The sequence below is a fragment of the Hibiscus syriacus genome, unplaced genomic scaffold, assembly GCF_006381635.1.
Source record: "Hibiscus syriacus cultivar Baekdansim isolate YM2019G1 unplaced genomic scaffold, ASM638163v2 tig00111298_pilon, whole genome shotgun sequence".
Taxonomy (NCBI): domain Eukaryota; kingdom Viridiplantae; phylum Streptophyta; class Magnoliopsida; order Malvales; family Malvaceae; genus Hibiscus; species Hibiscus syriacus.
Genome location: NW_024063047.1, coordinates 25,370 through 97,458, shown reverse-complemented (window position 1 = coordinate 97,458; position 72,089 = coordinate 25,370). Strand labels below are relative to the sequence as shown.

General features: G+C 35.1%; 5 protein-coding genes and 1 pseudogene across 5 annotated transcripts; 4 read left to right on the top strand and 2 right to left on the bottom strand.

The window, feature by feature from the left end:
- LOC120157995 overlaps positions 1-6,798 on the top strand; it is a 7,444-nt pseudogene extending 646 nt beyond the window's left edge.
- Positions 6,799-23,977: 17,179 nt separating this feature from the next.
- LOC120157999 (acyl-CoA-binding protein) lies at positions 23,978-25,353 on the top strand. The gene is made up of 4 exons (XM_039168945.1): positions 23,978-24,081; positions 24,800-24,917; positions 25,095-25,157; positions 25,259-25,353. The coding sequence occupies exons 1-4, from the start codon at positions 24,070-24,072 to the stop codon at positions 25,336-25,338; spliced, it is 273 nt and encodes a 90-aa protein (XP_039024876.1). The 5' UTR covers positions 23,978-24,069; the 3' UTR covers positions 25,339-25,353.
- Positions 25,354-28,093: 2,740 nt separating this feature from the next.
- On the bottom strand, positions 28,094-29,426 carry LOC120157998 (acyl-CoA-binding protein-like). Its single transcript, XM_039168944.1, has 4 exons — positions 29,327-29,426; positions 28,457-28,574; positions 28,300-28,362; positions 28,094-28,184 (listed from the first exon to the last, which is right to left on the bottom strand). Exons 1-4 carry the CDS (start codon positions 29,336-29,338, stop codon positions 28,105-28,107), a joined length of 273 nt encoding a protein of 90 aa, XP_039024875.1. The 5' UTR covers positions 29,339-29,426; the 3' UTR covers positions 28,094-28,104.
- A 1,787-nt stretch (positions 29,427-31,213) lies between these two features.
- LOC120158000 (CBS domain-containing protein CBSX6-like) lies at positions 31,214-33,254 on the bottom strand. The gene is made up of 3 exons (XM_039168946.1): positions 33,203-33,254; positions 32,767-33,143; positions 31,214-32,138 (listed from the first exon to the last, which is right to left on the bottom strand). The coding sequence occupies exons 2-3, from the start codon at positions 33,108-33,110 to the stop codon at positions 31,232-31,234; spliced, it is 1,251 nt and encodes a 416-aa protein (XP_039024877.1). The 5' UTR covers positions 33,111-33,143; positions 33,203-33,254; the 3' UTR covers positions 31,214-31,231.
- A 2,017-nt stretch (positions 33,255-35,271) lies between these two features.
- On the top strand, positions 35,272-38,825 carry LOC120157996 (probable serine/threonine-protein kinase PBL25). The gene is made up of 5 exons (XM_039168943.1): positions 35,272-35,545; positions 35,770-35,942; positions 36,052-36,241; positions 37,136-37,518; positions 37,955-38,825. Exons 1-5 carry the CDS (start codon positions 35,431-35,433, stop codon positions 38,789-38,791), a joined length of 1,698 nt encoding a protein of 565 aa, XP_039024874.1. The 5' UTR covers positions 35,272-35,430; the 3' UTR covers positions 38,792-38,825.
- Positions 38,826-55,678: 16,853 nt separating this feature from the next.
- On the top strand, positions 55,679-63,826 carry LOC120158006 (formin-like protein 20). Its single transcript, XM_039168949.1, has 5 exons — positions 55,679-55,876; positions 61,008-61,085; positions 63,212-63,274; positions 63,425-63,517; positions 63,638-63,826. Exons 1-5 carry the CDS (start codon positions 55,679-55,681, stop codon positions 63,824-63,826), a joined length of 621 nt encoding a protein of 206 aa, XP_039024880.1.
- Positions 63,827-72,089: the final 8,263 nt, after the last annotated feature.

Genomic DNA, 72,089 nt, shown 5'->3' with positions numbered 1-72,089 from the left:
GAAGTTTTGATGGATGTGAGGGATAAGCTACTTTTCGAAACGGAATACGCCGGAAATGTGAAAGAGAAGATTCCGCCGAAATCATCTCTTCGAATTCCATGGCGTTGGTTGCCTGCTGCTGTTTGCCTTCTTCAAGAGGTGCAATTCTGCACTGTTTATCCCTCAATTTGTAGGTTTTTATTTTTTATTTTTTTATTTATTATGATAGGATATATTGTTAAACATTTAGAGAAATAATATTTGTGTCGCATTTGAATCAAGAAGCTTTCTTTTTAATGTTTGAATTTAAAAGCAAGTGCTAGCAGTTCTTCAAATTAATAAAATAGTGTTCATGGTTATTCATTATGTTTGAATTGGTGTTATATTTCAGCCATTTGCTCTTGTAAAACAAGTACTACAATTTCAAATTTTATTATGTGCTTTTGCTTTAAAATTTTGAGGAAGCATTTCAAAAGGTAAATGAAACCCGGGACTTCTTCGGAACTTGTTAATGTATAAGTAAATTTTAGAAGGCGATTTGTATATGATAGAACATGGGCAAATGTCTAAAAGAGTATAACTGATATTCAAACATTGTTGTTGCATATCAAATTAAATTTTTCGTAAAACCTCATCTGCTTTGGCATCCAAATTTTCATTTTTATGCATTTATGTATCTGCATTTGGAAGCAAACAGTAAGTAGAGATAGCATCCACGAAAGAAAGCCTTAAAAAATGAAGTACTTTTTTAGCTCGGAAAGAACTGATATGGTATGGATTCCTTGTGAATCAGGTTGGAGAAGAAGAGCTTGTCCTTCAAATTGGGAGGGCAGCTAGTCAGCGTCCAGATGCTAAGCCATATATTCATGATTTACTTTTATCAATGGCACTTGCTGAGGTGAGGCAAATAGGTGAAGAGCTTAGCATCTTTTACCAGCTTTAACATCAACTTTGCTATGCCCACTTTTCTTATAATAGGTGTTTTCTTGAAGTGTTCAATCGCAAAGATAGGTTTCTTAAAGAACAAGGTCTCTGAAGGATTTGAAGCTCTTGCTCGTGCTCAGTCTCTTCTCAGAAGTACAAAGTCTCTTAAACAGATGGCATTGTTATCTCAGGTAATTTTTGTTGTTATTTTATGCTTTTGCCTCCATATTATTCAAGGATTTCCAGAACATATTTTGCTTCAGTCAGTAATAGGCACCTTCACCGTATCTTGATTAATAGCATGCTGTTCGTAACCAAAAAAAGGTAAAGAGATTCAAAACAATGCAAAACTTCTAATGAATTGATCTGATGGTTAAGAACTTAATATATTCTGCATGCTGATGACTGCAACCCTTGTTTCTCAAAAAATTATGAGCTACCCTTGTTTCTCAAGGTTTAGTCACAGCCTTTCTATTTACCTTAATTATTTGTCATGGTTCTTAGATAGAAGAATCTTTGGAGGAACTTGCACCTGCATGTGCATTGGAGTTATTAGGCTTGCCTCGATCACCTGAAAATGCCGACAGGCGACGCGGAGCGATTGCAGCCCTGCGTGAACTGCTCAGACAGGGGCTTGATGTGGAAGCATCTTGCCAGGTCCAAGATTGGTCAAGCTTCTTGAGCCAAGCTCTTAATCGGCTGTTGGCCTCAGAAGTAGTTGATATTCTTCCCTGGGATAATTTAGCGATGGCAAGGAAGAATAAGAAATCAATTGAATCACAGAATCAAAGGGTTGTAATTGATTTTACCTGTTTCTATGTGGCATTGGCAGCTCATATTGCTCTTGGATTTTCAAGCAAGCAAACTGACTTGGTAAGCTCTCTATTCCGCTTGGTCTGTGAATAATATGTTGGGTGGGGAGACTGTTTTCCATCATTTCTTTTGTTATTATTGTCACTTTTTTAATATATTTCTGTAGATTATCAAAGCAAAAACTATATGCGAGTGTTTGATAACATCTGAGGGTGCTGATCTAAAGCTTGAGGAGGCTTTCTGTTTGTTCATTCTTGGACAGGTATAGATTTTATATCCTTGTACCTAGTGTTGCATTTAAATATCATAGAAGGTTTTGTTCCTTTGGAAGCTGGAGCTTTTTTTTTTCTCATCGAAATGCTTTTATAACTTGTATGTTGGTTATTAGGGAAGTGAGGTTGAGGTTATTGAAAAACTTCAACAACTTGATTCAACTTCAAATCGTGCACCTCAAAATTCTATTACAGGAAAAGAGATACTAGGCAGTTCTAAGACAAAATCATCATTGGTAAGTCTTAACCCGTCTTCTGCTTTGAAATATGCATCTAAGGTTGCAATGAACGGAATGTTTAACAGTTAGGAGATCAAATATGTTTAATTTACTTTTTTGACTGTGGATTGTCTATTGTGATTTTATGTTTGCCGAGGAACTTTAGGAGAATAAGGGGCCTGCGCGTCATTTCAGGTAATGAATGTTACATAGAATGGAGTACTGACTTGTTTAAAGACTACTAGAGGGGTGATGGAGCATTGCTCAATGGCAATAGTTTAAACCTTGGATCAGATTCGAGCCCTTATCTATTGGCCTTGGTGATTGTTGAATTTATTAGGTACATTCAAGATGCTATACTTTGGTGTATGCTTTTGCAGATAATATCAATCTGGTGGATCAGATGAGATGCTTGAGTTATGGTGGGAAAACATAGAATCAAAAGTCTTCGGTACCCCTAAAACAAAGTGTATGATATGAAAACTCTGTAGAGTTCTGGCAATGAAGCAAAGCGTAAAGTTGAAGAAAAAGATGTACTGCAAAGTGATTTGTTTTAGTATCTTGGCTCAATCATGCAAAAATAGGATCTGTAGAGTTCTGGCATTGAAGCAAAGCATAAAATTGAAGAAAAAGATATACTGCAAAGTGATTTGTTTTAGTATCTTGGCTCAATCATGCAAAAATAGGATCCTAGCATGATTGGTGAAATTGAGAAAATTTACTTGGGTCTTGACATGTGTGATAACAATTCAGCAAATACCTCTTAAGCTTATGGCATACTTCTGCATGATAGCAATAACACCATGATTGCTTAATGCTATTGAATTTTTGGTGGTCAAGCACAGATGAAAGTTGTTAAAATGAGGATGCTGCAAAGATATTTGAGCTAATAAGAAAAATATAAGGTTAGGATTTAAGAATACACACAAGCATTCAGGAAAATATGGAAATTGTAGTAAGCATCACACGAGACATATATATGGTGGTTTGGCTGTGTTTGACAGTGGTACATAAATGCTTCTATTGGAGTTTTTGTTGCTCGGACGCATTGTTTTTCTTGAAGTTCTGATGCCCTTAACATTCCTCCAATTACATGGAAGAACTCAGAAAAGACTAACCATACCCTTGTCAGATACATACTCATATCCAAAATTCACACCCGGGTCTAAGTAACATTGGTTGGAGTATGATTTAATAGAACTCTCGATTTAGTTCATATGATATTACTCTAGCTAGGTTTCTTAATAGAAAACAATGTTCCTTGTAGCTGACACCATCAGGTAGAACAATGTTGTCAAAGCACATGCCTAGGTTCTAAGTTGCAGTGCGAATCAATTAAACCTCCTACATCCTTCAGGCAAGGCACGTTTAGTAAGATGGATTCTTTTTGTGCTTGGGGACATTTGTCGTCTATTTATAGGAATAAAAAGATCAATGTTTCAGTCCTTGGTGAAAGACATTGCTGCCCTAGTCTTATAAAAAAAAAACATTGCTGCCCTAGTGGAGAGTAAAGATGTAATTGTTAGGCATATATTGAGAGCTGCTAATTGGGAATTGGATAAATTAGCTAAAGAAGGAATAGGATGATTATTAGGGTATTGTTTAGGTTGTTCTGCTTCTGAGTTGGTTTTATTTCTGTTGTTTGTCTGGTTTTTAAGTGTTATGTTGTAACAGAAGCTTGTTAGGATCTGGCTTTGTATTATTCTTATATTAATAAATTATTAGGCACTCTTTTCCTCCTTCCAATGACCTTCATGTTACTGTTGTAACGTGGAGGTTATGAAGGAGGTTTTTAATGAGGCCTACTCTATTTCTATCAAAAAAAAAAAAGATCAATGTTTTAACTGCTGTACAACTTGTTGAAAGATTGAATGGATATGCATGAAAATTGGCATTTTGTTTAATGACATTAGTTATGATAATTTGTCTTTGAAACACGTTAGGTATTGCCATAGTGCAAACTCTAATAGCTTTTTAACAAAATTATATATCTTAAACTTATTAGAGATAATAATAGAGAGAATTTTTTTCATGTAATTAATTTTCATTTAGAAATTAGTGCCTCCACTCAAGTAAACACCCCTATTGCACCTGCGGTGATGCAAGTGCTTAGAGCACGCAATGCTTTGACACACTAAGGCTTAAAGGAGCGTGATTCTTGCGTTTGTAGAGAGCATGAACTTAAGCCTGTTAAATGCATACAAATTCAAGCTATGGATCATGTTAATTCATGCTCTCTTTTTATTGCTTTTTTTTCCTTATTTTATGTTTTCAAGACTGGTAATTTGGCAAGGTAGTGCACTTGATAATAGTCATGATTAGGTTGCTAGTTGAACTGTGTCCACTTCCACGTATCCCCTTCAAATTCTTTGAAGTTCTTGTTTATCTTCAAGATTGATGCCTTCTCTGATATCAAACTGCCTGCCGACTTAAGCAGGAAATTTGGCTGAAGGGTGCTGTGCTCTCTCTCTTTCCTGATACAAGGGATTGTTCTCCTTCTTTGGTAAGAGCAAAATGACTGAGCTATTGGATTAACAGGGAAATACTAACATTTGTACTTGTCTGCAGGCCAACTATTTTGGTGGTGAAAGAAAAGTTCTTAGGAGCAAGAAAAGTAATGGTGCCCCTCAAACCATCCCTAGTCTAGGCCATAGATCACTTGCTTCTGGTCTTGCATCTGAGAGGAAAGATTTTGAGGATTCCCTTCCCCGTATGAAATCTTCTCTACATATTGTATCAACTGTTAAGCAATCACCGCCAACTGATTTGCAAAGCCCTTTTGTAACGGTTGACAATAGCAATGGAAACAATGTCAATTCGTCAGTTCAGTTGGAAAGAAAATTTGGAGGAAACCAGAATAAAGCTTGGGAAAGTTGGTTTTCCCAGAGTAATTTCACCGAAAGAGTAACTTTTGTTGCTGTATTAGGGTGCATTATTTTAACTGGCTTTAAGCTCTCAGGAATGAAATTGAGTGGGGTCAGGCGTATGTCAATATGGACCTCTGGTAAACCACGTATGAGTACAAGTTCCCTTACCCATAAAGGAGATTCTTTCTTGGATTACAACTCTGCTCATATCAAGGCAAGTGGTATTGGTGGTAGGATAAAGAAACTCTTGGAATTGGCTAAGGTTCAATTCATAAACCCTTCAGAAGCTATGAATTCAAAAGCTTCCCGCCTTCCTGCTAGCCTATCAACTTTGATCACGGCAGTGGAGAGGAAGCAAATGTCTGTGCAAGAAGCTGAAGCTCTTGTCAGGCATTGGCAAACAATTAAGGCTGAAGCTCTGGGACCTAACCATGAGGTTGATACCCTTTCCGAAGCCCTTGATGAGTCGATGTTAATTCAGGTAAAATCTATTGAAGGTTTCATTTGATTTCATGCTTTTGTTAACAGTAAGATAATGCATGAACCTTCCGTTGTCTCCTTGCCTAATCACCATAACCCCAAAAGGGAGGAGCTTGATCAGTGGAAGAAATTTAATGGATGCAGTATAAACATATACTTTTAGTTCTTATTGAAAAAAGACTAGCTTAAATTGAAATCAAGATTCAACCATTTATGAGATTTTTTTTTTAAATTTCAAAACTAAAACCTTTGCTAGGTACTAACTTTGAATTCATGACTGGAAAAGTTTTGCATGTTTATTTCAAGATTTCTATTCCTGGAGGTAGAAGTACCACTTCATGGCTATAACCTTCAGTTTGGATTTTCATTTTTTGTTGACATAATTGTGGTCTGCAGTGGCAAGCATTGGCTGATATGGCTAAAGCTAGATGTTGTTATTGGAGATTTGTTTTGCTGCAATTGACCATTCTTCGAGCGGACATTCTAATGGATGTAAACATGGGGGAGATGGCTGAAATAGAGGCTCTCCTTGAGGAAGCAGCAGAGCTTGTTGATGAGTCTCAGCTAAAGAATCCTAATTATTACAGGTGAGCAAATATAATATAGGCTTAGTGTTATTTTGGAGCCTAGATCTAGAACTTGAAACTGTTTAATCAGAATGCATGGACTAAGTTGTACTTATCGACTGATTGCTGCAGCACGTATAAAATTCGATATATTCTTCGGAGGCAAGACGACGGATCATGGAAATTCTGTGGAGGCGACATTGAAATGCCATCATAAGACGAAACAGCATTCATAACAAGCCACAGTCAGTTGACTGCTAATCTTTTCATAACGTAGTTTCTAGTTTCGAGCTGTGCTGTGATTGAAGCCGTAAAGTTGCAATAAGCCAGTAAGTTTATCGTTGAATTGCCTGATTCCTAAAGATAACAATTTTTAAGTGTCCACTTCAGAAACCTGTTAGAACCTAATTTATTTAATTTTTTCACTGTACACGTGTGCTTTACTTTCAAGTTTACACACTCTTGAGTTTTATATAATGGCTGTATGTTTCTGTAGTAGCACACATGAACTTAAGCTCGGTTTCAAGGTAGTTCATTCTTAGGAGGATTAGGATTTCATCTAAACCTAACAATTCGTGTATTCGTTTCGTGTTTCTGTTAGTTTTCGTGCCGTTATCATGTTTATCGAATTGTACACGTATTTTTCGACATGTTAATAAATTTTCAGTTTATATGCCAATCTCGAGACCAATCTAAACAGCTCCACTGCTTTTGCATGATTTTTCCATTGATCATAAACCAATCTAAATTGCTTTCTTTGACGCATGATAATGCATTTTGACAATTTATATAGTGATGCTTTCTTACTTTTTCATGAAATTTTCTGTTTTAAAAAAATAGCGCTGTTTTGGTGTAAATTCTCATTTCATCACACCGTTTCATCTTATTCTGAGTAATTCGAAAATTGAGTGATCACTTTGAGAAATTTTAAAGTTGAAAGACCAAAACTGGAATAAATATAAAGTGATGAAAAGGGCTTAGTTCAACCTTTAAATAATCCCAACAGCACAGTTGTCAGCATTATATCCTTCATTGTTTTCCCCGGCTTTAAATAAAGCTTTTTATCTATACATTGGGACTATATAGGAATACTTTTATTGAATTCGATATTAATTGAATTAGAAAAAATAAAATATACTTTTAAATGATAATTAATATTATTTTGGGAAATAAAATATCTGTGCTTAGTAAAAAAGGATGAAATAAATATTATTTTGATAAAATTACCGTAATGATGACCTATAATTCATATTTGATAGACTGATTTCCTTTTGTAAAATAATTAAATGGTAATAGGCAAGTTCATACAAGTTGGGTAAATCATATTAAAACAAAGAGTGGGTATAAGACGGGCTTTCTTGCCGTTTTGAGAAAAATGATTTTTTTCATATAAGACATTTACCATATTATTTTCTGAACTAAATTTTTTTATTGATTTGAGAAAAATAATTTTTTATATAAAACATTTACCATATTATTTTTTGAATTAAGACTTCTTATTGGTTTGAATATGTCGTGCACTCTTGGTGTCTTCTCCATTTGATTGAAGACACCAAGCAATCGTGAGATCTTCTTCATTTACCTGAAGACGCCATGCAATAATTGAGTCTTCATATTTAGCTTGAAGACGCGTGGAGTACCTGTCGTATTTAGATTGATACTGTGCAATTCACCCTAGATGAGTAAATAATCCCTAGGGTGGCTGGAATGTTTTTGAGGGAATTGGAATCTGTGAAGGAATTGGAATCTGAATGAATTAGAATCTGAATCTGAAACATGTTTGGTTGGCAGGAAATTGAATTGGAATCCAATTCCATATTCTGTATAGTTCGCAGACATGTCATATGAATTTGATTTCAGTAATGTAAAATGACAGAATTGCCCTTCTTGTTTTTTTGCTTAATTTTAGTTTGTTTTATAACTTACATGTAACAATATATTATAAAAATTTAAAAAATTTTAAATTTTCATTTTATTGATTGATTATTCATTTCAATAAATTATAAAAATATACTAATAAATATCATAAGTTAAAATCATCCAAATTAGGGATGGCCATGGGTCGGGTTGGGTCGAGTTTTTGGTCCACCTGACCCGATAACAAGGGAACCTCCACCCGAGATCCGACCCGACCCGACCAAAATAAAGTTTCACCCGACCCGAATATATGAATTAGAAACCCGACCCGAAATAATAAAAAAATTATTTTTATTCAATAAAAACAGTGATTTAATTGAAAAAAAAATTATATATAGAGGGGTATTATTGTAATTATTCCTAAATATATAAGGTAAAATTATATATTTTTTCGGGTCGGGACGGGTATTTTTCACCATGAACCCGACCCGAATATCACACTTAAAAAAATCCGACCCGACCCGAATATCAAACTTAAAAAAACACGACCCGACCCGAACCCGATTTTTTTTTAAAAAAATCTGACCCGATCCCAAATTTTTTTTATAAAAAATCCGATCCGAATACCAAAAGATTGATGAGGGTAATATGGTCAAATTTCACATTCCCTCCTCCAAAGGATTGTAATTCCATCATGTTATAGATGAAATTTACTTTCCCTCCCTTTATAGAATTTGATTCCAATTCCCCCTTTGAAAACTTGAACTAAACATGGAAAGTGGTGGAATTAAATTTCAATTCCCTTTAATTCCAAGGGATTCCAGCGAACTAAACGCCACCTAGGTGAATTACCCCCCCCCACCACATCATTTACTCAACCATTTTGTTTGTATAAGATGGATCAAGTTATATTTTTAGTCCATTCAAATTTGAATCGAACAATTTATTCTTTATTCATTATTTGGTCGGGTCTGATTCTAAAAAAAATTATATGGTTTAAAATTACTCTTCCGTCCTAATTTTAAGAAAGTTTTGTGTAATCTAAAATTTGACCCCGTTTTAAGGTAACGATTCACACCTATTCGACTTCACATATAGATAGTTAGTGTCGGAACCGTCTTTCGGTTGGGCCCGAAATTGGGCTTCGACGTGGATTGATTGGGTTAGAGTCGCCACCGATCATTTATTTAAAAATAAATGGGTTGATCAGATACCCTATTTCTTACTGATCTGCGTCTTACCGGAAATATGTCGGGCTCAGGAGTCGGTTATGGTCAAGGAAGGATTAGCACCCTTGAACCGCCCTTTCGGTACTACGTAATTTCCGGTTGTCTTAATTAATAAAAATAACAAGTTAAATTAAAAGGTAAATTTCGATCCTAATTACTTACCCTTGATTGATTTGAAAATATCCTTTTATTTATTTCTCTTTCGAAATTTACAAGAGATTTGCTAGTTTTTCCTGTGTTTTCTTGTGTACCCTCTCGTAATATTTGTGTATCTCGTGTGTGTGAAATTGTGTGAAAATTCTGTGTAAAAACAGTGTGTAAAAAAATCCCCCCATTTCTGTGTTGATTACATACGTTATTTATAGCCTAGGATTTGCTAAGCATTTGAGTCCTATTCTAACTTGGTTGTCTTCGTGGGTTGTTGGTGTTGTCGGACGTTTCGGGATCGTTGCGTGTGACCGTGAAACTCGGACATTGGTGAGGGTTATTGACCGAGGGATTCGGTCGTGGGACTCTTGGACGTGGACCGTTGACCATGCGATGCTGGGGTGAGACGGAAAGCTACTGAGACATCAGGAACCCTAATCTGCCTTAGGGTTTGTTACTGGGTCGAACACAAGTGGGCTGTTGTATACTTATTTGGTTCTGTAAAATAAAAAGAAAAGTATAAATATATATTTATAATATATCATTATATGATATGGTCAAAATCAAACGTCTACAGCTGCCCCTCTTTGTTCATTGTTGTGTAACGAAAATAGAGCAAAGATTAAGAGACGCAAATTTCGGCCATATCGAATACTCTCTGTCGTAGAGTTAAAATTCAATATTGAAACTGGTTTAAATCACAAAATGACTCCCTCGTCGTGAGGTTGAGTTGAACTGGAAACTTCTGAGCACGATATCCTTCGTCGTGAAGTTGAAATCGAACATAAAGCTTTTGGCAAGTGGCTCCTAGATCGTCTTCTGGCTCAAGATACTTTGTCATGATGGTGAAACTCGACTTGAAGACTTCGGTGTTGCTGTGTCACAGATGACTCATTCGTCTTGAAGCTAGGTCAACCCGTTAGGGTACGATACCCTTCGTTGTGAAGTTGTATATGTATATGTCCCCTCCGTTGTGAAGCTGAGCCTGAGAATTGGATATCCTTCGTCGTGAAGTTGGAATCCAAGTATTGTTCCGAGTCCAATATCCTTCGTTGTGAAGTTGAAATTGGCCCTGAAATTGAGAAATGTTTGTTGACAACCAGTGGTCCCTTCGTCGTGAAGTTGAACTTGCGTTGTCTGGAGTCCAATATCCTTCGTTGTGAAGTTGAAATTAGCTCTGAATTTGAGAAATGTTTGTTGACAACCAGCGGTCCCTTCGTCGTGAAGTTGAACTTGCGTTGTCTGGAGTCCAATATCATTCGTTGTGAAGTTGAAATTGGCTCTGAATTTGAGAAATGTTTGTTGACAACCAGCGGTCCCTTCGTCGTGAAGTTGAACTTGTGTTGTCTGGAGTCCAATATCCTTCGTTGTGAAGTTGAAATTGGCTCTGAATTTGAGAAATGTTTGTTGACAACCAGCGGTCCCTTCGTCGTGAAGTTGAACTTGTGTTGTCTGGAGTCCAATATCCTTCGTTGTGAAGTTGAAATTGGCTTGAGTTTGAGAAATGTTTGTTGACAACCAGCGGTCCCTTCATCGTGAAGTTGAACTTGCGTTGTCTGGAGTCCAATATCCTTCGTTGTGAAGTTGAAATTGGCTCTGAATTTGAGAAATGTTTGTTGACAACCAACGGTCCCTTCGTCGTGAAGTTGAACTTGCGTTGTCTGTAGTCCAATATCCTTCGTTGTGAAGTTGAAATTGGCTCTGAATTTGAGAAATGTTTGTTGACAACCAGCGGTCCCTTCGTCGTGAAGTTGAACTTGTGTTGTCTGGAGTCCAATATCCTTCGTTGTGAAGTTAAAATTGACTCTGGGTAAAACCTGCAAAAATATGCATATATGCGATGTTAAGGATGTCATGCTCTTAGGTATGCCTAAAATGTATAGGCAACATATGTTATTCTGGGCTCTGGAGAGAAATCTTGATCTCCGGTGGCCTGTCGTTATTGACTCTTGATTTTGAAAGCTTGAGGTTCCGATCTCTGATCTTGAATTCTTCAAATGTTTAAATCTGATGTGCACATTCTATTTTTTTCTTGATTTGGGAGATACTCCTCAACTAACTCAACTATGTGCATGAGCCTTGATCGGCTTTTAGGTACCTGTACTTTTCAATGAATCTTTGTACAGTAATATGCGATTATCTTTCATAATAAATAAATAAATCATTAGGTTTAAATCTAATTCAAGATGCTCAAAAGGAATTGGAGGAAAGATGGTCTTTATTCATAAGGGAGGAGAAGAACAAATAATACATGGCAAACATTCTAGAAAACGAATACACGATGATGTGTAAATGAACGTCTTAGATCTCGATAATGTGGGCACTTCTGAGCTGAAAAGTCGTTTAGTGACCTTGAATGCAGCCTTTGCCAAAGGATTTTTGAAAATGCGACAACGTTTGGGAGAGTGCGACATTTCTCCGATTTGTTGAGTTTGTAGAAGATCCTTGTGCCGGGATGTTTCCACTGTTAATATCCAAATCGCCTTCTCCGGGTTTTCAACTTGGACTCATCCTTGGTTGCAAGACGCCCTTTACGGGTTTTTATCTTGAACCCACCTTATTTTCTCTTATTTTATTCTTTTTTTCTCTTTTTCTTTTTTCTTTTCTCAATTTAGGGCGCCCTTTCGGGTTTTCACCCTAAACGTTCTTCTCTTTTTTTTTCAACTTAGGACGCCCTCTCGGGTTTTCATCCTAAGCGAAGTATTTCTTGACTGCGTCCGAGTTGATGGGATGTGGCAGTTCAGGTCCGTCCATTTCAGCCAGGATGAGGGCTCCTCCGGAGAAAGCCTTTTTCACGACATAAGGTCCTTCCTAATTTGGCGTCCATTTTCCTCGGAAATCTTTCTGGACTGGCCAAATTCTTTTTAGCACTAGATCTCCCTCGCGGAATATTCTTGGGCGCACCTTTTTGTCATGTGCTCGGATCATTCATTTCTGATAGATTTGACCATGATGAATGGCTTTCAGTCTTTTTTCATCTATCAGATTAAGCTGATCATATCTGGATTGTGCCCACTCTGCATCATCCAGTTTAACTTCTGGCAAGACCCTGAGAGACGGAATCTCGACTTCAATGGGTAGCACTGCTTTCATTCCATAGGCTAATGAAAATGGAGTTGCCCCAGTCGAAGTTCGTACCGAGGTTCGATAAGCGAACAAAGCAAAAGGCAACTTCTCATGCAAGTCTTTGTAAGTTTCAGTCATTTTCTCCACTATCTTCTTAATGTTTTTGTTTGCTGCTTCTACTGCTCCGTTCATCTTTGGTCTGTAAGCAGTGGAATTGTGATGTTTTATGTTGAACTGTTCGCAAGCAGCACTCATCATCTTGTTGTTCAAGTTTGTTGCGTTATCGGTGATAATCCTTTCAGGTAGACCATACCGACATATAATTTCTTTCTTCAGAAACTTGAAAATAGTGGATTGATTGACACTGGCATATGACGCAGCCTCTACCCATTTCGTGAAATAGTCAATTGCTACGAGAATGAAACGGTGACCATTCGAAGCCTTCGGATGGATTTGCCCAATAACGTCCATGCCCCACACAGAGAAAGGCCATGGTGACGTCATTACATGAAGCGGATGGGGTGGAACATTTATCTTGTCTCTATAAATCTGACATTTATGACAACTCCTAGCATAGTTGATGCAATCGCTTTCCAGCGAGGACAAAAAACATCCGCATCTCATTATCTGTCTTGACATCATATGCCCATTTGCATGTGCTCCACAAACTCCATCATGTACTTCTTCCACTATCATTTTTGCCTCTTCAGCATCGACGCACCTTAACAGAACTTGGTTATGGTTTTTCTTGTATAAAACCTCTCCGTCAAGGACGTATCCAGCTGCCAACCTTCTAAGGGTTCTCTTATCGGTTTCGGTGGCTTTTTCTGGATAACTCCGATGCTTGATATACTGCAGAATGTCGTGGTACCAAGGCTTAGTGTCTTTCACTTCTTCAATTTGGTAACAATGAGCTGGGTACTCATACGACTGCATGTTAATTGGCATCATTTCAGACTCCCCACCAGCCTTGAATGCGGCTGCCAATGTAGCTAAAGCGTCAGCCATCTGATTTTCTTCTCTAGGCACGTAGTGGAAGGTAACTTCGTCGAACTCTTCGAGTAGATCCAGCACTAGTATCCGGTATTCTAACAGTTTTATATCCTTAGTTTCCCATTCTCCTCGGAGCTGATAGATTACTAAAGCTGAGTCACCATATACCCGCAAAGTCTTTATATTTTGCCCCAATGCAGCCCGAATTCCCAAGACGCATACTTTATATTCAGCCATGTTATTCGTGCAATCAAAGTTTAGCCTGCTGGTAAATGGGTAATGACTCCCTTCCGGAGAGATCAGGATTGCCCCGATGCCATGTCCTAATGCATTTGATGCTCCATCGAAATGCATTCTCCAGGAGCTATCTGTTGAAGTATCTGCTTCTTCTAAAGATATGGCCATCAAGTTTTCATCTGGGAAATCAAAGTCCAACGGCTCATAGCTCTCATCAGTTCTGCTTGCCAAAAAATTAGATATGGCACTGCCTTTTACCGCTTTTGGCTCACGTATTCGATGTCGAATTCAGACAAAAGCATCTGCCATCGGGCTAACCTTCCGGATAGAGCAGGTACACCCATCATGTATTTTAATGGGTCTAACTTGGAAATCAGCCAAGTGGTGTGATACAACATGTATTTCGGAGTCTTTTTGTAGCCCAGACCAGAGCACAACAAACATTCTCCATAGGAGGATATCAGACCTCGCAATCGGTGAACTTCTTGCTTAAGTAGTAGATGGCTCTTTCCTTCTTCCCGGACTCGTCATGTTGACCTAGGACACATCCCATAGAGCTCTCGAATATGGAGAGATACAAGAACAGAGGTTTTTCGGGGATAGGGGACATCAGGATAGGAGCGTGGGACAGGTACTCTTTTACCTTCTCAAATGCAATCTGACAGTTTTCATCCCATGTTCCAGGGCTGTTTTTTCGGAGAAGGCGAAAGATTAGATCACACTTGTCAGTTAACTGAGATATAAACCGGGCTATGTAATTCAATCTTCCTAAAAAACCTCGGACCTCCCTTTGTGTTCGTGGAGGAGGTAGACTCTGGATAGCCTTAACCTTATCAGGATCAACCTCAATGCCTTTTCTGCTGACTATAAAGCCTAATAGTTTCCCGGATGTCACCCCGAAGGTACACTTGCTAGGGTTCAGTCGTAACCGAAATTTCCTCAATCTCTGGAAGAGCTTTCTCAGATTCTCGACATGTTCATTCTCGGTCTGTGCCTTGACAATCATGTCGTCGACATAAACCTCGATCTCTTGGTGCATCATGTCGTGGAACAGGGTTACCATAACTCTCTGATATGTTGCCCCAGCATTCTTTAATCCGAAAGGCATCACTTTGTAACAGAAAGTTCCCCACATTGTGACGAAAGTGGTCTTCTCCATGTCTTCGGGTTGCATCTTGATCTGATTGTACCCCGAAAATCCATCCATGAATGAAAAGTAGGCGTTCCCAGCCGTATTGTCCACCAGAGTGTCTATGTGTGGCAGAGGAAAGTTGTCCTTGGGACTTGCCTTGTTAAGGTCCCGATAATCGACACACATGCGTACTTTCCCGTCCTTCTTCGGTACAGGAACTATGTTGGCCACCCACTCCGGGTATTTGGCTACTTGGAGAAAACCGGCATCAAATTGCTTCTTGACTTCTTCCTTGATCTTAAGGAGCATTTCTGGTCGCATTCTTCTCAGTTTTTGCTGCACAGGTTTGAATTCTGGTTTGATTGGAAGTTTGTGATCTACCATATCTGTGTCTAGTCCCGGCATGTCTTGATACGACCAAGCGAACACATCTCCGTACTCCTGAAGTAAGACTATCAGGTTTTTTCTTGCTTCAGTCGAAAGAGTTGTGCCGATTTTAACCTCCTTTCGATCTTCCTCAGTGCCCAAATTTAAGATTTCGATCGCCTCCTCATGTGGCAGTATTTGCTTTTCTTCTCTTTCTATCATTCTCAACAATTCGGTAGGCAAGTTGTACTCCTCTTCATTATCGCATTCATCAAAATTCCCCAAGACAAATGGTTGATTCAAAATCCACCTCCGGATCAGGATCATCAGTGCCCACATTATCGTTATCTGGGAACCTGAAAGGAGGAAGATGTGCATGTGTGAGAGGATAATATCCCATACGGAACGGTCAAGAACTAACTTTGAGAGTAACTGGAAATGAAGTACTAGAATGAAGGAGATAGATAATGAATTCAAAAATAAAAGAAAATTTGTTTGCCATGGAAAAGAAAAATGCATCTTTTATTGAACTTAAACAAAATGTTTATTCACCCTTACAAAAGATCACCTATTGCCCCGGGTATAGGCAAATAGGGATAGTTCGAATATTACTCTGAAAGATTCTTGTAAACCACAGGTAGTTCTTCCGCCGACCAACTGCTAGGCACGAACCCATGTGGCAGAGGGCATATCCCGGATCTATCTCCGTTGTCAATATTTTCTGTGGTCACGACATTGATGTTCAGATCTTCTAGAGCCGTTTCTAACTCGGATATGGTGGTCTCAAACACATAACCACCTGACTTGAATGTTCTGAAAAGCGGCGGGAATGTCATAGGCTTCCATTGGAGTTCGTTTCCAGTCAATCTGGCCAATCTTCTCTCCCGGTTCTTTTGGATCTCCTTTCTCTTTTCATGATAACTGGGCTAAAAACCGAGCCCAAATTGGTCTAATTTTGAGATAGGAAGGACATGATTGATCATTCCTTGCAAATATTTCCCAAAACCTCTCCCGGTTCTGGCGCCTCGGCCCAGGGTTTGCTTGATCTCCATCCTTGTGCGTTTGGAGAGTCGAGGTCTTGGGATTCTCTTTCCTTCCGCCACGAATGTGGCATTCACAAACTCCAAGGAGCGGAATGAACATTCTACCGCTTCCTCGTCTACTTCGATGTATGGAGCCTCCGTGGTCACGCTTGCCACAATATCTTCCTCAGCGTTGATAATTACTAAGGCCCCGTCAATAACAAATTTAACTTTTTGGTGCAACGTGGAGGGTACTGCACCTGCTTGATGAATCCATGGCCTTCCCAAAAGACAGCTATAGGACGGCATGATATCCATCACAAGGAACTCAACATCATAGGTGGCTGGTCCGATGGTCAATGGTACCTCGATCTTTCCGATTACCTCTCTTTTGGTCCCATCAAATGCTCGGACCACATTCTGACAAGCTCTCATATGAGAGGTATCTATTGGTAGCCTCTTCAATGTAATCGAAGGCATCACGTTCAGGGCTGAACCATTATCGATTAAGACACTTGGTAAAGCGTGCCCCTTACAGTAGGTAGTAATGTGTAACGCCTTCGTTCGGCCTCTTCCTCCTGATGGAATCTCATCATCTGAAAACGAGATGAGATTATCAGCTTGAATATTGTTCACCAGTCGATCCATCTTGCTGACTGGTATGTCTTGTGGCACGAACGTTTGATTAAGGACATTCAACAGCGCTTCTCGGTGTGCTTCCGAGCTTAAAAATAATGCTAGCATTGAAGTACGTGTAGGTAAGTTGTGGAGCTGTTCTACAATGTTGTACTCGTTGTGCTTCAAGATCTTGAGGAACTCTTTAGCTTCTTCCTCCTTTATAGGTTCATTGACAACTAGCACATCTTCTTTGAACGGCTCAAGTGGTCTTTGCCCCACTTTACTATTACCTCCTCCGGAAGTACTCACCTGACATTCGTACTTCCATGGCACTTGCCGATTGTCCTTATATTGAAAAGGCCGAGGTGCTGAGATTACCACCTTGGCTGGTGTTGTCACTGTCATGCTTGTCTTAGGGGTAATTATCAAATGACTACCCCTACCAAATTTCTATCTGATGATTCTCCGGTGGCACAAACATCTGCTTCCAAAGAATCTTGAATTTCTTCGTAAAACTCCAGCTCTTTCTGGTTCATCATGAGTTGGACTAACGATCTGAACTCTGGGCAATCTTGTACTTTATGTCCTTCTTCGTTGTGGTAACAACAATGGTTACCATCTTCATTTTCTGTCGTATCTGGATATGGTGCAAGAAGCCATGCCTTCACCATTTGGCTCCATACCCAAGCCAAAGGAGATTTGATCTCTGAAACACTCGATTTAACTTTCCTGCCCCCTTCGGTAGTAACGACATTGATTCCTGTCTCCTGATGATTGGGCAAGGGATTCTGGGCGACGTTTGGTGCTCCGGAGTTGAAAGTGATCCAATTCTTGTTACACATTCGTTGCACAAGTCTCTTGAATGCGAGAAAACTTTCAATCGAATGCCCCTGCACACCGCCATGGTATTCGCAGTGAGCGCTCTCGTCATACCATTTCGGGTAAGGGGGCTTTATTGGATCCATAGGATAAGGCGATACTGCATGAGTGTCGAAAAGCTGTTGGTATAATTCTTTATACGTCAAGGGAATGGGGTCAAACTACTCCCTTTCTCTTTCCCTTCTTGGGTCCCTCTGGTTCTGTCTAGAAGTACCGGATGGTACAGCTGCTGTGGAATTTGAACTTGAGATCGTAACCCCCTTGTTGATGTTGTAGGTGTTCACATTGTTGATTTCTCGCTCTTTGTTTTTCATGGGAGGCTTTTTACTGGAGTCTCCTCCCTCAATCTTTCCTTGTTTAATGGCCAACTCGATCATTTCACCGGCCATGACTAAATCTGAAAAACTCCCCGACGTGATTGTTACCAAATGCCCGAAGTAAGGTGCCTTCAGGGTCTGTACAAATAGCTTTCTAGTTTCCTTTTCATCCAAGGGTGGATGAACTTGCACAGATAAATCCCTCCATCTCTGTGCGTACAGTCGGAAACTCTCATTGTATTTCTTCTCTAGGCTTTGTAACATGACCCGGTCTGGTCTCATATCATTGATATGCTTATACTGCTCCAAGAAAGACTTGTCTAAGTCTTTCCACGTCTTGATATGAGTCCGGCTAAGCTGGTTGTACCACCAAATAGCTGAACCGGACAGGCTCTCCTGAAAGAAATGGATCAGGAGTTGGTCATTCCCGCCATATCCTGTCATCTTTCGACAGAACATAGTGATATGGGCTGAATGGCAGCTGTTCCCGTCGAACTTCTCAAACTCAAGAACTTTAAACTTTGGTGGAAGCACCAAGTCTGGAACTAGGCTCAGCTCCATTGCGTCCACTCCATAATAATCATGGTCTCCCTGTACCATCTTTATTTGATCTTCTAATATTTTTATCTTTTCTTCCATCTTTTTGGCTTTATCTTCCTCATCAAAGTCTGGGACATGATAATCATCCGGATGATCGTCAGGGATGATCGTAGAAGTTTGTATCTTCAAAGCAGGTGCAACTTTCGCTTTGGTAACGAATGAGTCTCCGGGTAGTGCTGCTTTCCCTTTAGTAGCAGATGCGTCCCCGGGTAATATTCCGGGTGAGATAACCACTTGCGGGGTTGGTGGTATGGCCACCCCCTCGGAAGAAATGCCCCCTGATGCACTAGCTTGTTGTAGACCCGACAACTTGGCTACGATTTGGTCGACCAAGGACTCCTGATTTTTCTTTATGGAATCCAGAGTACTTTCACTGTTCTGAGCCATCTTATCTTCTAATTCCTTTTGAAGTCTTGTCATGTTCTCTTCGATCTTCTCCATTATGGCTTCCATTTGTCTCTTTTTTGCTCGAGTATTGTGCGGATGATGTGTATCTGATGCTTGCGGTGGTAAGCTCGATGTCTGAGACATGTTCTGTTAGTTAATACGAATATAAAAACATGGAAAATATAAAATAAACAGACATGAAATATAAAATGCAAGAAATACAATGCATGATGTATGCAATTGGAGGCATTGATCCAGAAAAGTGTTCATTATTATAAATAAACCCTTGTTCAGACAAAAATGTCTTATCTTTTAAGAGACATAAAAACAAATTAAAGGTACATTCGGACTAAATCCTCTAGACCCCGAACAACTTCCAGTAGGTTGACAAGTCTTCTGCCTTCATCTGTCACTTGTTGAATGCCTTGTCGAACCACACCAGCTTCCCTTGCTAGGCCGTGAAGATGACAGACTGCTTTTTGCACTTGGTCCAGGAAATCTCGGATGGTTGCGTCTCGGGCCCTCACCCTTCGCTGTGCTTGTTCCCAATGGAAACGCCATTGTAATCCTCCATCGAAGGGCACCATCTGAAGCTCGTTTGCTTGCCTCTTGAACCCATCTACAATAGCTTCTAACTCAGCTATTGTCTTGCCATCTTTCTCATGCTGTTTTTCTAAGTCAGCTACCCGAACTCTCAAGCGCTGGTTCTGATATTGACTATCTGCCAAGCGTCTTTGGGCAGTCTTCATCTGTTCCTTCCAAGCTTTCTCATCAGGCCCCTCAAATTTCCTTTTCAGGCTATGAGCTTCGTCTTTCCAGTATTCAGAGGTTACCTTCAATTTGGCGTTATCCTTGACCTTATCTTGATACCCCTTTCTCAAGTCTTCGAACTCAAAACATACTCTTTTCTGTTCTCTTTCCAGTTTATTTGCCCGGTCTTTCTGAGAGTCAGCATCTAGCTTCCACTGATAGTGCTCGGCTTCAAGTTCCTTTATCCTTTGCTTCAGCTCACTATTCACGGCTTCAAACTCGGTCTTGGCTATCTCGAGTTCAGAAGGGACATGCCTAAGATGTTCTTCCATGGTTTGGGTGTCATCACAGTCTGGCACAGAGATGTTGTCATTCTTTCTCAATCTTCGCCACTCCACATAATCCGGAGTGAGCATGCTTCTGGCAGCTACAACATCCATCCGGAATACTTTCCTCCACGAATCGGCTGCTTCTTTGATCATCTTCTTATAGCTGTCGCCGTGATACTCAAACTCTGACCTAGCCAACCCGCATGTTGCTGGGACAAACTGACGTGCTCCATACTGTCTAAGTGCTAATAACGGAGCATACCGACTGCTCCCCAAAGTCCAAGTAAGGTCACAGTGTCAGAGTCGCCACATCGGAAAAGAACGTCACTGAGAAATAGCCAGTGGGCTCTCCAGATAATATCCCGGTCCTGAAGATGCGTAAAGACCTTCATCCATTTTTCCTTCGAGGCGCCTTCATGCCATTTTAAGGTGATAAATTCACCTAGAGGTGAATAGGTGGTGCTGAAACGGCGGTAGGCAACCCTGTTAGTCTTCCAGAAGTGGCTGTGAATCCAGACCTGAAGAACTGAATGCACCCGGTGAATCTTCCTCCGCCAGTTCTTCGGCAATGGTTGAGAGATCGAAAGGTCTCGGCCAAGATGGCTGGTGCTGGGTTAACTCGTTTAGAAAGTTGCTCAAATAGTTCCACCACGGCAGCGTCAATGCACCCCAAAGCTTTCGGAAAGATGATCAAACCGTACAGACCCAGTGTAAAAAGGTCTATAGTCTTCCACTCATCAGGGTGGTTTTTCATTAGTTGCTTTATGTGGATCCATTCAATTCCTTCTCCACTGCCTCTACGCTGAGTCCGATCGATTACCCATTTCTCATCTACTCCTGCAACTTTGGCCAGTGCATTCTTGAAGGGCTGGCTTTTGATGTGTTTAATGTAGGCTCGCTCAAGCTTGATGCTTTCACAATGCAGCAGTGTAGTGTATTCTTCGATGGTGGGCACCATGTCCTCTTGGTTAAAAGTGAAGCAACTATATCCCGGGTTCCAGAATTGAACCATTGCTCTGATTAAGGGCTCATCAGTCTTAACATGAAGCAAGAGTGCAATGTCACCGTACCGTTGGCTGAACTTCTGTCTCCGATCATTCTTCCAACTGTCCCAGATATCTCGAAGCTCTTGTACATTGTTTTGTTTTAGGCTGATAGGGGTATAGCGAACCAACTCTGACACATAGCTTCTTTGAAGACTGTATCCCTTTTCACTTTGAGCCTTCTCGGACCATAGTCGTGCCTCAGCGTTTTCAATCTCTTGTATTACAACACCTTTGTCCATGAATTCAGATTATTTGAGTTTTAATAAACACCTTTTTAGGGATCAATGGCATCTTGTTATGATGCAAATGCTAAAAACAAACACAAAGGCAAAAAGGTTAGTAAAATAGAAAAAAAAAATGGTAAAGGAAAAAACATAAGGACACAAAAAAAAGGTTAGGAAAGAAATGTCCTAGGTTTTGGAATGTGGTTTTGGGGTAGGCTCTATTTATTCAAAGTCTCCCGGTTTAGGTTCTAAAAACGGTACTCGAGTTCTCCTTGCTGGCGCCCCCTTGGACCGACCAAACCCTTAGTCCGAAACCCATCACAGGCTTATGTAGACTAAGTTAAACTCGAGAGGACACATTCCCTTATGCCCATACGGAGAATAAATTCACACGAAGGCATAAGGTATATGAATCCCGAAGGTTACTTGCTAGGCCCATACGGAGAATAAATTCCCACGAAGGCGTCGCTTTCACCCCCACTTAAAACGGGTTCGGAGCTCGTGTTTAGAGCCTTAGATGAAAAATGTTTGGAAAGCTGAAATCATTAGAAAACGGTCAGTCCAACTATTTACTCGAAAAATATAATCAAAAATAAGTAATAAGGATCGAAATATTACCTTAATATTTAAACTTACCCTTTTCGTTAAAAAGACAACTGGAAATTACCTTAGCCTGACTCACTTACCTGTGTCCCCAGCAGAGTCGCCAAGCTGTCGGAACCGTCTTTCGGTTGGGCTCGAAATTGGGCTTCGACGTGGATTGATTGGGTTAGAGTCGCCACCGATCATTTATTTAAAAATAAATGGGTTGATCGGATACCCTATTTCTTACCTGATCTGCGTCTTACCGGAAATATGTCGGGCTCGGGAGTCGATTATGGTCAAGGAAGGATTAGCACCCTTGAACCGCCCTTTCGGTACTACGTAATTTCCAATTGTCTTAATTAATAAAAATAACAAGTTAAATTAAAAGGTAAATTTCGATCCTAATTACTTACCCTTGATTGATTTGAAAATATCCTTTTATTTATTTCTCTTTCGAAATTTACAATAGATTTGCTAGTTTTTCCTGTGTTTTCTTGTGTACCCTCTCGTAATATTTGTGTATCTCGTGTGTGTGAAATAGTGTGAAAATTCTGTGTAAAAACAGTGTGTAAAAAAAATCCCCCCATTTCTGTGTTGATTACATACGTTATTTATAGCCTAGGATTTGCTAAGCATTTGAGTCCTATTCTAACTTGGTTGTCTTCGTGGGTTGTTGGTGTTGTCGGACGTTTCGGGATCGTTGCGTGTGACCGTGAAACTCGGACATTGGTGAGGGTTATTGACCGAGGGATTCGGTCGTGGGACTCTTGGACGTGGACTGTTGACCATACGGTGCTGGGGTGAGATGGAAAGCTGCTGAGACATCAGGAACCCTAATCTGCCTTAGGGTTTGTTACTGGGTCGAACACAAGTGGGCTATTGTATACTTATTTGGTTCTGTAAAATAAAAAGAAAAATATAAATATATATATTATTATATAATATATTCATTATATGATATGGTCGAAATCAAACGTCTACAGTTAATATGTATATGATCCTATTTTTATTTAATGAAAATATAGATCTATTTTTATTTAAAATCACTAAATATATAAACATGTGCGTATCAAATTGAATAACATTAATTTTTTTTAACAAACTTTACATATGAGAGAGAGGAGTGAAATTTTGCTCCTAATAAATATTAAACCCATAATCTATGAGAAGGTTAAGTATTAAATGAGAGGTTTAACCACTTTTATATAGGTTGTTGACAATAGAATAACACTGTTAAGTTTATATTGATTATTCTAATTATTTATATTTGATTCATTAATCAATTAATTTCAATAATTTAATTTTTATTTAAAATTATAATTTAAATATTTAATTTTATTAAAAAAATTATATGTCCTCATTTAGGGATGGGCACATGACCTGAACTCGACGGGTTTTGATCTGACCCGATCCGATCGGGCTTTTTTTATAAAAAAATTGGGTTCGAGTCGTGTCAGATCAAATTTTTAGAGGAGAAATTCGGATCGAGTCTGATTCATATTTAAAGTGAAAATACCTGATCCGACAAAAAATAATATAATTATACCTTATATATTTAGAAAAAATTATAATAATATCTTTATTTATATTATTTATTTTCAATTAAATCTTTATTTTACTGAATACAATTAATACTTTTATATTATTTCAAGTTAAATTCGAGTTTTATCTCAAAAGTTAGGTTCGGGGTGAAATTATCATAAATTCAGGTCGGATTGGGTTTTGAGTGGGGCGTATAAAATTTTTGGGTTGGATCAAGTTGACCAGAAACTCGACTCAATCCAACCCATGTTCATATGTAGTCTCGTCTTATTAAATCATCATAAATACTATTAACAACAATTAATCCAATGGAATAAGAAATTAAATCTTTTAAATAAGGTTGAGATTTTATATTTTGACGTTTGTGAATATAATAAATTGAATTAGAAATGTGTTTACCTTTTACAAAATTCAATTTAAAATAATCAATAGACCGTAATACCGATATTTAAATAAAAAAATCAACATAAATTTTAAACACGAAGGTTCAAAGATTACCTACCACGTGTACTGACAGTAGTTACAGGTGTATATATATGGTAGTTTGAGTCCATTGAAGACGAAACGCAGAACAGAGAGTCCTCTCTCTGAGAGTTTAATCCATCTTTCCTATATAGAAAAAAAATGGGCTTGAAGGTATGATTTCCTTTATGTAGTTTTCCTTTTCATTCACAATCTGCGATTTTCCCTTTATTTTGGAAAAATTTTCTCACTCAAACCGATCTCTGATTATCTCCTTATGTCTCCTTAGGATTGTTATTAGGTTAAATTTTGTCATTAGTCTCTTTACGGGTTGCGGATTCAGTCCCTGTACTCTAATCCGGGTTTTGAACTTTCGGTATTGATCTGAATAGTACCGGAGAAATTTATGAATAAGATATAGAATTTGGAAATTACAGGGACTAATAAAGGAATTTGATCTCGTTATTATCAAGAAAAGTAGTCAATTCGAAGTGATTACCTCTATATCTAGAAGTTTTAAGGACTGCATTCATCTGGTTTTCTTTTAAGTCTGAAAACATCTTTGTTTTTTGCTACTATCTCTCATTCTCTCTATTATGCTGAGATCCGAGACTTGCTTTCTCAACTTTAATTTGGTATAATTTGATTCTTTAGTTTCATATGTTATTGGGAGAGTCCTGGTTGTTATCTATTCGGATTTATAATATTATAAAAGTAGAAAGATTAAATCTCAAAGGTCAGCCTGATAGGGGTGAACTCAAATCATATGATCAGATCATTGCGCATATGTTGTTGTTTCACTTTCAACGTATGGTCCTTTAAAAAACAAGTTAAAATTGCAGCATTCCGAGTTTTTAGTATATATGAGGTGTTTTAATCTTTGATTGTATAGGAGGAATTCGAGGAGCATGCCGAGAAAGTTAAGACCCTCCCAACCGCCCCTTCGAACGATGACATGCTCATTCTCTATGGACTCTACAAGCAAGCTACTGTTGGACCAGTGAACACCAGTTAGTATACATATATAACCCATTTCAACCTTTTTCATTAGTAACTTAATGTTGCTCGGACTTTTCATTCTTTTCGAAGTATTCCTGTTCGGCATCGTCTAACACATGGACCTGATTCCGAGTAACATATTTAATAAAAGGGACTAATGGGTTTTGTGTTTTTCTTCCTATGCAAAGGCCGTCCTGGAATGCTAGACCTGAAGGGAAAGGCCAAGTGGGATGCATGGAAGGCTGTTGAAGGTAAAGCTATGTTTGAAACAGTATTAGTTGGTTTCATTCGAAAACTGTTATTTACATATAGGAATGGCTTTATGTTTGAATCTGATTTCGGTTTTCGCTAGGGAAATCCAAGGACGAAGCAATGGGTGATTACATCACCAAAGTAAAACAGCTGCTGGAGGCTGCTGGAATGTCTTCTTGATGTGTGTGACAATGACAAAACATGGTATGATGTCAAGCCCTAGTTTGTTTACGTGGGTTTGAAACATGTTTTTAACCAGGAATAAACAATGTACTCTTTCTCTATTGCTACTTTTAAGTGATTTGACTTGTAGCGTGAACGAGTTCAAATGAATAAAATCTTTATGATGTTTGTGCTATTGGGAAATTGCCTTAAGTTCCGAATCTAATGCCGCACGGTTGCTTAACTAGAGTCTCGGCACGAGAGACACGTATTTGCCTAAATCACTACCTTTGTTCAACTATTTTGGCATGGGAGACCAGAGTTGCCTGTTTTGGCAACGTAAATCCAAGTGATTGGAGTCATATGCATACTGATTTGAAATGTGTGCTTGTTGTTTTCGTGTGTTCTTTTTTGCATACAATACCATAGGAAGACAAATGTGTTTTGAATTTGTTAAAAGGTATTAATCGAATTGATTTATGATTGAAGTAAATTGAATTAGACTTTTGGAAGGCAAGCCAACTTGTGGATGAAAATAAATGCATGTCAATTCTTTCAAAATGTCTTTAACTCTTTTCTTTTTTTAGGACTTTTTATAACAAAACAATTAAGTAGACATTTTCCCATAACTTTGTTTTTTAGAATATTATGGGAAATTATTCTAAAATTCATCTCTTATAAAGAAAGATACTCTGAGGTTTTTATCAGTTTTTAAATTACAAATAAAAGTATATACAATTACCTAACTTCAGAATCATAGATTTGAAGGTTTAAATTTGAAAATTTACCATTGGTGGGACATATCCCCGACTGATACCTATAATATAACTTACACAAAATAAGACTCGAATTCAATATCGTGAAACTTCCTAAGTTTCTTTTATATAAATGCATAATGTCAAAAAATTTCCCCTAACTTTTGTTTGACTAAATATTATTTTTATTCCTATTATTCTTTCGGAGCATTTTAGCTTCTAATATTGTATTTTGAGATAAAAAGTCTTTTTATATATTAAAATTGTTAGTTATAAATGATTAACGCTTTGAAATAAGAAATTTTGTATCTTAAAATGAAAAGTCGAAAGTCAAAATAATCTAAAAAACAATAGACAAAGTGACTATTCAATTAAATGTAAAGAATTTTTTTACTCTAAAATGAAATGTCGAGAGTCAAAATATTCTCAAGGAAAAAAAAGAATAAGTGGTAAAATGACTATATAGACAAATGTTTATATTTTTTTACTCTAAAATAAAATATTTGGAATTAAAATAATAAAAAAAGTTAAAATGATTATTTTAATATACGAAATTACGACATAGTTTTTGCACTACATATTCATTCCAAAGCTAGAAAAGGATGAAGAGAAAAATATAGTTGGAATTGAATATAGCATTTTAGGATCTTATGCTGAATTATTGTTTCTAGATTCGCCATTGATGCTTGTGGTCCCATAAGGGCTAAAGCTAGATGCATTGAAGATATGGTGCGTATTTTATTGGTCAAAAACTTGTTGTCAGTCCTAATGTTTCGGTAAAATTTGTGATTTAGTCCTACTTAAAATAAAGTTAAAATCCAAATATCCATCCCTACTTTTTTCGATTTGAATATCTTAATTTGACCTTGGCTTGGGTCCACAAATGGGTTTATTTCTTACGAGTTGGGTTTAACTCGGTTATTTATAAATAAAAAAATCAAATATTTTCTCTAAAATTGCTACAAATGGGTTTTATTTGGAATTAAAACATACTATTCACTTATAAATATAAAACTCTTTAAACTTTATATAATTTTTTATGAAAAAGATAAATTACCTTAATTTAAAAATAATTAATACCAATCATTAAACTCAATTAAAAATAAAGTAAAATACACAAATGATCTCCCGATTATAAGGTTTGATTTATTAAGTTATTTGACTATTAAAAGTTATAAAATGATTCTTAAATCATAAGATGTTGCTTTGTTGAGTCCTCAAACTACTAAAAGTTACAAAATAGTCACTCGACTATTCATATGTTCCAATCTCGTTCTTTCCGATTAAGAAATTGATAGCCGTCTGAGTGGACGTTAACCTGCTCACTAAGATATAATAAAATCTAAATAAAAAATCGATTGAACTGTATTTTATAGATCAAATCTCTGTTTACATTATGCTATCGAGACAATGCTAGATACATTAGGTTATCGAGCCAATGCTTGAAAGTAACTACAGTACTGATAGATATCATTAAAATATAATTTTATCATATTCAAATCAATAAATTAATATCTAGTTCTGACGATTGTCAATTTTTAATAGGAAAAAATAAGTTTAGACCATATTAATAGTCAGGCAACCGTTTTTAACTTTTAACAGTCAAGGGACTCAACAAAACAATGTATTATAGTTTTATTAGTCAAGAGATTTAACAAAATAACACCTTATAATCGGGACTATTGATATGCTTTACCCTTAAAAATAAACCACATTATCACCAACATTAATGATCGGAGATATCAATTTTTATAACGATTGGGAAGAAATTAATTTTTTAATCAAATGACCAAAATTTAAACAACTCAATAACTGGGTGACTAAACGTGAAGTTCTCCCAAAGTTTTTTTCTCTGAAAAGAAAATACCATAGGAAATCAAACATCCGAACAGTAAGTATATTTATTCATTTCAACTCATTGATGCTACAAGTAAAATAAACCATCTAATAACTTAGTTTCTTTTTGAGTTCATCTTAATCCCAGATACCAAGGGCCTTGAAATCACATCATTTTCATCTTTGTCACACATCAAGAAGATGCACCAGCAGCCTGCTGCAGCTGTTTCACCTTGGTGATGTAGTCGTTCATCGCGTCCTCCGAAGATTTCCCTATCGGAAACACATACGCCGATTCAAAACATACTCGATTCATAGTTCATACATGCTAAACACTTTTCGAAGCAAACCAAATAATGATCTATATTGATTTAACATAGCTTTATACCTTCAACAGCCTTCCATGCATCCCACTTGGCCTTTTCCTTCAGGTTGAACATTCCGGGACGACCTTCGATTCGGAAAATTATACCCATTAGTCCCTTTATTATATGGAGACTAACAAGATGGTTACATATGAGTTATAAGTATATATGTACACTAACTGGTATTCACTGGTCCAACAGTCGCTTGCTTGTAGAGTCCGTAGAGAATGAGTTTGTCATCGTTCGTAGTGCTCGCCGGGAGGGTCTTAGCTTTCTCGGTATACTCCTCAAATTCCTCCTACAGTCAAGAACCAAGGTACAACATTATCATACTCAAACTGAACTCGATTCGATCTAAACATAAACGATCAATATCTGATTTCTCGGCAAACTCGTATTCCTCTACACAGTCAAGAACCGGGGTACAACATTATCAAGATCTGAACTCGATTCGATTTGAACATAAACAATCAAGATCTGAACTCGAAATAAGTAGAAAAATTTAATACCCGAATTGACAGACTCAAAACTTATCATATCCATCCAATAGACAAGTCTAAAACAGAGTACTTGTAGCCAGGGGTGAATCCAGGGGCTGCCTGCCCCCCTAGCAAAAATTGGATAAGTTACTTATTTGGTCCCTTTAGAAAATATAACATTCAACCTAAGCCTTTATACGAAATTTCTGGTTTCACCCTGATTATAGTACTAGTAGCAGAGACAATAGATGTTTCGCAGAAAGTTTTAATCTTTTGATGAAATCCAAGGAGATACCCATAGATTTGTTGATTAAAAAGCTTCAGTGGAATAAGTTGAACACAGAGCCTAAAATTTCCAGATATTGGTGTAATCACCTTCAGCATCTTTTATAACATTGATTGACATTTGCATGAAGAAAAGCCAAAAGAACGATGAAGGGAAGCAATTAATCATATGGAAAAATCATAAGAACGATCAACGGAAGCAATTATTCAGTGAGAAACAAGAGAAAAAAATCCAGAAAATAAAACAATAAAATGGAGTAGGGGTTGAATTGAAAGGAAATTATACCTTCAAACCCATTTTCCTTGTTCAAACAAATTTCTTGAATTTTGCTTGTGATTTTCTTTCTTCAACCTCGAGACTACCGTTTATTTATAAGCGCTGCCCAGTAGCGTGCAGGGGCATCTTCTCTTATCTTACACAAATATAAAGACAAGAGACAAATTTATTATAATCATCGTAGGTCAAATTAGTTGTTAGTCCCTTTACTATGTTAAAATTATGAATTTAAATATGCTCTAGTTTATCTATTCTAGTTCTTATAGCTTTTGAATTTTGAGATTTCGGTCCTGATGCAAATAATACATGAATAATAGGATTTAAAACGATCAATTGAAATTTGAAAAGCGATTTTAGTTATATGTTATATTATAGTCAATAAATGCGTGAAAAGATATGTTTGATCAGTCTTGTCTTTCAACGATTTGAAATATATATATATATATATATATATAATTGAATGATACATTTTAAAAAATAAATCATGTTTTTGTTTGAACTATAAATATATTGTAAGACTTTGAAATGTCATAATTTTATACTCAAATTGAAGTGACTTTTTAAACATATATAACTTTTCGAGATTTGCGCCCAAACAATAAACTAAAAACGTCTTATCATTATATATTTTGGTCTTTAATTTTTTTTAATTTTTTATTGATAATTTTAACCGAATAAATTTATAAATTTATTCTTTTAAAAAATTTATTATTTATAAAATTTGTTATGTATAATTATATTTTAAAATTTTTACTTTGATTCTTATACTTTTAATCTTTTTAATTTAATTCTTATAATACAAAAAATAATAAAAAAAAATCAAAAAGGCTGACAATTGCCTTTGAGAAAGGAAATGCTAACGGTAGCATGCAAAGACTTACTCAATTTCCCACAACTCCATCTTCTTTACATCGTTCCCTTCCTGCATTCTTTCTTTCTTCTGCCAAAAAACCATAGCTTCATCCAATGTTAGAAATTTCTTATTCCCTCGTTTAAATTCTCTCAAATTATAATACCTACAAATTTCTCCACAAAAAACAATGTTCTTTGAAATGCTAAAAAAAAAAAGAACAATGTTCTTTGAATGATTCCTTGAAACTGAGAGGGGAAAGGAAAAAAGAAATGAGTTTGATCGGAAAGTTTAAGGAAAAGAACAACGACTTCTCCGATTTCTCGCTTTCGTCGCCGGCTACCAAAATTTATCGTCTTGATGCTTATTTGCCCCCATAATCGAAGAAGACTCCTTCCCTGAGAATAACGAAAGAGCCATCATTCTCTTTAACCCAAACCCACTTCATCATTGTAACCCTATCGTTTTAATATTGTTTATGAAAATAAAATTTTTATGTGTATTAAATAATTATTCATATATATTATATTATAATACATTAAATTATGCCACATGAACTCTATAGGTGAAAATAAAAAAAAAGATGAATTAATACGAAAATTACTTATACATTTTTTATTTTTTTATCCATAAGTCACAACATAAGTACAATCAGAAAAATTATAAATAATATTCGTATAATTTTATTTTTGATAAATGATGTGATATAAGTTGAATGAGTATTATGGTATTGTAAATGTTAGAAAGGTTGTCATTAAGACCCATTGGTTTTAAATTTCTCTGTGAAATGGGAAAACTATAAAACTAACGTTTCCACGTTAATTTGGTTGGGCATATGATTCTATACAATTTTTTTTTTATTCTTTCATGTAAAGAATCTAACAGCTAATGCTCAAAAACTTTAGAAGCAAAGCTGGATTTGAAAGAATACGAATCAGATGCTTATATATATATATATATATTGACTGTATCTTTTCATTCAAGAAAAGGGCAATTACAAAAGCAGACGATGGAACTAAAATGAAGAGGTTAGAATAGAATAAAAAGAGGTGGAGTTAGGGAATTCAATGATGCATTTCCGAGCGAAGCTCCGTGTTCGATCGAGATCCGGGCACCAAAGAAGTAGGTTGTTTGCTGACTGCAGCCAAAATGTCGGTATAACCCACCACCCCAACAAGAACATCAACATCATCATCTTCGCCTTCGGTCACCCAAACATGGGTTGCCCTATGAGACAGGATTTGAGCCATGACTGCAGCCAACGAACTCGTAGTTTTACACGTCAACGGCGCACTTCTGCCCCTATATGTGCTCCGGCCGACTCCGAAATTCGGTCCTGATGGATTGAACCCACATTTTGTACTAATGTGTTTCCTTGGCTTTGAACTATCACAAACATCGTTGAGCCATCTTGAACTCACGTTATCCTCGATCCCCATTACGAATTGTCCGGCCGAGAGGTTGGCTAAAGCCCATGCTGCAGCTAAATAATCACATTTCCATAGTTTAGAGACCGAGATCTCTCCTAAAATTCTATGGTGACCTTCTGGTGTGCTCTCCATAATGGCAAATGCACTCGGATCACAGGGATGTTTTTGCATAGCTTCGGAAGCGGGGAGGGAGGCATCGATAGAGCAATAGTTTTGGTTAATAGCTCCGAGCGAGGAAATAGAAGTCAGGGGGAGTGGAGCTAAAGCACCGAGGCAAACAAGGAGGAAACGGATTATGTCTTCTCTCGACAGACAGCAAAAGTTGTTGTTGCGCATGTAGGCAGAGGTTGATGAAGCGGAAGATGACGACGAAGGGCAACAGGTATTAAGACCGAGGTTACCGCAGCTACCCTCCATGTTCTTGAGCCACTTCCCGTGATAAAGGATCGAGAATCTCTTGCTCATTCCTTTCCATACGGTGCCCTTCGGAACAAGAAGTCGCCTCACACCCTGCTTCATCATCTCCAGTGCATCTATTAGTCTAGTTCAACAACAACGGATAAGCAATGCCATCAGAGAGAGTAACAATTCTACTTAAACAGGCAGTAAACAAAAAAACCATTTCAATCAGCTACCGAATAGTCCTAAACAAGATTCATCAACTCTAAACCATACTTTGAGAGGAAGAACGAGATCAATATCGAACATAAATTTAGTTCAACAACAACGAATTAGCAATGCCATCAGAGAGAGCAACAATTCCGCTTAACAGGCAGTAGACAAAACCATTTCAATCAGCTACCGAAATAGTCCTAAACAGGATTCATTGACTCTACATCATACTTCGGTCTTCGAGGGGAAGAATGAGATCAATATTGAACATAAATTTAGTTCAACAACTATGAATTAGAAATGCCATCAAGAGAGTAACAATTCTACTTAAACAGGCAGCAAACACTAAACAGAACCATTTCAATCAGCTACCAAATTAGTCTTAAACAAGATTCATAAACTCTACATCATACTTGGAGGGGAAGAATGAGATTGATATTGAACACAAATTTCAACCCCGAACAGAAAAATCAAATCGTTATGATCATTAAGCAAGGATACACCTAGAACAAATGCAGTTCAGCCAAATTGAAGTCACATTTTTCAAATGAGCAAACCTGGTGCCAGGTTCAACAATCTTTAAGAGACCATTGTTTGGGACAACAACATCAGAGACTAGTGTTTTGATAGCCTTGACATGATCATCCAAGCATTGAGGTTTGGCTAAAAAGGAGACGACATCGAGTGATGTAAGAATTCCAACAAATCTCTGTTGTGTCATTTCATTGTTTTCAATCATTCCCGGATGTGCTCTTCTCTTCCAAACTGGTATCCCACACTCTGTTGATTCTCGTATTACTCTTATGGCCGATGCCACCGTCTCCGTTTCGGTGAATTCTTCCAACTCTGGCTTACCAACCGTCAAATCTCCCACCACATGGTACAGAAAGACCGATGCCATTCCTTCAAAGTTTATGTTTGTTTCCCGAGAAACCTGGGGGAAAAAACAAAAGAAACTAGTTTCGGTAAAGGGTCACTTCAATTTTCAATTATCTCAACTAGGTTTTGGTTTATTCAATCCAAAGTTCAATTTTTTCCTTCAAAAACATCTAGGGTTTTCTATAGAACTTACGAAAATTCAATATTCAAGCTAAATGAACGCCAAAAATTGTTCTTAATTCACTTGTGATACGAAGGGAAAAACTTGGTTTTTCTAGAAACCGAGAAACCCGGTGAGGATGAAGCGTTATAAGAGGGATTGAAACGTAGTTATTGAAAGTAAAAGCCATTGCGGTGATCTCTCGGAAAATTCTTGACTGGATCGGTGTCGGAAAAAGCATGAATTTTGGAGGGAAAGGAGAAATGTTCTTCTACTTTTGGATTAATTTAAATATAGCTAAACTATGGTGTTAGTCATTTTATTATGAGTATGTTTATAGTTGGGTCATAATATTACAAAAAAATCACTGGTCATTCTATTTATTGATTTTTAACTGTCATAATACTTTTTCGTTAAATCTGTAATGGGAGTTAATCTTTTAATTTTGTTTGAATAAACAAATATAAACTTACTCATAATTGAGTGACTAAAATATAACTAAAAAAAGTTAAAGTGACATGATTGTTATAATCTATAAATGGAGTGGTTTAATTATAAATTTTAAAAACACAGTGATTTAGTTATAAACTGACTAATAGTAATATGACTTATAATGTAATTTATCCCTGATTATTTGTCCAAATTTTGAAGCTCATTCGCCATTAACAAGGTTTTTCTTACAAAAATAATGAAGTAAAAAGATGGTTTGATACTGAATTTTATTCGAAATTATATATTTTTCCAGTTAGATAATTAATTTCTCTTTCACTATTTTAATAGCTATCATTCGATCTATTAACAAAATTAATTATCAACATCAGTTCATAATAACGTGATATATAACATATGATATAATCTACAATATAAATAAGATAGATACACTCTTTGTTATAGGTTAACATTGTCATTTTCTTTAAATTAATAAAAAAGGCTAATTTTATATACAAAAAATTACAAGAAATATTCTAAATGATTAATTTATATTTAATTATAAACCTTCATTATAAATTTAAATATTTTTGATAAAACTGATAACCTATATTTACATAAAAAATATAATATAAAAACTTTCGTTAAGCTAATTGCTATGGTCTTCCATTACGTTTCCTTTGGCTCGCACTGGTTCCGCCGCCACAATTATTTTTTCTTGCCAACATCAAACTTATCTTGATATATAAGATTGTTCGAACGAGAAGGAGAATCGATATGACTTAAATGGCCTTTGTGACCCATCATCCATTATCGTCTCAGTCCATTGGTCTCCTCGGAACACCCTCAATATCCCCGACCCCCTCGGACTTTCCCAATGAAGACCCTAGTTGGTCACGACAACGACGACTGCTCCACCGCTTGTTCATAAACTTAATTTGATCTTCTTAAAATAAAGCTTGAATGGTAAAAAAATATTCGTCAACTCGAATCTTTTCACTCGATCGATTCGACTCGATACTCACCCCTAAATATATTAGATAATTTATTATCAATATGATGTGCCCATGAATATCATAAATTCAAACACGAGATATTCACTTGTTCAGACGTATGTAGTGTAATTGTACTTTTTGAAGTGGGAAACAAAAGGAAGAAAAGATTATACACAATGATGAATATTGACAATACAGTTGTACATGGAATATATACAACACTAAGTTAATCAATGTTACATGAATATATATTTGTACATGTAACTGAATCAATGTTATGGGATAAAAAGATGTATTAAGTTGGAAGATGAATTTGGAAAAGAAAGGTTCAACATTGAAATAAATGAATAGTTTGTTTGACCATCCTTTAATAAAACAATGTCCACTCAATTCTCCATCTTTTTCTCCGACAACTTTGAGGACAAAAAACCTAAAATATTTTTGTTTGCCTTTTTTTTTTGGTTTTTTGGTTTTATAATTTGTCATTTCCAAAACCATGGCTTCTCATGATCTTTTCTTCTTCTCCTTGGTTGCAAACCCCCCTGCACCCAAGAGGGGCCCTTCAATCTCTTGAAGGCTTCCCCTCCCCTACACCTACAATCGATGTCTCCGGCTCGTTTGATTCGATTTGATCGTTTTCGCGCTTAACGAGCTGAGATTAATTCGACATCGTTCTCTCGGTGTTTCGGACTTTGTAATCTCTCTTCTCTTTCCGGTTTGGAGCAATTTCCGATTGACATTCCGATAAAACAAATAAAATGAATTGCTTCCCTTGTTTCTCCTCGCAAAAGAACAAGAAGGAGGGAGGCAGCAAAAAGGACCATGATGTTTCTGGCGTTGAACAACTGCAACCTCAACAACAATATGTACCTGGTACGCTTTGAGATCGAAAATGATTCAATATTATTTTTTGAAAATGATAGCATGAACGTCAACAAAAATGAACACGACCTCGATTATGTTAGATATCAATTTTGACGTACACATGGCATTATAAGGATAGAATAATCAAATTAGGGCAACATAATTTAGGAGTAAATCTTATTTTTCATCATAGTAGAGGGACTAAACCAATAATTTATGAAATCTTGAAACAGAAAAGAAAGAGGCACCTACTACAGTTCCAGCTGACTATGACAACAATAGTTCAATTAAAGCATTCAACTTCCGTGAGTTAGCCTCCGCCACCAAGAATTTCCGTCAAGAGTGCTTGTTGGGTGAAGGTAGTCTCGGCAAAGTTTACAAGGGAACTATTCAGGCTACCGGCCAGGTCCGCTTTACGTCCGAGCCTTTCATATACTCGAATGATCATATATATATATAATGTCGGGTCGGATTTGTTTACTAATGCTTTGTTTATTTTGATTGGGAAAAAATAGGAGGTTGCTGTGAAACAACTTGATAGGAATGCAATGGAAGGAGGCAATGAGTTCTTTGTGGAAGTTGGGCAGCTAAGTCTCCTACAGCATCCAAATCTGGTCAGTCTTGTTGGATATTGTGCTGATGGAGATCAGAGGCTTTTGGTTTTTGAATTTATGCCAGGGGGTTCCTTAGAAGATCATCTGCATGGTACATGCAATTCAATCTTTGTTTTTCTCTCTCTCTCCCATTTACATGCTAACGTTTTCGGGTTAATTTCTTCAAATTTCCCTGAATAATTGTCTAGATTTCGAATTGATCCCTATACTTCAAAACATCCTGTTTGATCCTTCTCAATATTGCTTCAATTAGTTCCTTCCATCAATTTAGTCGTCAAGTTTAGGTGTTAAATACCAATTGAATAAGACGTCTGTACCAACCATATTGATTTGCCTCGTGTGTTTTTGTTGCATTTCTTTCGGATCTCTTCCACAAGTCACATCTCTGCTTATCAAAGCCTTTGAAATAAGAAGTCCTCGGAGGATCTCCTCCGCTGAGCATAGCCCCTGGGATTTCACATCTTTTGACTAGTGATTTTCTTTTTGACATGACCTATGATAGACTCACGTAATCTGACAGAATCAAATCTATTGTTAGATGATAATATCTATTTGCCTTGTCAACCTACAAGAGTCATTATGACCTTTCATCTGACATCAACACCAAAGATCATTATATAAACCCCATACAAGACTGAGGTGATCTCTCAGACTCTTCTCCTTACCTAGTCAATGACGACCACTATCTTGGTCACACTACTCTTTCTAAAATTATCGTTTGTGATTCTCTATCTAAATCATAAAAGTTGAACCATCTATAACCTTCGCACTCCAAATGTTACATATGCTTCACCCTATACTTGAGTTGGCACCCGATACTCAAACTAATAACAAAGTTGATGGAAGGGTTTGACTGATAAAATATCCTTACTTTAAGGACTCAATTAGAAAGATCAATTTAGATGTAGGATATAATTAACCCGATATTTTAAACATGTGTGCTTTAATATTTTTCAAAGTGTAATTAATATAGATATCAAAGCAGGAGGGAAGCCATTAGATTGGGTTACAAGAATGAAAATAGCACAAGGGACGGCTCAAGGTCTACAATACCTGCATGAGAAGGCTAAACCTCCAATAATATATCGTGATCTCAAGTCCTCAAAAGTGTTGTTGGACGACGAATTCAACCCGAAGCTGTCAAACATCGGGATCGACAAGCTCGGGTCGTCGGCCGACAGCAAGATGCCGATGCAGTCGAAGATAATGGATAACAATGGTTACAATGCTCCAGAGTGTATGCAATCGGGTACCATCAATGCACAGACCGATGTCTATAGTTTTGGAGTTGTGCTGTTGGAGCTTATCTCCGGAAGAAAAGCCCTCGACCCTTCCAAACCCCAGGAAGAGCAAAATTTAGTTGCTTGGGTAAGTCCGTAGCTAGGGCTTGTTTGTTCGAATTTTAATAAAAAAGGTCGAGTTAATTCAGCTTTTATATTTTTCGAGTTATTTCGAGTTCACATCATTTCATATTAGGTTATTTCAAATTTATTATTTTTAGATTTTTCGTTTGAGTTTTTATTAAATTAATTTATTTCGTATTCTAATCATTTCAGTTTTTATTGGTTTGAATTTGTTTTGATTATTTCTAGTTAAAATCATTTTGAGTTCTAGTCATTTGGGTTTCTGGTATTCATTTCAGGTTCAAATCACACTTGAGTTTAGATTATTTTGGGTTTCATGTGGAAAATGGGATAATTTCCATTTAGTCCCTTCAAAATCTATGAAATGCAATCAATATAAATGTAAAATTCCACTATGAACCCCTCAAATTTACTTAGGGTTGATTGTATGATTGGAACAGGCACAACCAATATTCAAGGAACCAAAAAATTTCCCACACATGGCAGATCCTTCACTCAACAACAAATTCCCAGAAAGAGGGTTGAATCAAGCTGTTGCAATGGCAGCCATGTGCGTGCAAGAAGAAGCGGCGGCACGGCCGTTGATCAGCGATTTATCTTCAATCTTAAGTTTCCTTTCGATGGCCAACGAAGCAAACAACATCCCTGAAGATCTCCCTCCTCCAATCTCAGGCAAATTGCGCTCCATGTCCAGAAATAGTGGATCATCGGACGATGAAGCTTCGGTGAAGCAGGATGAAGACGAGGAAACCGATAACGAATCCGGAAGCGACGACGCTTCCGCCTACGGAAACGGTGACCGTTCTCTCAGCCATAAGAGTAGCGGGAGGTCGTTGTCTTCATTCGGCAATAGGAGCGGGCGAGACAGTTCCTTGAGCCGCAAGAAATCGAGCAAATCAGGAAACTACTCGTCGTATGGCAGCGACGCATCCGAGGGTAATTCGGAAGACGACGAAGGCAACGTTTCTTCAAGCAACGAAAAGGACGACGAACATTCCGAAGACGACAAAGGCAACGTTTCTTCGAGCACCGAAAAGGCCGACGAAAGACGAAACGACAGCTTGAAATCGAATTCTTCAGCAACAAATACTAGAAAGAAAGAAAAAACATCAAAGGGTCATAAAAGCAGCAGCAAGAAGAAGAAACCTAAGGACGAAAATGATTCGTCGTGCCATAGGAGCAGTTCTACGAAAAAGGGTCGCCGGAAAGCTAAAAAACGCAGCGATAAAGACGACGACCACCACTGTTCAGCTGAAGGATCACAGCCTGAGAACTGAAGCAAAATTGTTGGAGGAACTTAAACACAAATAGTAAGCCTTTTTAACGAGAAAAAAACAAATTATATATACTTTTATGTTTTATTTTACTGATTTTAATTTTACTTTTAATTTGCATAAAAAATTACCAATTCCAAAAGTTTTACAAATTCATACATGGTAAAAATTTCATCTAAATTCACAATTGTATTCATTAAAGAATGTAATGTTTGTAAATTTCCTCAGTTTAATTCTCAATTTCATTCTTTTATTTCAAAGAAATTGAGAAGATAATCCCTTTACTGTAATTTGTCAGAATATGATCTTTATAATTTACGAAATTCGAAAAGTTTATCCGATTCGACGAATCTATTAGACCTTCTAATACATCATTGACCTAAAATTGATTGACCAACCATTTATATGAAAGAATTAACAAAAGCCAATGATTCAAGTTAACGTGTTTATTGAGATATGGACTTAAGTATTCGTTTTTCAAAATGTATGATGACTGAATTTTAATATATTAAAGTAGTGGATCTAAATTTTCACTTTTTGTAAGTTAGGGGATGAAATTTAGAATTAAATCTAACTTCTTCAACGAACGAAAACAACAAAGTTGATAAAAAACTGTTTTTCTATGGATAAATTGTATTCTGGGTCATTCAATTATTAGGTCGATTTATAAATAGATCATGTTTTGTTTTTTAAAAGTTATAATTACAACAACAACAACAACAACAAAACCCAATTCCCATATGTATGGGGTAAGGGGGAGGTAGGGTAGTAGGCTACCCCCAACGCCAGGTTGAGAGTAGCTTCCGTGGAAGACCTCCGGCAGTCAGAAAATTAAAAATTTAGATAAAATGCAATGCATGTATAAATAAATACATAAATACATAGCTAAACAATATTCATATGCAGTCATTAAAATCATATGTGCGTCTGTAACGGGAATTAATCCCTGCATAATAATCCCTGCGAAAGAATCTCTGCATATAGACAGAAACATAAGATCCGGCTAAATTTAAAAGAGGAAACATGAAGAGAATGATACCCAGAAGTCAACGTTAGCAAGCCCAGTTCTAATCCTTCATAAATACCAATAACAGAAACGTATAAAAAGTATAAGTCATGGAAAATACTACAAAGACATTAAAAGAAGACAGAGATGATACACCCTATAGATGTGACCTACACTACTCGACTACCCTAGTCTTTAGCCTCCATATTTTCCTATCAGAGGTCATGTCTTCGGTAAGGGCTAAATCCCTCAAATCAGATCTTAAGCAGTCTTCCCACTTTCGCCTTGGTCGTCCTTTCCTTCTGGCACCGTCGACTGTAATCGACTCTACCCTCCTTACCGCATCCGACGGTAGTCGCCTAAGGACATGCCCAAACCACCGTAGTCTTCCCTCCCTCAATTTTTCGAAAACAGACACCACCCCCAAGGACATCATAATAGCAGAGTTTGTCGTCATATCCCTCAGAGTCCTACCACATGTCCATCGAAGCATTCTCATTTCTGCGGCCTCAATCCTCCTTACGTGATCCTTTTTGGTTGCCCAACATTCTGATCCATACAACAGCGCTGGTCTTATTGCCATTCTATAAAATTTTCCCTTAAGTTTTAGAGGGACCTTCTTGTCACACAGAACTCCAGTAGCGGCCCTCCACTTTAGCCATCCCGCCTTTATACGGTGTGTAACGTCATCATCTACACCCCCATCTTTATGTATCATAGACCCTAGGTACTTGAAACAATCCTTTGAGGGGAGAACGTGTCCTTTTATGCATACTTCTACATCTTCATCGTTTTGGTTCCCATTGAAGTTTGAACATAAATACTCTGTCTTTTCAATATTGATCCTTAAACCTTTTTCTTCCAAAGCAGTCTTCCAGGTAGCCAGTCTACTATTCAACTCAGATTTTGTTTCAGCAACTAAGACAATGTCGTCAGCGAAAAGCATACACCATGGTACACCGTCTGGTGTCGCACAATAGATGTCGTCCATAATCAAGGCGAAGATGTAAGGGCTAAGAGCCGACCCCTGGTGGAGTCCGATTTCCACCGGGAATGCCTCGGTGTCACCAACTGTAGTCCTGACGTAAGTAGTAGATCTACAGTACATATCACGAATCGCCCGGATATAAGCAGTTGGGATCCGTCTCGTTTCCAAAGTCTTCCAGATCGTATCGCGGGGAACACTATCATAAGCCTTCTCAAGGTCAATGAACGCCATGTGAAGATCTCTAGACTTTTCCCTATATTTCTCCATAAGCCGTCGAAGTAGATGAATCGCCTCCGTGGTAGACCTGCCTGGCATAATATAGAACTGAAAATTTGGTTTGGTGTAATAATAATTTTAGTCTTTAAAACTTATATGTTATATCATCTTAGTTCTAATATGAAATAATTCAATAAATTTAAACTTTTATATTTGAAAATATGATCAATTTAGTCTTTTTTTTACGATACTGTCAAACCATGTGAGTCCATTAGATCAATCAACACTTGAATAATTATATTCTACCATAAAGTAGTAAGAAGTTCAATTATATGATTGAATAAGCTCAATTTATACTCTTATAAAATACATGTATAACAAAACTTATGATTCAAATATAAGATTGATCGATAATTAGTATTCACTTTTACCCACTAAATTCAAAGAAAATAATGTTTTAGTCCCTTGTTATTCATTTATGATTTTTTGGTCATCTATGTTATCAATTTATAACATTTTGGTCACTAGGACGTTAAATACCGTTAGTTTGATGACTTGATACATTAGTAAAATGGTTTAATTATTAATTTAATCATTGAATTTTAGATAAAATACTAATTTGACCACTAAACTTTAGATAAAATATTAATTTGAACCTTGAAATTTAGATAAAATAACAATTTAACCAATAAATTTGATCAAAATCCCTCGCTGCATGTCGTCGGTCACTGTCGGCCGCCATCGACTGTTGTCCTCAATGATCGTTGGATCTCAAAATTTTCCAATTCACTTCTTTCAACCCCATGAACACGAATCCAATTACAGTTTCATCGTAAAATATCTCTAACTCCACAAATCTAACATAAAACTCTTAAGTTCCTTTAAAACTAAACCATGATAATAAATTTATTGTTAATATTCTTTAAAAATAAGGATACTAAAAATCTAAAACTATATCATAATTGCATTCATAATTTTTTTAATAACGTAATATGTTTGATATTCAAACCGCAGAATTTGAGCTAAATGGAGGCGAATTAAGGGGAAATTACAAGAAAATCATGATTAGGGCAAGATTTTAGGTTTAATTACTTCCTTGAACTTTCCCTAAATTTTGTATATAAAGAAATAACGTAATAAATGCTAAAAATAACGGCATTTACATGTGGAAATGGATTTTTACTGCTTCCCTAAATTTCGCATTAAAACAACAAATACTAGTATTTTTGAAAGATCCCAAATCAGAGTTAGTGACTAAAAAGTAATTTTTGGAAACTTTGTGCTCAATTTTGAAACAAGGTAAAAGTTTAAGGACATAAATGGAAAATTTCGGTGTTATATTAAATGGTAATTATGGAAATTTTAAGGGTATAATAGTAATTTCATAAGAAATTTTTTTATTCCTCCTTATTATAGGAGATGGCACGTGGAAAAGGGAGAAAAGAAAATAGAAAAGTCTGGAGACTTTGGTTCAACCTTCTTCTTCTTCTTCTCTTCCCGTAAGCTCCATAGCAAAGGTAAGTTTAATTTCAACTGGTTAATTCATGAGTTTTAAGTTTAGTTTTGATTCTTGGGGTGATAAGAAAGATTATTTAAAGATTAAAGCATGTTGAAACTTCAAAATGGATGAGTTGTGAAGGAATAATTATGAAGAGTTTTTAAGTGAATTATTGGAATGGAGGGAGTTAGTATATTTTGAAGTTGAATTTGGTTTGTCAATGATTGAATTAAGAGATATGGGGTGTTAGAAGTAGATTTGGAACATGTTGAAAATTTAGTGTAATTATTGAATTACATATGGAGAATAGGATTTTGATGTTAAAAAGGTGATGAATGAATAGAGATGAGTTTGAATATGTGTATATGAGTTAAGAATATAAAAGGGAATAAATATGAAGAGTTGAGCTAAAAAGAAAGTGAATTTCGTGCTCTAGTTGGAATTTCTGGGTTGTGTGCATCGATGCACATTCATTGTGTACCGATGCACTCTCAAATAAATGAACATCGAATGCTGTGCGTGCATCGATGCATAGGGGGTGCATCGATGCACCCCTTAAAATGGAAACATCGAATATAAATTGTGTATCAATGCATGGGGTAGTGCATCGATGCACATGTTAAGGGATGCATTGTGCATCGATACACTGTATAATGTACCGATGCACTTCAAGGGAAAATAGAATTAGGTCTTTCTTTTGGTCTAGGAAATGATAGATTAGAATACATCAATTAGATACTATATGTATCAATGTATAAACATGTAGATATCGAGCACAGACAAGTTCCGGGATGACCATCAAGTTAAGATTCCATCGGAAGAAAGGAAATCATAAAATGGGATTGAAACTTAGTGATGCCAAGGTGAGTGCATACAAGTTAGCTCATGATGTTTAATGGAAATAAGACTTGCGACGAGTCTATTTCCTATATTAGAATGCATGAATTTATGATCATATGCATATGTTTGATTTGGGTATATGTGATATATATTACATTATGTATTAAATGATTTGTGTGAATACATGTATTGTGATAAGTTATAGGAATTAATATGAATGATCTATATGATTACATAAGGTATGTGAATATAGGTATATAAGATAAGCCACATGACTATGAATTAGTGAAATTAAATGGTGAGAATGATATGACAGAAAGTGATAAGAGAATATGTTATGAGAAGATATAAGAACAAGTATAAGCTATGTGATATGTGAATATTATGAAGATGTTCTACGTGCAAATGATCTACGTGTATGTGTGATTTATATGGAAATGAACTACTTGACTACGCGTGATCTTATAAAAATGTAATAATAAGACATGTGACAAGAGATGTGTGATTACATGAAGGTATGATATAAGCTATGTGAAAGGGTTCTATATGACTATTTGTCTATGTGAATACAAATATATGTGATATGATATATATGATAATGAGATATGAGACTCTACGAGAATATTACACGATCTACGTGACAAGAAGCTACGAGATTATATGCCTATTTGATACGAATGTGTGAATATGTGACAAACATAAATACTAATGCCCATGTTATGTGTCTTGAGAGCTAGAGGTTAGTTGGTATGCCAAGAGTCGAGGTTCTACGAGGTCCTTCAGGACATATATGTATTCTTTGGAACATGTATGAGGTCTTTTGATACACATATTTGGTCCTTAGCATATGTATATGATTCTTAAGGAAATTTCTACGTTGTCCTTATGGACATTTTATATGGCACTTCGGTGCAATTCTACGCGGCACTTCGGTGCAATTCTACGCGGCACTTCGGTGCATTTATACGAGTTGTGGTGACAACATTAGTGCACAACCTCTAGAGACTCACATATCAATAGTTCTCACATATGTACATGGGCTAATCAAGAGATAATAACAAATATATATTGTGATATGATAAATTTTATAGCAAGGACATGATGAGGTATAAGTATAGTATATGATTAAGCATGTTAAGTATATGTGCTATGTGATTAAATGATAAGTGACTAACGATGATTTATATGTATGCATGTATTTCTTATTAGATAATCTGATATGATTTATATGATGATGTTTATATTGCTTGGTTAATTAAATAATATGTTGAGTAAAAGAATAGATATAAGAGGATATAATTATAAGATATAAATGATAAAAATATTGATAGTGGAATAAGATTAGAGATTTAAAATAATGCATAATATGTATATGTGTATATTATGTTATATATAATGTTATATTGTTTTGATGTGGCATGATAAGATGATATGTTCATACATGTTTAAGTATTTAGAGTTTCTTTTATAAGTTTAATACCTCACTAAGTCATAGACTTAGCGTGTGATTGTTTCACACGTAGGTTACAGAAGCGAGAAGAAAAGCGAAGAAGAGCAAGACATGTCAACATCTCCCTTACAAAATTTCAGATCAAAAAATAGATAATTTAAATGTGTTTGGTTATTTTGAATATAGTTGACATGTACTAATTGATTGAGTTGAATATGCTCTGATCGATTTTGGTTATTTTGGTCGATTTATGTAAATAAACGCTTTTATTTTAATGAAAGTGTTAAATTTTCTTTGAATTTTGTCAAGAGTCAAAGTTTGAAAAGTCAATGTGACACCTCAGACTCGTATTCGGGTACGGGTTGGGGGTGTTACATTTAATGGTATCAGAGCTAAGGTTTAGCCGATTCTCAGCATAAAACGAAGTCCAAAGTGTCATAAAATGTGTACATGCCAACACATAGTGAAAAATTTATGATATAATAGTGTAAGGAGTATGTTGTATTACTAATAGAATAAGATTAGTTTAATATAGTAGAAATATGATTATGAGAATTTCAAAGAAAGCGAGAGGTGAACCTGATGGTAGTAGCAATTCACCTGCCCAGGCCAGGCAGGATGAAAAACAGACACCTCAGGAAATACCTCATAAGATCAAAGACTGATTTCAAAAAGTTGAAATCATATTAGAATAGTGATAGAAGGTTTTCACAGGTTTGAATCGGAAAAGTGATATGAAACATTCTTATTATTTCAAGGATAAGATAAAATATGGTGAATAAGTGTCACCATAAGAAAGTTAAATGATCTAATGATGTGGTTAGAATTTGTGGAGAGTTCGAGAATAAGTGCATCAGTGACAAGCGTATAAGATATATAAAGCCATAGTTGATGAGTTTGAAATAAAGGAATAGTACCGTGTATAAGCAAGAATGTGGATAGAATAAGGGTTTTTATTTTAGATGGAAAGAGTTAGCGTTGACTAACCAGATTATGTGATGGAAAAGGTATAGAAATTTAATATTTTGAGATGTTGTCAGGAAAAAACAACCAAAGATGAGGTGGATCGGGATACTGTTGTATATTTTGATCATAATAATGTGATGTAGTGAAGAAGGTGAGGATTCGTATGTTTGAGTAAAGCTAAGGATTAATAAGAAGAGTTTAAGAATATGTACATCAGTGATCAGTTTATAAGATAAAGGAAGTTAGAATGTTGAGTTGGAACAACGTAAATTACATGGTGTAGGAGAGTAAATGTGGATTTGATAAGTTAAGTAAACTATTGCTGAGATATTTCCGACTGAAAGGAATATATTTGAATAGTTCGATGAATATTTATGCTTTAGATTGAAATAATTGGTGCTGACTAACATAATTATGCGATGATAAGTGTATTAAAGTTAAAGGATCAAAAGATGGCATCAAGGTAAATTAACTAAGTATGGTGTGAATTGAGACATGATTATGTATTTTGATCACAGAAATGTAAGGTAATGGAAGAGACAAGAGAATAGTAATGTATATGAATAAGAGTGTGGGTTGAATAAGTGAGTAAATTACACTGGTTGGATTTCAACTGAGAAGATGAATATGAGTAGTCTGATTAGGGCTTATGCCCTAAATTGGAATTTTTTTTACTGATTAATTACAATAGTATGGATAATAAAGTTATAAGATTTGAAGAAAAGATAAAGTTAAGTTAATCAAGTATGATGTGGATTTGGATATGGTTTTGATCATATAGATACGATGTAGGCAACGAAATAAGTATTTATATGTTTAAAAAGGGAGCTTTGAGGAAGGAAATACAAGTACAAGAGATGGTAAAGAATGAGGTTCTGTATAAATAAAGCGGATCATCAAAGTTATGAAGATGCGATGAAGATCGGTAAGCAAAGCTAAGTATAAATGATAAGAAAATATATAATATGTGCATAAGAAGATTTTGATTTTGAAATAATAAAATAATAAAGGGATAGGAAAAGTCAAAGATGGAGTTTAAAAGATCAAGTATGCCAAGAGGTATATTGAGATATAAGTTATAAGTTTGATATTGAAATGATACAATTTTCAATTATTAGAAGAGCGAGAATGAATGATTATTCTTTGAACAAATACGTGAGGGTTATATGAAAAGATTTTGTGTATAGTAATACAGACAAGGATTAAGAAATGAACAAAAGCTTGATTTATGTACAAAACACATAGAGAATGATGAAAAAGATCAATTGATCCATAATATTGAGGAATAAGGATTGGGGTTACTGTCTATATAATGAATGATATTATATGGACTTATAAAGATGTGGACGTATATAAAGAACTGAGTATGAGGAAATGGTAAGTTTGCTAGCGGTAACATGAAATATTAAGAAAGGGAAGCAACATGAAAATATTATAAGGCATGATATTATAAAGGTATGCAGTGAAAATTCGAGGACGAATTTTCTTAAAAGGAGGGGAGATTTGTAACATCTCAAATCAGAGTTAGTGACTAAAAAGTAATTTTTGGAAACTTTGTGCTCAATTTTGAAACAAGTTAAAAGTTCAAGGACTTAAATGGAAAATTTCAGTGTTATATTAAATGGTAATTGTGGAAATTTTAAGGGTATAATAGTAATTTCATAAGAAATATTTTTATTCCTCCTTTATATAGGAGATGGCACGTGGAAAAGGGAGAAAATAAAATAGAAAAGTCTGGAGACTTTGGTTCAACCTTCTTCTTCTTCTTCTCTTTTCGTAAGCTCCATAGAAAAGGTAAGTTTAATTTCAACTGGTTAATTCCTGAGTTTTAAGATTAGTTTTGATTCTTGGGGTGATAAGAAAGATTATTTAGAGATTAAAGCATGTTGAAACTTCAAAATGGATGAGTTGTGAAGGATTAAATATGAAGAGTTTTTAAGTGAATTATTGGAATGGAGGGAGTTAATATATTTTGAAGTTGAATTTGGTTTGTCAATGATTGAATTAAGAGATATGAGGTGTTAGAAATAGATTTGGAACATGTTGAAAATTTAGTGTAATTCTTGAATTACATATGGAGAATAGGATTTTGATATTAAAAAGGTGATGAATGAATAGAAATGAGTTGGAATATGTGTATATGAGTTAAGAATATAAAAGGGAACGAAATATGAAGAGTTGAGCTAAAAAAAGTGAATTTCGTGCCCTAGTTGGAATTTCTGGGTTGTGTGCATCGATGCACATTCATTGTGTACGATGCACTCTCAAATAAATGAACATCGAATGCAGTGAGTGCATTGATGCATAGGGGGTGCATCGATACACCCCTTAAAATGGAAACATCGAATGTAAATTATGTATCGATGCATGGGGTAGTGCATCGATGCACATGTTAAGGGATGCATTGTGCATCGATACACTGTATAATGTACCGATGCACTTCAAGGGAAAATAGAATTAGGTCTTTCTTTTGGTCTACGAAATGATAGATTATAATACATCAATTAGATACTGATATGTATCAATGTATAAACATGTAGATATCGAGCACGAACAAGTTTCGGGATGACCATCAAGTTAAGATTCCATCGGAAGAAAGGAAATCATAAAAGGGGATTGGAACTTAGTGAGGCCAAGGTGAGTGCATACAAGTTAGCTCATGATGTTTAATGGAAATAAGACTTGCGATGAGTCTATTTCCTATATTAGAATGCATGAATTTATGATCATATGCATATGTTTGATTTGGGTATATGTGATATATATTACATTATGTATTAAATGATTTGTGTGAATACATGTATTGTGATAAGTTATAGGAATTAATATGAATGATCTATATGATTACATAATGTATGTGAATATATGTATATAAGATAAGCCACATGACTATGAATTAGGTGAAATTAAATGGTGAGAATGAAATGACAGAAAGTGATAAGAGAATATGTTATGAGAAGATATAAGAACAAGTATAAGCTATGTGATATGTGAGTATTATGAAGATGTTCTACGCGCAAATGATCTACGTGTATGTGTGATTTATATGGAAATGAACTACTTGACTACGTGTGATCTTATAAAAATGTAATAATAAGACATGTGACTAGAGATGAGTGATTACATGAAGGTATGATATAAGCTATGTGAAAGGGATCTATATGACTATTTATCTTTGTGAATACAAATATATGTGATATGATATATATGATAATGAGATATGAGACTCTACGAGAATATTACACGATCTACGTGACAATAAGCTATGAGATTATTTGATATGAATGTATGAATATTTGACAAACATAAATATTAATGCCCATGTTATGTGTCTTGAGAGCTAGAGGTATAGTTGGCATGCCAAGAGTCGAGGGTCTACGCGGTCCTTCAGGACATATATGTATTCTTTGGAACATGTATGAGGTCTTTTAAGACACATATTTAGTCCTTAGCATATGTATATGATTCTTAAGGAATTTTTTACGTGGTCCTTAGGGACATTTTATATGGAACTTCGGTGCAATTCTACATGGCACTTCGGTGCAATTCTACGTGGCACTTCGGTGCATTTATACGAGTTGTGGTGACAACATTAGTGCACAATCTCTAGAGACTCACATATCAATAGTTCTCACATATGTACATGGGCTAATCAAGAGATAATAACAAATATATATTGTGATATGATAAATTTTATAGCAAGGACATGATGAGGTATAAGTATAGTATATGATTAAGCATGTTAAGTATATGTGCTATGTGATTAAATGATAAGTGACTAACGATGATTTATATGTATGCATGTATTTCTTATTAGATAATCTGATATGATTTATATGATGATGTTTATATTGCTTGGTTAATTAAATAATATGTTGAGTAAAAGAATAGATATAAGAGGATATAATTATAAGATATAAATGATAAAAATATTGATAGTGGAATAAGATTAGAGATTTAATGTAACACCCCAATTATTGTAATTTTTAAGAGCACATGTATATTGGCCCGTAGCAATTATTATGGCCACCTGTTAATGCCATTATTATATGTAGGCACTGAGCCAACCACTCCTCAATTATGAAAAAGATGGAGAGTGTGTAATAATCCGTTATAATAAAAACACTCTCTGAACTTACGAACTTAGAGTGAAAATTTGTGATAAACATATCCCTATCTGTTCATCAGCAACCAAAGACAACTCCTTTTCTCTAATAACACCTCTCGTTTACACTTTTGTTTTCACTCCACTTTATCTATTTCTTCTCCATCTACGGCGAATCCCAGCAAAAAAACCATTTTTCTGGTTCCTTGTCAGAACATTTTTCAGGCATTTCCCAGTTGGGAGAAGGGGGAAATGACATAGATTTAGCACCCTCGACTCAATGGTAAATGAGATTACCGAAGACCTCGACCTTTGGAAGTCTCGTTGCGATGGAAATGTGGAGTCCTTTGATGTTGAAACAAAACAGAAAAGGAGCATCTAAGAGTTCTGGCAAATTTATAGTGCTCGCCTTGTCTGAGAACAGATTATCATCAAACGAGGAAAGGGTGTGACGGTGCATGGCTTTGGATCCGGGCTGCTCAATAAGTAGTGTTGCAGTTGGGTCTATTTCACACTTCTCCGGGACTGTGTGGTAGCAAGCAAGACGTGGGTTAAGGTAATTAAACTAGAACTCATGGGTGAGTTCATGCAACTCAACCTGGTTAGTTGGATCGAGCAAAACTTACGTGGTCGGTCGTGCTTTCCAGTCTTGCCGGTTGATTGGGATTATATTTTGGAAATGTTATTTGGTGTTTAAAGAAGATAAAGAATTATTTGATTTTCGATCCTGGTTTTTCCTCTTATGAAAGAGTGTTCCATGAAAGTTTCAGAATGACAACAGGGGTTGTGCGTGCTAGGGAGGCAAGGAGGGACGCCATCGTCGCTTATCGTCTATGCTTGGGTTGGTCTCACCGCTAGGAATCTCCACCGGCTTTCTCCTTGTCCTAGCTGGTTTAGTGCTTATCATTTGGCTATCTCAACCAAGGTTTGAGAGCTGGTAATGGAAAAAATAATAAATAAATGTAAATGGGTTCAGAAGCACGTGGATTTGAAAATGTTGATATAAAGAAAGGTCTAATCATAGCTTCAGTCATCTATTTTCGGTAAGATTCTAACTTTGTCACCTAGTTTTAGTATAATTTCAACCAAGCTTTAATAGTTTAGATTAGTTTGCTTTAGCCTTATTTTAGTAAATAAATATTCTAGTAGCATCATCAAATTTTAGATTTTAATAAGTTAATTTTTATAGTGAGGGAAATTTTTTTGGATTCAAATTCAAAATTGAGATGGTTTGGGATCGTGAGAGAAAGATTGGAAGCTCGAAAGTCAAAATTTTTGAAAAGTCATATTTTATGTTTTTCGATGTCTTGATTCCGATTTTGAAGTCTGTTTCGCCAAATTTGAACCCAGTAAGCTAGTTTTCATTGATTAATCACCCGATTCGATCCGTTTTTCGGAATTAAGCTCCGTTAATGATGTCATTGCTGTTGATATGCATCTGAGGAATTATTGGAAGTTGATTTCAAGATCGAGGGCGTTCAAATGGAATTTAATGGTTGATCAGTATGGCACAGAAATCGAGGTAATACATTACTACCTCTTTATGCTTTATTGAACATGTTGGTATTGGTAAATGCATGAATGAAAATGTTTCGTCTCATATATGTAATTAATGAAGTTCTACGCTCGATACGAATATGGTAGAAAATAAGTAACTGAATGTGACTCAGATGACTATTATAAGAATAGGAGGATAGTTGAAATTAAATTACAAGTTCTGGAATTAAGTGATAAAGGAATCAACCATGGATATGTAGATTATAATTTATCTCATTAAAGGTACTTGGATGATAAATTATGAGAATATTTCGATTATGTAAAATTACAAAAATACTCCTATATTTTAAAATGACAAGAATTATCCTTGGAAGTTGATTAATAACTCTAAAAAGACTTATTGATCTGATAAAACTAAAAATGTGTATAAGGAACATTAGTTTGCTTAGAAAATTTGGATAATCAATTTTTAACCCCAAGAGGGTTTGTGCAAGATACTAGAAGTCTGTTAAGGGAATCATTTCAAGATCAGAGAATGTTCAAGAAAGCAATTAATCATAGGATCTCTAAATTATATTATTTTTGTTAAGAATTAATATCGAAATTATTTGGTTAAGAAATTATAAAAATGCCCTTGAGAGGTAAAAATAGTCCGAGTTGACCCTGAATGAGAAAGTACTTTGAGGATTTATATTTAACTCGATAAATTACGTTTAATTGTTAAGATCCTATCTTTGTACAGAAAATTCCTGATAACCTGTTGGTAACTTCTGAGAAGACAATTGACCTAAAAATCTCTAAATTATATTATTTTTGTTAAGAGTTAATATCGAAATTATTTGATTAAGAAATTACAAAAATGCCCTTGAGAGGTAAAAATAGTCCGAATTGACCCTGAATGAGAAAGTGCTTTGAGGATTTATACTTAACTCGATAAATTACGTTTAATTGTTAAGATCCTATCTTTGTATAGAAAATTTCTGATAACCTGTTGGTAACTTCTGAGAAGACAATTGACCTAAAAATCTCTGAGTTAAGAATAAATTATCGAGAGTGCTCTTCTGTCATAATTATTCGAAAGGTCTGGAAAAGATGATACGTTTGAATTAAATAATAAGATCATATGGGAAGAAGGGATTGGAATACACCAGATCTGTAAAATGACCAAAATAACCCTAGAATAGAAATAACCCAAGAATATCACTAAGCTCATAAATGATTGGATATCTTTAAGCTCTGAAATGAATGGAATAAAATTGAGCACCATAATTACCAAAATACCCTTATGGCCTATACTAAGTTGATGTTTTGGATTAATTAAGGAATCCAAGTAAATATGGGTGTTGTATTACCCTTAAAAGTTATGGATCATAATTTAAATAAGTAGATCAACCCTAAAGCTATGTCAATACCTGAATGGCATAGATATTACTTAAATGTGTGTTCGTCTTCTCAAGTTTGGCTCGATGATAATTTTGGAAGTATTCAGTTCAGCTCAACTCTAGATCGCATTCAGTTCTAAGAATTGGACGTTTGTTCGACAAATCAACCAAGAAGACCAAATTGAATGGATCAGAAGTACAATATGTATCTGAAATTTAGAAACGTTTGAATTACTCTGGAAAATCTGGAAGTAACTGGAATGGACTTGAATGCTAAATGAACTAAGTAACCTCAATGACTGAGGATTAAGTAAGTGATTAGGATAAGGCTGGAAATTCATATAAACTTACATGATGTATCATCCCTATGGATTATAAACCATAAATCAAGTATGTCAGCATTTCATGGTATCTTGGAGGCATGAAAAGGAAATAAAGATCATTAGAATATATGTTCGTATCCTTAAGATATGTTCAGTGATGACTCAAAAGTTGATTTATGGACAGTAATTGTTGGTATTAAAGAGTGAATACCTGGTAGGATAACGAATGGACCGGTCAACATGCATTAGTTTTGGGAATTATTAAACTTGAGTTATTTCAATAATTCGATAAATCAACGCCGATTGTAAATGTTCTGAATCTTCATTTCTTCCTTATCAGCTCAAGTTATATTCTGAATAACTGATGATTTCGTTAGTTATTGAACTATTCCTATAGTGATTCTAAATCCTGACATTCTATCGGTAAATTGAAGATCCTTGTTCCTCTGCCCATCAAGATTATCCAGTATCTCTGAAGAATATCTGATAAATATTTTGATCCTCTAGTGGTTCCACATGTACTACATGAAAATTTTATATGTTTCAAATGAGTTTAACGAAAGTATTGATTTACTGGTTTATGAACCATGACAACATGGTATGTGATCTCTTATTACGGTTTTAATCGAAAAATATGAATTGTACATGATTTATGAAATTATGGAATTTACTGGTTTATGAATTATGTTATCTGGTTTCATGTTTTCAATGGAAAATATAAATTGTTCCTGATTTATGGAATCATGGAATTTAGTAGGAGTGTAGGTGGGTGTAAGGTTATGTGGAACCTACACATTATGGAGTGTTGGTTGGAGGGAATAATATGATTTTTGATAAACGTTTTATGGGAGGGTGTTGTTGAAGGAAGTTACCGTTACTGATGGCTCCTCTGCTTTGTTCTCAGGGTAAGTCCTTACTTGGTGTGTAGGTGGGTGTATGGTTCTGGGGAACCTACACATTATGAAGCGTTTGGTTAGAGGGATTAATATGGTTTTTGAATAAAAATATGTTTTTAAACTATTACTGTTTAAAAAGAAAAGATCTGTAATTTTTCACTGGTTTTATGGGAACACACTAGATAACCTATTCTGATCTCTTGAACTTAGTCTTTCGAAATACTTATATGAACTGAAAGCTCATTGTCCGTTACCCCTGAAATATCAGTAGGATCTCCGCTCAGCATAAAATCTGTAGATGTTCGAAACCAATAAGGAAATATAATGTGATTTGTATCTGCACGATCTTCAACATCATGTGGTAGTTCTGTATTACTGAGCTTTCTGAAGCTCACTCTATTACTCAACATTGCAGGTTAAAAGAATTGTACCAGTGCAGCTATCGACTTCAGTAAGGGAGTTCTTCTGGCGTTGTTTGCAGAGTATGGTACATGTGATTAGGGGGTATGTAATTGTATTTTGTTTTATATATGAGTATGAAAATCTGTTTTAGTTCTATATACTGATAAATCATTTTATAAGTACATGTTTTATTAAAAGTTTTAAATTTTCTGCTATTTTTACAGTGGGTCGCTCCGGTGGCCCTAATGTGACACTCCAGATTGGATCGAGTTACCCAAATCGGTCTGAGGGGGTTACATTTAGTGGTATCAGAGCTATGGTTTGAGTTAAAATTTTCAAGATAGACCGGCCGGTCGAATTTCAAAAGATGTCTAATCAGTATATGCCCTAGACTATAATCGTACCTCTCTGAGCCGGAACTCCAGGGCTGAGCCCCTATCTGTAACGAGTAAACTGAAATTTCTATCCGTTAAGGTCATACTTGTACAAAAAGAAATACCAGTAATGTCTGTCTAAATTCTGTAAAGTACCTCACGAGTCATATGAGAGTTACTCATATGAGAAATTCTGATCCAACTTCAGAAATGAAATTGGGATATGTTATTGCTCTATGAGCCTATTCTCGTAACCAATGCTGAATTGATTCCACAAGGATAAATCTGTTCTGATTATTTTATTGGAATGAGGGAAAGTTCTGAAAAAAATGTATACTCAGGTGGTTAAGGATTAATAGAGTATCGGTACTTTTGTAAAAGCTATTGAAAGATATGAAAGAACTGATGAAAGTTTCATTTATGCAATTATGTGACATGAATAAATTTCGAAGACGAAATTCTTTTAAGGAGGGGAGAATTGTAACACCCCAATTATTGTAATTATTAAGAGCACATGTATATTGGCCCGTAGCAATTATTATGGCCACCTTTTAATGCCATTATTATATGTAGGCACTGAGCCAACAACTCCTCAATTATGAAAGAGATAGAGAGTGTGTAATAATCCATTATAATAAAAGAACTCTCTGAGCCTGCGAACTTAGAGTGAAAATTTGTGATAAACATATCCCTATCTGTTCATCATCAACAAAAGACAACTCATTTTCTCTAATAACACCTCTCGTTTACACTTTTGTTTTCACTCCACTTTATCTATTTATTCTCCATCTACGGCCAATCCCAGCAAAAAACCATTTTTCTGGTTCCTTGTCCATTTTTCAGGCACTTCCCAGTTGGGAGAAGGGGGAAATGGCACAGATTTAGCACCCTCGACTCAATGGTAAATGAGATTACCGAAGACCTCGACCTTTGGAAGTCCCATTACGATGGAAATGTGGAGTCCTTTGATGTTGAAACAGAATAGGAAAGGAGCAGCTAAGAGTTCTGGAAAATTTATAGTGCTCGCCTTGTCTGAGAACATATTGTCATCTAACGAGGAAAGGGTGCGACGGTGCATGGCTTTGGATCCGGGCTGCTCAATAAGTGGTGTTGCGGTTGGGTCTATTTCACACTTCTCCGGGACTGTGTGGTAGCAAGCAAGACGTGGGTTAAGGTAATTAAACCGGAACTCATGGGTGAGTTCATGCAACTCGACCTGGTTAGTTGGATCGAGCAAAACATACGTGGTCGGCCGCGCTTTCCAGTCTTACCGGTTGATTGGGATTATACTTTGCAAATGTTATTTGGTGTTTAAGGAAGATAAAGAATTATTTGATTTTCGATCCAGGTTTTTTCTCTTATGAAAGAGTGTTCCAGAGTGTTCCATAAAAGTTTCCTCTTATTTAGTGCTTATCATTTGGCTATCTCAACCAAGGTTTGAGAGCTGGTAATGGAAAAAAATAATAAATAAATATAAATGGGTTCAATAAGAACGTGGGTTTGAAAATATTGATATAAAGAAAGGGCTAATCATAGCTTCAGTCATCTATTTTCGGTAAGATTCTAACTTTGTCACCTAGTTTTAGTATAATTTCAACCAAGCTTTAATAGTTTAGATTAGTTTGTTTTAGCCTTAATTTAGTAAATAAATATTCTAGTAGCATCGTCAATTTTTAGATTTTAATAAGTTAATTTTTATGGTGAGGGAAATTTATTTGGATTCAAATTCAAAATTGAGATGGTTTGGGATCGTGCGAGAAAGATTGGAAGCTCGAAAGTCAAAATTTTCGAAAAGTCATATTTTATGTTTTTCGACGTCCTAATTTTGATTCTGAAGTATGTTTCACCAAATTCGAACCCGGTAAGCTAGTTTTCATTGATTAATCACCCGATTTGATCCGTTTTTCGGAATTAAGCTCCGTTTCTGATGTAATTTATGTTGATATGCATCTGAGGAATTATTGGAAGTTGATTTCAAGATCAAGGGCGTTCAAATGGAATTTAATGGTTGATCAATATGACATGGAAATCGAGGTAATACATTACTACCTCTTTATGCTTTATAGAACATGTTGGTATTGGTAAATGCATAGATGAAAATGTTTGGTCTCATATATGTAATTAATGAAGTTCTACGCTCGATACGAATGTGGTAGAAAGTAAGTAACTGAATGTGACTCAGATGACTATTATAAGAATTGGAGGATAGTTGAAATTAAATTACAAGTTCTGGAATTAAGTGATAAAGGAATCAACCATGGATATGTAGATTATAATTTATCTCATTAAAGGTACTTGGATGATAAATTATGAGAATATTTCGATTATATAAAATTACAAAAATACCCCTATGTTTTAAAATGACAAGAATTATCCCTGGAAGTTGATTAATAACTCTGAAAAGACTTATTGATCTGATAAAACTAAAAATGTGTATAAGGAACGCTAGTTTGCTTAGAAAATTTGGATAATCAGTTTTTAACCCCAAGAGGGTTTATGCAAGATACTAGAAGTCTGTTAAGGCAATCATTTCAAGATCAGAGAATGTTCAAGAAAGCAATTAATCATAGGATCTCTAAATTATATTATTTTTGTTAAGAGTTAATACCGAAATTATTTGGTTAAAAAATTAGGAAAATGCCCTTGAGAGGTAAAAATAGTCCGAGTTGACCCTGAATGAGAAAATACTTTGAAGATTTATACTTAACTCGATAAATTACGTTTTTAATTGTTAAGATCCTATCTTTGTACAGAAAATTTTTGATAACCTGTTGGTAACTTCTGAGAAGTCAATTGACCTAAAAATCTTTGAGTTAAGAATAAATTATCGAGAGTGCTCTTCTGTCAGAATTGTTCGAAAGGTCTGGAAAAGATGATACGTTTGAATTAAATAATAAGATCATATGGGAAGAATGTATTGAAATACACTAGATCTGTAAAATGACTAAAATACCCCTAGAATAGATATAACCCAAGAATATCACCAAGCTCATGAATGATTGGATATCTTCAAGCTCTGAAATGAATGGAATAAAATTGAGCACTAGAATTACCAAAATACCCTTATGGCCTAGACTAAGTTGATGTTTTGGATTAATTAAGGAATCCAAGTAAATATGGGTGTTGTATTACCATTAAAAGTTATGGATCATAATTTAAGTGAGTAGATCAACCCTAAAGCTATGTCAATACCTGAATGACATAGATATTACTTGAATGCGTGTTCGTCTTCTCAAGTTTGGCTCGATGATAATTTTGGAAGTATTCAACTCAGCTCAACTCTAGATCGCATTCAGTACTAAGAATTGCATGTTTGTTCGACAAATCAACCACGAAGACCAAATTGAATGGATCAGAAGTACAATATGTATCTAAAATTCAAGAACGTTTGAATTACTCTGGAAAATCCCGAAGTAACTGGAATGAACTTGAATGCTAAATGAACTAAGTAACCTCAATGACTGAGGATTAATTAAGTGATTAGGATAAGCCTGGAAATTCGGATGAACTTACATGATGTATCATCCCTATGGATTATGAACCACAAATCAAGTATGTTAGCATTTCATGGTATCGTGGATGCGTGAAAAGGAAATAAAGACCATTAGAATATATGTTCGTCTCCTTAAGATATGTTCAGTGATGACTCAAAAGTTGATTTATGGACAATAATTGTTGGTATTAAAGAGTGAATACCTGGTAGGAAAACGAATGGACCGGTCAACATGCATTAGTTTTGGGAATTGTTAAACTTGAGTTATTTCAATAATTCGATAAATCGACGCCGACTGTAAATGTTTTGAATCTTCATTTCTTCCTTATCAGCTCAAGTTATATTCTGAATAACTGATGATTCCATTAGTTATTGTATTATTCCTATAGTGATTCTAAATTCCGACATTCTATCGGTAAACTGAAGATCCTTGTTTCTCTGCCCAATAAGATTATCCAGTATCTCTGAAGAATATCTGATAAATATTTTGATCCTCTAGTGTGTTCCATATGTACTACATGACAATTTTATATCTTTCAAATGAGTTTAATGAAAATATTGATTTACTGGTTTATGAACCATGACAACATGGTATGTGATCTCCGATTACGGTTTTCATCGAAAAATATGAATTGTACATGATTTATGAAATATTGGAATTTACTGGTTTATGAATTATGGTTACGTGAAATATGTTATTTGGTTTCCTGTTTTCAATGGAAAATATAAATTGTTCCTGATTTATGGAATCATGGAATTTAGTAGGAGTGCAGGTGGGTGTAAGGTTATGTGGAACCTACACATTATGGAGTGTTGGTTGGAGGGAATAATATGATTTTTTATAAACGTTTTATGGGAGGGTGTTGTTGGAGGAAGTTACAGTTACTGATGGTTCATCTGCTTTGTGCTCAGGGTAAGTCCTTACTTGGTGTGTAGGTGGGTGTATGGTTCTGGGGAACCTACACATTATGGAGCGTTTGGTTGGAGGGATTAATATGGTTTTTTGAATAAAAATATGTTTTTAAACTACTACTGTTTAAAAAAAAAGATCTGTAATTCTTCACTGGTTTTATGGGAACACACTAGATAACCTATTCTGATCTCTTGAACTTAGTCTTTCGAAATACTTATCTGAACTGAAAGCTCATTGTCCGTTACCCCTGAAATATCAGTAGGATCTCCGCTCAGCATAAAATCTGTAGATGTTCGAAACCAATAAGGAAATAATGTGATTTGTATCTGAACGATCTTCAGCATCATCTGGTAGTTCTGTATTATTGAGTTTTCCGAAGCTCACTCTATTACTCAACATTGCAGGTTAAAAGAATTGTACCAGTGCAGCTATCGACTTCAGTAAGGGAGTTCTTCCGGCGTTGTTTACAGAGTATGGTACAGGTGATTAGGGAGCATGTAATTGTATTTTATTTTATATACGAGTCTGAAAATCTGTTTTAGTTCTGTATACTGATAAATCATTTTATAAGTACATGTTTTATTAAAAGTTTTAAATTTTTTGCTATTTTTACAGTGGGTTGCTCCGGTGGCCCTAATGTGACACTCCAGATTAGATCGGGTTACCCGCATCAGTCTGAGGGGGTTACATTTAAAATAATGCATAATATGTATAGTATGTTATATATAATGTTATATTGTTTTGATGTGGCTTGATAAGATGATATGTTCATACATGTTTAAGCATTTAGAGTTTCCTTTATAAGTTTAATGCCTCACTAAGTCATTGTAACCCGCTATACCCGGCCTATGCGTTTCGACTAAGTCTAGTGGATCACTTTCATGATTCTTAAAGACATTTTCCGAAAACATTATTCAATCAAGGTAAAATCACATTATAAATTTCATTTATGAAATTATAATAGATTATACTATAAAAACTCAACTCATAAATATAAATTTAAAAGTAACAAATTAATTTAAACATGTCTTAAAAATCCAAATTTAAACCATCGTATAATCTATTAGAATAATGTGGGAGGTGAAGCGGTCAAAGATTCGGACGAGTTGAAATCGAGCTCTCCACCGTTCAAAAATTTGAACCGAGGTTGGTAAGTTACTCAAAATCGCTTAAAAAAATTTTGGTAATTTTTTCAGGAATTTTTGGAGACCGGAGGAGGCCTCACGCGCCGCCCCTACGCGTGGGGGAGCTGCGAACTGATGGAGTGCATTATTGACCGGCTGGACCGGTCTAAACCGGTCTGAACCGACCCGACCCGGTGATATTTTGGTAATTATTTTTAAAACGGTGATATTTTGGTAATTATTTTTTAAAACGGTGATATTTTGGTAATTATTTTTTAAAAAAGGTGATATTTTGGTAATTATTTTTAAAAAGTGCTATTTTCGTAATTATAAAAAAAGCTATTTTCGTAATAGTTTATTGTGGACTATTGAGCACCTTTGACCATAACTTTGACCGGCTTTAACCGGCCATTACACGACATTTGATTTTGTTCGAGTATACCTATTCTGACATTTTTCGACGTGCCGAATCCGTTTCCGAAGTCAGTTTCGCCAAATTCGAACCCGAAGGTCTTCAAATCATCAGTCAAACTTGTTGACTTTGACTTTGACCAAGAGGACACTGTCGGACTCGGAATGACACCAGGAACACGATGGTGCGGGAGGTGTCAAAAACCGATCAACGATCGGAGATGAATTTAAGATTTTCTCGGCGGTGGTGCTAATAAAACGTCGAGACTTTGACTCAAAATTCACTTCGTTTGGCAGTGTTTCGCTATAATTGGTTTACTGGGTTTTGTTCACAGGTCGAAGATGAGTACGATGGTGGTTTTAATTTTACGATTGAAGGTTGGACATCGTCGAAATCGAACTTGAAAGTAGAGGTACGGGAGGAAGAAAGTTTAAGCAAATTAAGAATGTGTTTTCTAATTTCAATTAGAAAACACGCTTATAATACAAGCCTGTCGACACTCCTTGGAGGAATTCAGGGCTTGGTCCCTGAATTTTCTTTAACTTCTAAAATGGCCTATAAGTTTTGAAAACTTTTAATTTAGTCACCAAATTTCACCTAATTTTACCAATATAAATATATATATTTCTCTCTGGTTTTCCCGGTTGTTACAGTCATAGACTTAGCGTGTGATTGTATCACACGTAGGTTACAAAAACGAGAAGAGAAGTGAAGAAGAGCAATACAAGTCAGCATATCCCTTACAAAATTTTAGATCAGAAAATAGACATTTTAAATGTGTTTGGTTATTTTGAATATAGTTGGCATGTACTAATTGATTGAGTTGAATATGCTCTGATCGATTTTGGTTATTTTGGTCGATTTATGTAAATAAAATGCTTTTATTTTAATGAAAGTTTTAAATTTTCTTTGAATTTTGTCAAGAGTCAAAGTTTGAAAAGTCAATGTGACACCTCAGACTCGTATTCGGGTCGGGTACGGGTTGAGGGTGTTATAATTTATTATTTGTATCTTTCTGACTTCTTTTTCCAAATAGTTAAGAATTATCTTTGAACTTATATTATTTTGTAATTACTTCAGATTAATAAAAAGAACATATTATTCACTATAAGGATTTATAAATTTGATGATGATATAAATTTAGAGTTTTTTATCTTTATTTTTTAAAAACATATTAATAATAAATTTATTTCCATGATTTAATTTTGGAGGAAGTTAAGAGTTTCATGCTAGATTTGTGAAGTTTGAGACATTTTGTAATGAAATGAACATTAAAATTTCACACTCAAAAGGTCAAAAGGAGTGAATTAAAAATTTTATGGTACAACAGTTATTAAGATCAAAAGCAGCCAAGAATGACCAATGGTGATGGTATACTTTGATTGGATTCACGAGTTAAATTAATATTTTATCTAAATTTTGAGAGTCAAAACAGTATTTCATCTAAACTTCAAGGGTTAAATTAAAAATTATTTTTTTGATTAACAAATTAAAAGTTAACCCCTTCTATTAACAACGTATCATATCATCAAATTAACAACATTTAACATTCTAATGACCAAAATAATATAAATTGATAACGTCAGTGACTAAAATATTACAATTGGATAACATAAGAGACCAAAGCGTTAAATTCTTTTTTTAATTTGATGAGTAAAAGTGGACACTTATAAAATAAAAGTGACCATTTCAGAGTTTACCCAAAAGATTTTGCCAACTCCCATAGTAATACCTTACGCAGAGAAATAAATACAGTGTCTTCACTGAAAATTCAACATCATATAAATAATTGATAGTAATTCTAAGCAACATTAGAGTAATATAACATTTACGGGAAAAGAATAAAGATTTAAATTAATATAATTTTCAAATTGTAAGATTAAACTTATTATTATTTAATTATGATCAAAATAATAGAATATATAAGTTTTAGAGTTAATTTTATTATTATACCAGTAGATTTATGTTTCAATTTTAACGATGGAGTAACATGTTTGTAAATGATTTGATAATTGAGTAACTTGGAACATAATTTATTATTGTTTTTTTGAATAGTTTGAGTAATTATTAGACAATATTTATTCATAATCTTCTTTAATCATTGATAACACACCTTACAGACATATTTATTCGAATCAGAATCTTTAGAGAGAATAACACTTCTTTTAACCGCTGAAATATCTTGATGGGTTTTCTTTTTTAATATTTAAAATATACATTATTATAAAATAAACATTAATATAGCACATAAAAGTAATTGGTTTATTTTCATAAAACAGAAAATAGAAAACAGGGAACATAAATTTTGATAGTCCAAGTTTGGTTTATTTAAGATCTAAACAAGAAAACTTACAATTACAAGAGAAATAAACAGAGTCATCAAAGTATAGAATTTTTGAACAATAAATGAGAACTAATATGAGGTTTGCTTATGTCCTCGTACTTACGATTTTAGGGTTTGTTATGTTTTAAACCCATGCAGAATCATACCAAATAAATCAAGCTCGTCGTGTTTTGAACTTAGTTGTGCTTCCTCAGGTGCCCGTCCCACCATCTTCACCCGGTCACGGTGGAAATAAACCGCTTGCTCCGCCGTCCTATGTCAGTTAAGCTGGTCGTGCTTTGAACTTCGGTGTACTTCCTCATGCACCTGTACCACCCTCTTCACCCGGTCACGGTGGAAATAAAGTTGCGCCTCCGTCCCATGTAAGTCAGTCTGGTCCTGCTTTGAACTTTGGTGTACTTCCTTAGGCACCTGTACCACCCTCTTCACCCGGTCACGGTGGAAATAAAGTTGCGCCTCCGTCCCATGTAAGTCAATCTGGTCCTGCTTTGAACTTTGGTGTACTTCCTCAAGCGCCCGTCCCACCATCTTCACCCGGTCACGGTGGAAATAAGCTGCTTTAGCCGCCGTTCTATGTCAGTCAAGCTGGTCGTGCTTTGAACTTTGGTGTACTTCCTCAGGCACCAGTACCACCATCTTCACCCGGTCACGGTGGAAATAAACCGCTTTCGCCTCCGTCCTATGTCAGGCAAACTGGTCGTGCTTTGAACTTTGGCGTACTTCCTCAGGCACCTGTACCACCTTCTTCACCCGGTCACGGCGGAAATAAACCCGTTTCACCATCTAGGCCTGTACACGTCGGAAAATAATTTTCTATTGATCTCATGACCGTTTTCCTAGTTTTTATTTCAACCCTAGTCGCTTATTTTCCAAAAATATGTTCTTTACACTTGAATGGTCGAGGATGGACTATTTGCATAATAACATATTTCCACATTTTGGTATTAATTGAGTTTAATGTTTTGATTTAAAATTAATTTAAATATCTCAAATTAAGTGATTTTAGTAGTTGAAAGATTATTATTGTTTTTTTGTCCACCTATGTAGAGTTATAAGAGTTTAATATCAAATAATTGAGTCTATAAATAAATATTTCATTCTATTCATCACAAATTAATAAAAGAATGATTTAAACAACATTATATTTATAAGAATTACATAATTAAAATATTTAAAAATAATAAAAGTATAAAAGACTATTATTATATAATCTGTAATATCATTAAATAATTTATGATATATATTAACATCAAATCTCGTTTGAGATCAAAGAAACTTTTTAATTATGAGAATTATATAATTGATTTATCAAAGAAATGGATAGGATATAGAGAAAATTTCGATATTGTATTATCTATCTAAAACAACACTAATTATTTATAATATCTGCAAACACTGGATTTAATAATTAAATTAATATTTATGAGAATTATATAATTTATATATCAAAGGAAATAATAAATTTATGAAAATTTCGATATTATATTACCTAAAATAATATTAATTATTTACGATTGTATGTAAACATCTATTTTTGTTTAAAACCAAGTGAAATCTTTTTAATTATAAGAATTGTATAATTGACATATAAAAAAAAAATAACAATAAAATTGTGAAAATTTCGACACTATATTATCTAAAACAACATTAATTATGTGTTATCTTTAAAAATTTAAATATATAATTTAAATAGTATAAAATATTTATTATTTTTAATATTTTAGGGAGATTACTATATATATAATATTTGTCTATGATTTTTCTAAATCAGTGGCAACATATACATACCCGCATATACAACTGTTTGAATCTAAGAAAATAATGTAATTGTGAAAATTATATAAAAAATTGAATAATAATTTTTTTTTATTTAATAGTGTTTTAAGTACTTATCGGTTTAAATTTAAATAAAATTATACTTTTGTTCTTTCATTTTTCATATTAAATATCTAATAAGTCCTTATTATTATTATTTTGACAAGAATAAGTTTTTGTTTTTTTGAATTTTTTTGAAAGGGGTATTATGTATGTTATTAACACGACGAAACATATAAAATAACGACAAAAATCAGAGTCTCGTTAAAAAACTTCCCTATACCTAATTGAAAGAAAAAGAGTGCCCCAAACAGGAAAAATCAAGGAGATAATGTTGTTGGAAAAAAAATTTCACGAGATAATGCGTTCCAACAATTAATTGCTGAGATTGGGTGAAATCTACAGTTCTAACATATGTCGCCAGCCGCTCCTGGCGACCAAGGAGGTCGCCATGCCGTCCCTGCGAGCTGCTGCATTACCTATATCAGTAATTAGGCTTTTACCCAAAACCCTAAAGTAACTAACAATCTCTCCAGTTTGGTCGCCGGAATCACATGGCGACCTCCATTTCAGCGTAGTTAAAAAGCCTAATTACCGATGTAGATAATCGTTGTTACTTAGGGAAATTTAGGTAATCACATAAAAGCCTGCTCTAATTAGTATGCTTGTACAAGAACCTACAGCAGCCAGCACACCCAAATCCGCTCACCCATCGACAGCTCAGCGAGGCCATCAACCCATCACACGATACAATCCTCTAAACTATAAAATGCATTCCCTAGTAAGGGATAGATACTGGAGAAGTAAAACAGCCCCCTAAGGAACCTCCCAAAGTGCACATAATTTGAAAACAATAACGACAGCAAAGACCAAACAAAGACATGAAAATAAAATCCACCACCAAAAAGATTTCCATTCGCATCGACTTGCTATCTCAAGAACAACCTTCCAAACACAGAACCAATCCAATATCTCGAAGGCTGCCATAATACCAAACAAATCGTTTCCGACAGTACCAAGAAGTTGCTTAGACGAAAACACCGATACATCTCAGGAAAATCGAAACCAGACAAACTAGAGACTACCTTAGAGAGACCACATAGAAAAGAAAGTCGCCCCATATCTGAACTCCAAAAACTAATAACCATCTGACCTTACGTACTCCTGAATAACTTCTCGCTCATCCCTTCAATTTGAAAACCAAGATTCTTACCAAAATCCCATGCTTTCTCAGCTTCCTTAAAGATTTATTTTCCGGTTGATGATATCCGAATCATACACAGAAGCATTAACCATTTCGCTAGATTCGACTCGAACCTTTGAACTTTGTTTCTTCACAGCTTTATCTCTTCTTTTTCTTACGGCTGCCGAAAAAGACTTGTTTTGAATTTCCAACATTGATTTAAATTTCTTCTTCGAAATACCTTTAGAACTAAACCTTCTAATAGAAGTTGAAACATTAGGATTAGACTCAATTTCTAAATGCCTCAAACCCATATTACTTATATCCTCAAGGGCTTGCCTACAACCCAGATTTGCTACTACCTAATTTGAACTTAGATAGTTTACTTTTAATATTTGATCCTAATTTCGCACATGTAATGACCTAATTCAAATCAACAATCAACATTTGAAGGAAATAATAAATTGTGAATGTTTTTGTATCAATTATTTCCATTGATTACCATACTTTCCCCTTGATTATAGAGAGTTTTCAAACATTCCTAAATAAAGAAAATATGAATTTTAATTATAAACTGTAATATTATTAATATCCAGCATGGGAAATCTTGATATTCCATGTTTGCTTTGTTTCCATAAAAGATTACTTCAAGACACCTATTTAAGATTGTCCAATAAGAGTTAGATGTGCAAGAAATTTTTTTTTTGAATCAAGTAAAGAAATGAAAATTACTATGAGGTTTTCTTTTCTCCTGTCAATTCTAATTTTAGGCTTTATTTTTATCCCAACCGAAGGCAGATCTTACCGTGCTTTGAACTTCGGCGTATTTCCAAAGGAATCTGTTCGGCCATCTACAATTGGTGGCGGTGGACTATATCCACCACCAACACGTGCAAGTCAAATTGATCGTGATTTGGATGATGGGATATTTCTTAAGGAACTTGATCTGCCATCTACGATTGGTGGCAGTGGACTGAATCCGCCACCAACACATGCAAGTCAAGCTAATCGTGACATGGATGTTGAGGCACTTTTTGAGGAACTTTATTTGCCTTCTAATATTGGTGGCGGCGGACTAAACCCGCCACCAACACATCCAAATCTAGTTGATCGTGATTTGAACGTTAAGGTATTTCCCGAGAAACCTATTTTGCCATCTATGGGGCACGGTGACTTGTATCCGCCACCAACACATGCAAGTCAAGCTAATCGTGACATGGATGTTGAGACACTTCTTGAGGAACTTGATTTGCCTTCTAATATTGGTGGCGGCGGACTAAATCCACCACCAACACACCCAAATCAAGTTGATCGTGATTTGAACGTTGAGGTATTTCCCGAGAAATCTATTCTGCCATCTATGGGGCACGGTGACTTGTATCCGCCACCAACAGTTGCAAGTCAAGCTAATCGTGACATGGATGTTGAGGCACTTCTTGAGGAATTTGATTTGCCTTCTAATATTGGTGGCGGCGGACTAAATCCGCCACCAACACATCCAAATCAAGTTGATCCTGATTTGAACGTTGAGGTATTTCCTGAGAAACCTATTCTGCCATCTATGCGGCACGGTGATTTGTATCCGCCACCAACTCATGCAAGTCAAGCTAATCGTGACATGGATGTTGAGGCACTTCTTGACGAATTTGATTTGCCTTCTAATATTGGTGGCGGTGGACTAAATCCGCCACCAACACATCCAAATCAAGTTGATCGTGATTTGAACGTTAAGGTATTTCCCGAGAAACCTATTCTACCATCTATGGGGCACGGTGACTTGTATCCGCCACCAACATTTGCAAGTCAAGCTGACCGTGATTTGAGCATCGGTGTACAGCCAAAGGAGTATGTTCTACCATCTACGATTGGTAACTAGGACGGTTCCGTCGTATCCCAAGGCAAAGTGTTCATAATTTGAACTATGAATACTTCCCAAGGGACCAGTTTCACCATCTACATCCGTTCACAGTGGAAAATAAACTTGTCCTGAACTCATGTGAATTCAAGGCCTAAGTGCTTTTTATTAGCCAAAATTATGTTCTTATTTTCTTTCGAATAATAAAATAATTTTTAATTTACAATCCATCCAAAGAGGTATCATCGTTATTGTCAACATTATCTTTAACTATGTTGACCAACCAATCTGAATTAGATATTATAGAAATATGTATCGAGATAATTCTTTCAATCCAATTTATTTTTATTAAAAGAGAAATAACAAGTGAACTATAGTTCAATACACAATACGATTATTTCAAAAAGGTTTATAAGTCATGGTATTCAATCATGGATCGTCTTCCTCATTATTATCATCATCCTTGTTTTCTTCTGCAAAATAAATAAATCAAAATCACATTAATTATTTAAAAAAAAAACTATGACTAATGTTGTAAATGGAACTTACCATTGCCATATCTTGCTTCAAACATTCTTAAATGTGGATCAACCGGCAACCCCATGGCTGCATATGACGGATTGTACACTTTGTTCTTGATAATTTTGGATTTGTTGAATCGAGTCATATTTTTTTCGTGAATAAAATCGGATTTTAATAAATAAAATTTTGTTTATTTAGATTCCATTAGACTTAAAGTTATAATTAATGTTTAAACATGTAGCATAAAGTAAACCTTGAAATTGAAGCACTACGAACACCAGTGTTTTGACGTTGATTGCCTTCTCTTGATGACATGCACTCCGTAAAATGAAGGTTTGGGTCTTCTTTCCAATTCATTATCATCTACATAAAAAAACATTAATTATCAATGAGTTCGAATCCTAACACTGTAAAAGAAAGAATAGATTGAAATAGTCGTTTTCATACTTGTTGAATTGATCGATCATCATTCACATGAAATTATTTGATTTCAATAGTGCTTGGAATCCAAAACCCGGTGACCTAGTTGGAAGGAAAATAAAATTACTATATGTATTAGAAAATAACATCAATATTATACGAATATACGAATAATCGGTGTCGTAACCGATTTTCGTCCGGGCACGAAATATTTACTTGGCGGGAAAAGTGATGGGAATAAATGGTTTTTTTAAATAATTTGGGAGTCGCCATCGGCCTTTTGGGTCAGGTAGGTCGAATACCTAAAAATCATCATTTAAAAGAGTTTTTAAGAAAACATCGATTAAAAGATAAACTGATCTGCGTTTTAACCAAAAATTCTTTCTTTTTAATAATAAAAAGGGATTCATGGTCGGTTACGTTTAGGGAAGGATTAGCACCCCTACAACGCCCAAAATTGATACTTTTTAATTATAAATTGTCTCTTATTATTAGAAATTTAAAAATTCAAAATATATTTAATTTATAATCCTATTATTTCAAAATTATAATTATGAAAAATATTAATTTAACATATTTATAAATAAAATATTTATTTATTTAGAAATATCAGAAAAGGACTTCTAGGTGCCTTAAGACAGCTCTTTTCTTCGATATTAAAAAAAAATAAATAATTAAAACATTTATTTAAAAATAGATATAATTTATAAAAGTAAGATATTTATTTATTTAAGAATATCAGAAAAGGACTTCTAGGTGCTTTAAGACACCCCATTTCTTAATATTAAAAAAAATATAAATATATAAATAAGATTACTTTTCTAAGAAAATAATTTAAATAAAACAATATGTATTTTCTGATTTTTATAAGTAAGATATTTATTTATTTAAAATACCAGAATAGGGCATCTAGTTACTTTAAGACAACCATTTTCTTTGATATTAAAAATAAATACATATTATTATTTAAACAAATATATATATATACATATATATAAGACTAAGATAAAAATAATAATAAAATAATAATTAAAGTAATAATTAAAATATATTAAAAATAATAATAAAATAATATTACAAATAAATAATGAAATAAAATAACTAAATAAAATTAAAACTACAATATAAATACACTTAACGTTATATAAATAATAAAATACCATGGATAAGTATAATAAAAGTAAACGAATTAATAAAATAAATAAAAGAGATTTATATTTAATTAATATCTATATAATAAAGTCAAATAATATTAATTTCTATTATGATTAAAAATGGATAGAATGGAAAGTAAATTTAAGATATCAATTATAAATAAATGAAAAGAAAATTAAAGTATGGAAAAAATAAAGCCAAAGACACAAACATTAAGATTACAACTAATTAATGAAAATGAAACATTAAAGGCAAATTTATAGTGAATAGCTAATTGACAACGATTTTAAGAAAATTTTTAAATAACAAATAATTGAAATTAAAACAATTAAATTATAAATATGTAAAATTCATAGTAAAAAAAATTAGTGATTAATTTATAAAAGAGAAAAATTAAGAGACATTATTCGAAATACCATAAAACCTAAATATTATCAGTGTAATTTAACCTATATAATTATACGAGATTAAATTTTTTTTTTAAATTAAAAGGATTAATCATGGTATTTTACCTTAAGCATATAAATATACAGATAAGGACTAAAATAGAATAAAATAAAATTCGAATATAATATTAATATGTTCATAAATTGATTTCAGTGGCTAAAATGAAAGTTTATAAACTTCAGGTGACTGTGCGTGTAGTTTAACTATTTTGAAATTATACCCAGACCCCTCATCAAAACGACTCCGTTTTGATGAGGGTATAAATAGCCTAAAAATCGGCTCCCTTGAGCCATTTCTTTCATTTTTCCATTTCAGCTTCTCTCTCTAGAAGAGAGAAAAAAATTTCTCTCCCCCTCCTCTCTAGAGCCTCCGGCCGAAGGGAGCTATGGCTCAGGTCACCACCACCGGCCACCGCATACGGTGGCCGGAAAATACAAAATCTTCTCAAAATATAGATCGGACCATTCTAAAACCGATTCCGACCCCGTTCTCCCTACAAACCTTTAATTTACGTAGATCTAAAAAATACCTTCGGGTATTTTGATTCTTTTCGCGGTGTAGGGAGGTTCCGACGAGGTAAGTTCCCTATATCTCTTCTCTTCTTTTCGTTGTTGGTCGTCGTTGCTTGCTCGTGGTTTTGGTGGTTGTTCCCCTTTTTTTTTATTTTGCAGATTTGGTGGCTTTATAGCCACCACCAAGGCTCACTATGGACCAGTTAATAGGGCGATTTTCCGGTGAGTCACCAATCTATGGTGGTGACTCACCCTATAGCTTCAACGTGGAAGGGCAGCTGGCTTTTGGAAGCTGCTGGAAAGGGTGCTGTAGTAGAGCTGAAACGTGGAGGGGCTGCTGCAGTTGGAAGCTGCTGGAATTTGCAACGTGGAGGGGCTGCTGCAGCTAAAAATTTAGTGTCTACAGCTGCCCCTCTTTGCTCATTCTTGTGTTAACAAGAATAGGGCAAAGACGAAAAGGCAATAAATTTTTGCTCATTTGACTTCTCTTGATTAGGACATAAATGTTGAACAAATTCTTCTCATTATGAACTTCTTCCACTGTAAATGACAATTCATCCTCTTCTATGATGAAATCTAGCAAAAGGTTGAACATTGATATTGCTCTATATCCTTCTACGATAGAGTCGAACAAAATGTTGAATAAGTTCTTCTCATTACGAACTTCTTCTTCTTCAGATGAGTTCTTCTCATTATGAACTTTTTCTGGCAAAGTTGATGTTGATCTACCTTATGTGATAGAATCAAGCAAAAGGTTGAACAAGTTCTCCTCCTTCTTCAGATGAGTTCTTCTTATTATGAACTTTTTCGCTGGGGATGACAATTTATCTTCTTCTGTGATGTAATCTAGCAAAAAGTTGAACAAATTCTCTTCCTTCTTCAGATGAGTTCTTCTTATTATGAACTTTTTATGGAAATGCTGATACTGATCTATCTCATTCTGTGATAGAATCAAACAAAGGTTGAACAAGCTCTTCTCATTATGAACTTCTTCTTCCTTCTTCAGATGAGTTCTTCTCATTATGAACTTCTTCTTCCTTCTTCAGATGAGTTCTTCTCATTATGAACTTTCTCTGGAAAAGTTGATGTTGATCTACCTTATGATGAATTCAAGCAAAAAGTTGAACAAGTTCTTCTCATTATGAACTTCTTCTTCCTTCTTC

What these genes read in the sequence shown, in the direction of transcription:
- LOC120157999 (XM_039168945.1), top strand. An exon ending in TGTTGGACCAGTGAACACCA is followed by an intron (nt 24,918 to 25,094) that starts GTTAGTATACAT and finishes TCCTATGCAAAG; the next exon opens with GCCGTCCTGGAATGCTAGAC. An exon ending in TGCATGGAAGGCTGTTGAAG is followed by an intron (nt 25,158 to 25,258) that starts GTAAAGCTATGT and finishes GGTTTTCGCTAG; the next exon opens with GGAAATCCAAGGACGAAGCA.
- LOC120158000 (XM_039168946.1), bottom strand. Translation starts at nt 33,110, where the DNA reads ATGGCATCGGTCTTTCTGTACCATGTGGTGGGAGATTTGACGGTTGGT. An exon ending in ATTGTTGAACCTGGCACCAG is followed by an intron (nt 32,139 to 32,766) that starts GTTTGCTCATTT and finishes TTGTTGAACTAG; the next exon opens with ACTAATAGATGCACTGGAGA.
- LOC120157996 (XM_039168943.1), top strand. Translation starts at nt 35,431, where the DNA reads ATGAATTGCTTCCCTTGTTTCTCCTCGCAAAAGAACAAGAAGGAGGGA. An exon ending in CTATTCAGGCTACCGGCCAG is followed by an intron (nt 35,943 to 36,051) that starts GTCCGCTTTACG and finishes GGGAAAAAATAG; the next exon opens with GAGGTTGCTGTGAAACAACT. An exon ending in CTTAGAAGATCATCTGCATG is followed by an intron (nt 36,242 to 37,135) that starts GTACATGCAATT and finishes ATATCAAAGCAG; the next exon opens with GAGGGAAGCCATTAGATTGG.
- LOC120157998 (XM_039168944.1), bottom strand. An exon ending in TGTTGGACCAGTGAATACCA is followed by an intron (nt 28,363 to 28,456) that starts GTTAGTGTACAT and finishes TCCGAATCGAAG; the next exon opens with GTCGTCCCGGAATGTTCAAC. An exon ending in TGCATGGAAGGCTGTTGAAG is followed by an intron (nt 28,185 to 28,299) that starts GTATAAAGCTAT and finishes TGTTTCCGATAG; the next exon opens with GGAAATCTTCGGAGGACGCG.
- LOC120158006 (XM_039168949.1), top strand. Translation starts at nt 55,679, where the DNA reads ATGGAAATGTGGAGTCCTTTGATGTTGAAACAGAATAGGAAAGGAGCA. An exon ending in TTTCACACTTCTCCGGGACT is followed by an intron (nt 55,877 to 61,007) that starts GTGTGGTAGCAA and finishes TTTTGTTCACAG; the next exon opens with GTCGAAGATGAGTACGATGG. An exon ending in CGCTTGCTCCGCCGTCCTAT is followed by an intron (nt 63,275 to 63,424) that starts GTCAGTTAAGCT and finishes GTACTTCCTTAG; the next exon opens with GCACCTGTACCACCCTCTTC.